General features: G+C 38.9%; 3 protein-coding genes, 2 long non-coding RNA genes and 1 pseudogene across 5 annotated transcripts in view; 1 reads left to right on the forward strand and 5 right to left on the reverse strand.

The window, feature by feature from the left end:
- Nucleotides 1-3869: 3869 nt before the first annotated feature.
- On the reverse strand, nucleotides 3870-4688 carry LOC137001721 (golgin subfamily A member 6-like protein 6). Its single transcript, XM_067360829.1, has one exon. The coding sequence runs from the start codon at nucleotides 4686-4688 to the stop codon at nucleotides 3870-3872; it is 819 nt and encodes a 272-aa protein (XP_067216930.1).
- A 12822-nt stretch (nucleotides 4689-17510) lies between these two features.
- LOC137001746 (uncharacterized) lies at nucleotides 17511-18326 on the forward strand. The gene is made up of 2 exons (XR_010891613.1): nucleotides 17511-18081; nucleotides 18141-18326. It is a non-coding gene; the product is annotated as an uncharacterized lncRNA (long non-coding RNA).
- A 319-nt stretch (nucleotides 18327-18645) lies between these two features.
- LOC137001747 (uncharacterized) lies at nucleotides 18646-21189 on the reverse strand. Its single transcript, XR_010891614.1, has 2 exons — nucleotides 18891-21189; nucleotides 18646-18831 (listed from the first exon to the last, which is right to left on the reverse strand). It is a non-coding gene; the product is annotated as an uncharacterized lncRNA (long non-coding RNA).
- An 803-nt stretch (nucleotides 21190-21992) lies between these two features.
- Nucleotides 21993-44287, reverse strand: LOC105670095 (uncharacterized; annotated as a pseudogene).
- Nucleotides 44288-70470: 26183 nt separating this feature from the next.
- Nucleotides 70471-71597, reverse strand: LOC137001361 (uncharacterized; the record flags this gene model as incomplete). Its single annotated transcript, XM_067360062.1, has 1 exon — nucleotides 70471-71597. A coding segment is annotated over one exon (582 nt), but the record flags the coding sequence as incomplete, so codon positions are not given.
- Nucleotides 71498-72089, reverse strand: part of LOC137001360 (uncharacterized) — a 2152-nt gene continuing 1560 nt past the window's right edge. The window contains exon 1 of the mRNA XM_067360061.1: nucleotides 71498-72089. This exon is cut by the window's right edge and continues 1560 nt beyond it. Coding sequence (XP_067216162.1) covers nucleotides 71669-72089 — 421 coding nt within the window. The 3' untranslated portion in view covers nucleotides 71498-71668.

Raw genomic sequence — 72089 nt, forward strand, 5'->3', positions numbered from 1 at the left:
ATGCAATGTGTATGCAATCTTTGTGTGCTGTATGAGTATATATATATGATGTGATGTATGTATGATTATGTATTTATGTTTGCGCAATAAAACACAACAAAATAAAACAAGAAAATGTATATTTACTCATACACACCTTTATATAATCATATATAAATATATATAGATAGATAGATAGATAGATATATTTATTTGTTCCCCTCAGGGTTACAATCTCCTTCTCCTTCTCCTCTTCCATATACATCCAACTTACTTCTAACTTATTCTAACTAACTCTAACTTACTCTAACTTATTCTATTTATACTCTATCCTTAACCCTAAATCTATATCACGGGTATTCACGAGCGTCTCGTGCCTACCCCTTGTACACACACACACACGCTTTGTGGACTTCCGTTTCCTATTGCATCTTTTAAATCCTTATATACTCTCTCCCCGCCTTCCCCTCGCTCCCCACCTCTCTTTCTCTCCCTCCCTCTCTCTCTCTCTCTCTCTCTCTCTCTCTCTCTCTCTCTCTCTCTCTCTCTCTCTCTCTCTCTCTCTCCTTCTCTCCCTCTCTCTCTCCTCCTCTTCTCCTCTCCTTCCTCCTCTCCTCCCTTTTCCCTTCCATCTCTCCCTCTCTCCCTTTCCATCTCTCTCATCCACCATTCCCCTTCTCCTTCCTCTCCCAGTATTCTTTCTACTACTTCCTGCCAACTTTTCCCTCCTTCCTCCCATTCTCTACATTCCTCCCAAATGTGCTCCCACGATTCTATCTCTCCTTCACACAGCCTACACCTCCTTTTTTCCTCCTCCTCCCAATACCTCCCTTCTCTCACCTCACTTCCTAATCTAAACCTCGCCACTCTCTTCCACCTACTTTCTCCCCACCCTTTTTTTAAATACCCCGGTATCTCCTCCCTTTTCACCACTCCATACCACTTATTATACCTTGATTTTTCTATTCTTTCCCATCTTTCCTGTCTGTCCCTCCTTTTCCCTTCCTCTACTATCTCCTTCTCCCATTCCTCTCCCATCTCTCTCTTCCTCTCCACTTCTTTCATTTCTATCCCTCTTTTCTCAAAATATTCCTTTCTTTCCCCCTCCCAATTCGATCCTATTTTTCCTTCCTTACTTCTCTGCCTTATTTCCTCCCAACATCTTCTCACTAACTCCCCTCCCTTACCCTCCCTCAATCTTCTTTCATACCTCCACGCTCTTATCCCTGCTCTTTCCCTCAATTTCTCCCTTTGCATCTCCTCCCTCACCATATACCCCGGCGTCCTACTCTCCACTCCTAATATCCATCTCAAATATCTTTCCCCTACTTTCTCCACTTCCTCTCTCTCCTTCCATCCCCAGATCTCCACCCCGTATCCCATCACCGTCCACACTAACTTATCAAAAAGCCATATCCTTCTTCCCCAGTCCCTTCCAAATCTTCTTTTCCCTATTCCCCACACCTGTCTCATAACCACCGCTGCTCTTCTCACCCTTTCTCTTATTTGCGCTTCCTGCCCCCCATTTCTCTGTATCATATATCCCAAGTATCTATATTCTTTTACCTCTCCTAGCTTTTTCCCTTTCCACCTCCAATCCTTTTTCCCTATCCTCCCTCCCCTCCTCCTAAACCTTAGGATTTTCGTCTTTTCCGTGTTCAGCACCAAATTTTTTCCATCCAGATAACTTTCCAACCTCCCTATCATGCTTCTCATTTCATCTTCACTCTCCGCCAATAACACCATATCGTCCGCGTACGACATTGTATATACCCTACTATCTCCTAACTTTACCCCACCCCATTTCACCTTGCTCATCTCCTCCTCTAAATCCGCCATCAATATATTAAATAACAAGGGACTTAGCGGGCACCCCTGCCTCACCCCTCTCGTCGTCCAAAAACATTCTCCTGTCCTCTCTCCTACTCTTACTCTGCTTTTAGTTTCTTCCATACTTTCCATACTTCTCTCTATAATCCCCTTTTCAATCCTTCTTTTTTCCATATCTCCTCTCAATACTTCCCTATCTACCATATCAAATGCCGCTTTCAAGTCCACAAACAATGCTACCATTTTCCCTCCTTTCCTTTCCAGCTGCCTATTTATCAAATAATTCAGTACATATATATTATCTATCGTTCCCATTCCCTTCCTAAAACCCGCTTGATTCGGTGATAAACTTTCCTTTTCTCTCATTTCCTCTTTTAACCTTTCCGCCAATATCATTATATATACTTTATATGCTGTCGGCATTAACGTTACTCCCCTATAATCCTCTACTTTCACTCCCTCCCCTTTCTTAATTATCGGAATTACTTCTCCTTCTCTCCACACCTCCGGCCATCCTTCCCCTTTCCATATTCTCCTGCAGACACCCCATAGCCACTCCTCAACCTCCACACCTCCATATTTCCATACCTCTCCTGGTATTCCGTCTTTTCCTACTGCCTTTTTCTCCTTCAGATTTCTTATCGCCCTTTTCACCTCCTCTCTACTCAACTCTTCTCCTCCTCCCTCCTCTGTTTCTTCCCTCTTCCTACCTCTTCCTTTCATCCTGTTTTCCACTCCTCCTAACATATCTTTGAAATATTCTTCCCATTCCTCCATTTCTATCTCCTCATTCACTCCCTTCCTTCTCTTTCTCTCTCTATTTATTATCTCCCATACATCCCCCTCTTTTTTTGCCTCCATCGCTCTTCTCTCCCACCTCTTATTCTCCTCTCTCTTCTTCTCCTCACACAATTCTTTGTAGTCCCTTTTCTTTTCTCTATATCTCTTCCCCTCCCCTCCCTCTCTCCTCCACCTCCTCATCTCCCTTCTTAACTCTCTTTTCACTTCCTTACATTCTTCATCCCACCACCCTTTTCTCTCCTCATTCCCCCTTTTTCTATCTTCCCTCCCCATTTCTCCCAATACCCCTCTTATCCTCTCCTCTCCTTTTCTCCATACCTCCTCAATTTCTCCATCTCCTACCTCCAAATTTGCTATTCTCTCTTTGAATCTCTTTTTCCCTTCCTCATCCCATTTCCCTCTCCATGCCTTCTCCCCTCTTTTGCCTACCTTTCTCCACTTTACCTTCCCTTTTATCTTTATCTCAATCGGCTGATGATCCGACTCTACCCTGCTCCCTATTCTCATTTCTCTCACCCTTTCCTTAGTCCTACTACTGCCCAATATGTAATCAATTACCGTATTTCCCTTCCCTCCCGTGAATGTATATTCTCCTCCTTCATCCCCCTTTACCCCTCCATTAAAAATTTCCCACCCTTTCTCCCTTATACATCTTAACAATTTTTTTCCCTCTTTATCCACCTTCTTATCTCTAGACATCCTCCATCCATCCTCCTCTCCCCTCTCCACACTTCCCTCTATTCCCCCACCTTCTCTCCCCGTTCTCGCATTAAAATCCCCTCCCATCAATATTCCCTTCTCCTCCTCCTCCTTCTCCATCCATCCCTCCAACTCCTCCAATGTCCTATCTATTCCTTCCCTCCTAACGTATACTCCTATTATCTTCCTATTCTCTTCTCCCCTATTTTTATATTCCCCACCATTATCCCCTCTTTCTCTTTCTCAATTCCCGTCCCGTTCTCTAATATATCCTTCCTTATCCCCATAATCATTCCCCCCATAGCTCTTCCTTTCTTATTTACTCTCTTTGCTTCCTGCATCCCCCATATAAGTCCTCTCGGTAACCACCTCTTTATCTTCTCCCATCCCTTTTCCCCCACCCACGTTTCTGATAATACCATCACATCCCAGCTCTTCAGATAATTCCAAAATTCTTTATCCTTGTTTCCCATTCCCGCCACATTCCAAAATAATATCCTCCATTCTCTCTCCTTCTCTCTACCTTCCCCTCCCTCTCTTTCCCTTCCTCCACTTTCTTGTCAATCTCTCCCTTCTCCAATTCTCCCCTCCTCTTTTTTCCTTCCCTCCTCCCTCGCCGTTCCTTTCCCATTTCTCAATACTTCATTCTCCTCATCCCATATCCACCATTCCTCTTCTATTCTTACCTTCCCGTACACTCTCCATACTCTTTTTCCCTTTCTTCTTTCCTCTTTCGCTATTTCTTCCAATTTCCACTCCATTCTCCTCTCCCTCCATGTTAAGTCTTCCCTAATTATTTCTTTTCTCCCCCTTAACTCCCTCTTCCTTCTCATCACCTCCCTCTTCTGCTCTTCTTTTTTTAACTTCACCCACAGCGTCTCCGTTCCCCTTTCTATATTCCTTCCTAACCCCCTCATTTCCTCTATCTCCACTTTTGCTCCAATCTCCGCCATTAATCTCTCCACCGCCTCTCTCCTCCCCCCTTCTCCCACTTTTAACTCCTTAACTATTACATTCTTCTTCCTCTCTTCCCTTTCCCTCCTCTCCAACTTTCCCTCCAATTCCCTTACTCTACTTTCCACCTTCCCTTCCTCCCCCACCTTTCTCTTCTTTTCTCCTTCTTTCTCCTCCCATCTCTTTTCCATGTTTCCTACCCTTCCTTCCACCTTTTTAAGTCCTTCTTCCCACCTCTCTCCTTCCTTCCTCCAACTTTCCTCCCTCTCCCTCATTTCCCTCAACTCTCTCTTTAAATCCTCCACCTCCTTCCTCAACGCCTGCTCTTGCCTCCTTCCTTCTTCTATTATTTTCTCCGTTATTTTTTCCTTCAACTCTTTGTTCGCCCTTTCTCCATTTATTTTCATCTCTTTTACCTCCTCCATTAATCCTCTTATCAAATTTTCGATCCCCTCCCCTTCTCCTTTTCCTCTCTCCGGCGACCTCATTGTTTTTTTACATGTCCTGAACACTTCCTCCTCCCCCTCCCCTCCTTCTTCTCTCCTCCTTTTCCACATCTCATCTACACTCACACTCCTATCCCTCATCATTATTTTCCCCCTTGCTCCTCTCACACTCATCTTCTCCCTGTCACGCTTGCGCACTCTCTCTACCTGCCTCTCCCTAGTTACTCTCCCGCACTCTCACTTTCCAATCTATCTCCTACCTTCTCCCTGACCTACTCGAGCCACTCGCTTACCTCTCTACCTTCCCTATGTTCCGCGCCTTTCACCTTCTTATATCACCTGTCTATTTTCCTTCCTCTCTCCTTGCCCTTATTCTTTCTATCCCTGCCTCTCCACTTTCTCTCCCCTTCACATGCACCTCCACTCACACCCCCTCCACCCTCACCTTCCCTCCTTATCTCTATACCCTTTTCTCACTTAATTTTCTCTCACTACCGAACCACGTATCTTTCTCACTACGCACCGGAAACGGAAGTCCTATAAATATATATATTTATATTCATTTATATATAGGTGTATCTATTTATGTATGGACAAATTCGGTATATAATTTTGTATAATTAGATATGTACTATTTTTGTCTAATTATTTATGAGAAATTTTTTACCGGGCATATCTTATAATTGTACATAGTATTTTTTTTCATTTTCTTTATTTGTGATATATTTAGGTATTTTTTGTATTTTATATGTTTTGGAAGTGACGATATCTATTATTATCAAATCACCTGTAATATTACCGAAAAAATAGTTGTTTTTTATTATTTTAGTATTTATTTTAATTTTTTATTTTTACTTACTTATTTTGCAATATTCTCTGATTTTTGTATTTTGGCAAATATTGCATTTTTGCTTTTGTAAAAATGCTTCTTTTATTTTATTTATATGAATATTTTCTTTCCTTAATTGTGTTTCTTTCATAAATAACATCTCGCATTGATGTTTTATTACTTCAGTACATTGATTTTTACAATAGTCAACATATTCTAAGGAATAAAAACTTTTGCCAATAAGTTTCAAAAACATTTCCCCTACATTACTTTCACAATCAACTATTATCTGCTCCAATCTTTTATTGTAAGCCACAACTTTTCCGTGAGAAGCCATCAGTTTTGTTCTGCATTTATAGGCTTCATTTGTAATACCATGCATGAAAATATATTTTATAGTACCGAAGAATTCGTTTCCTTCAATCGAAGTTATCTACAAGAAAAAAGTTAATTTAGTAGCTTTTTTCATAATTTAGATTTTGTTCTGTTAAAAATTGTATATCTACCGTTTTCTTTATTAGCTCATCGTCTATTCCAATTACAAATAAACTTTGTATTATACTATCAAATGGACATGAATTTAATAAACTGTATGAAATTCCGTCTATTTTGTGTGCTGCTAAACGAATATTTGAGCAATGTTTAAATACGCCCACTTTAATTGACTGTTTATATTGCAGTTTTTGAGCAATACGGTCTTTCTGGTGTCCCATGTAGAGTGGCAATCGTTTCTTGGTGCATAATTTATTTGAGATATCCTTTAATATACTTTTCTCATTTTCCTCATTCTTTAAAAATTTAATTGACAATGTACTGATTTCTGATTTTTCTTCTTCAATATTTTTTTCATCATCAACATTGTCATCAATATTTTCTTTATCATCATCATCATTAATGTTTTCTTTATCGTCGTCATTATCATTAATATTTTCTTTATCATCATCATCGTCATTATTAGACGTCATGTTGCAGCTGTCATTAAAATCTATTTTTGGGACCGATTTAGAACATTTCCTTATAACTTTTCCTTTCCAGTTTTCTCTCTCTTGAAGGTCCTGAGATTCACATAAACTAGTTTCATCTAATTCATAGTGGTCTACTTTAGAATTAGAATCAGCTAAGAGCATTTCACCGAATAAATGTTCGATATGTTTTTGAACAAAACTATCTACTCTTATAGTCTTATTTTTTATATCTTTAAAAACTATGTTTTTTATTTTATTTATTTCTTCTTCGCAACTTGCTGTAGATCCTCCCATGTTTCCATAATCTATTTTAATTTCTAATATTTTTGTCCACAATGGTAATAACAAAATATCTTTTTTTAAAATTTTAGCAAATTGAATGTTACGATAGGCATTTGGTCTATTGGTTTCGTTTCTAGATTCTTTTTCTAATTCATTTTCAATAACTTGAAGCCATTCTTTCCAATTATTGACTGTTTCCTTAAGATGTGTTATGTCCTCTGTAAAATCATCTAAACTGGATTCATCTTCCACGTTTATAATATTTTCTATTTCGTCTTTAATTGTACCTAAAAAAATACAATATATCTGTATTATACAATATACGTCATTCGAATTATTGAATTTGTTATGCTTACCTGTTATAATAAATTTTAAATATTGTTCTCTTTTTTGAAATGTATTAATTTCTGCTTCATATTGTGACAACGTTAATAACGCTTTGATTATTTTTTTCGCTTCCATTTTGTCTTTGCAATTGCAGAGAGCACCAATACACGAAGCGTAAAAAGTTTTTAATATTTTTGTAGAGCGTTTTAAGAAACGGATGTACTTTTTTATAAAATGCGCTCTATCAATACGTATCAAACAACCAGGAATATTATTTTTACATTTAGCAGCATAATCATAAATATTGTAACATCCATCAAATGTTCTTGCTGCTGCATGAAGAAGCGCAAAAGAGTAATCTACGCATATCTGTTTAGGTAGAGGAATTTTTAACGATAGCCATTCATTAAGCCAATGTTGGATACTTGCAACTGAATGTTGCTCTGTGATCATTTGTGCAATTGGAAATTGTTCTTCTTCAACATTTACTACAATTAAATATAGTAAAATATAGGCAGTTTTTTTGCCATCACATTTCATAATTTCTTTAAATTGTGCCCCAGTCGCATCAATATAAATTTGTAGATTATTTTTATATTTAGAAAAAAGCTTTTTATAAATCTGCACTTGTAAATGTACACAGTAGTGTATATAAAATAGATCAAATCCTATATTTCCAATACAATTGCTGTATTTTGTCATGTTTTTCATAATAACAAGTGTTTGTATAGGATTTGTATGTAAATAATGATTGCTAACTTCTTCATTTTGTGCGACATGTAATACAGATCAAATTAAAGGGCATTTTGGATCTCTAGGTTGCATTAAATCTGCAGCTTGTGTTGTCCAATAAGTATAGACACTTTTTTTCTGCAACTCTTCGATCATCAATTTTCGAGTTTTTCCTCGTAAATATAAAGGACCGCATTTTTTGGTTTCTTTGCCTTTTTTAAAATTGCACAGTAATATGACATTATTGTCACAATCTTGTAATTGAAACTTTACATGAATGGTGCTACCACACCGACAATATCCTATATATATATATAATTTAGAAATATATATAATATAATAATATTATCAATTATATGTACTGTAAACACAACTAAAAAAATAATTGCAAAAAAAAATTTAAATAAATTTGGAAAACAGAAAGGAACAAAAGTTTTAAGATATTTGTAGTAAAATAACTAATTACATTAAAGTTTTATCATTAAAAAAAAAATTCAAAATATTTATAAGTATACATTACCATTAATATATTTTCCGTTTAGGGGGAAGTCCCCTAATACCGGACGGCGCCTATAACCGGACAGTACATATATCTATAGAACTAAAAACAAAAGACGTTTGTTGCGAGCGTGGCTTGATTCTTTTGTTCAGGAGATGCGCGAGTAATGTGCGTCGTTCGTCAATCTGCTGCCACCGGCTAGTGAGAGCGGTTGTTGTATCCAACAAGCATTTTTTGTGCGTTACGAATAATTTTGTAAGTGATATATCTTTAAATAACGTAGATTTCGCTACTTCGTGGACACGTAAGATTGTTCATTGGTATGTATACTTATAATAAATTCGACTTACTTTTCAAAGCTGTCACGGATTTATCGACTTTTCGTCTGATTTCGAATGTATTAAAGGTCCCTGTATCCGGACACTAGAAAAGTCCCCTATTACCGGACACTACCATGTCTTGTTTATTGATCATGTACGTTTATTATTTATTACAGATTTCTTTTCTAAACATAAAAGTGAAGAATAAGAATACTGTGCAGAATAAACAAAAAATAAAAATCGCGATGAATAAGGTATTATCGGGTGAATTATCAATTCGGAAAGCTTCCGAAAGATATGCAGTGCCAAAAAGTACACTATTTGACAACATAAAAGTCATAAAACAGGGTGGCGAAGTCAGCCTTTATTCCAAAAAAGGATTTAAGAAGACATTTGATGAAATTTATGAAATGACTTTAAAAGAACATGTCGTAAACTTGTCACATAGATGCATGCTCCTAATTAAAAAAGAATTTCAAAAGCTTGCATTTGATTTAGCTGAGTCACTAAAAATAGATCACAGATTTAATAAAGAAAAAAAGATGGCCGGAAAACACTTTTATAATACACTTTTTTTATACACTTTTATTTTTTTTAAAATAGTAATCGCCGACAAACTGTCCACAATGCAAAAGAAAAAACAGTATGTGTAATTTGCCTCAAAGATAACGAGGAAGATTGGATCTAGTGCTGTAGCTGCATGGAACGGGCGCACGAAGCATGTGCGGACATTCCTGAAACCAAACAGGAATACATTTGTGATCAATGCACCTTATTTTAATAATATTTTTAGTATTTTTGGATATGTCCGGTTATAGGAGACCTTTTCCAAAACTGTGATTCAAAATGGCTCTAAAAAATATATATTAATGTTTATTTCTACTTATTGTTAATCATCGAAACTTTTTATTTTCACATGAGATATGTCAAACTTGATATAAAAATTAAAACATATAGATTTAGTTGTTTTGTTTTCATTTAATTGTCAAAAAATCTTAAGTGTCCGGTACCAGGAGACTTTCCCCTATGTTTTGCGGTATGTAGTGATTAATATAATTTATTGCACACGATTGCAATCGTCTTGTCTTCCAAAATAATTTTGTAAAAAATTCTTGATAAATCCCTGGTCTAAATCTTAAATTTTTTCTGTAATATGCTTTCTTATTTAGAGAACGCCCAGTTCTTTTTTGTAATTGTTCTTCGATTATAGAATCGAACTCTTTTTTTGAAATAGAAATTTCAAAAGTATCAGCTTCTTCATCTAAGAAACTCTTTGATGACACTAAACTGTCATTAACTGACGACTTTTCACTGTCATTAACTGACGACTTTACACTTTCATTAATTGATTCTAATGTTGAGTTTACTTCTTTATTTAATAAAACATCTTTAATATTATATATATTATTGCAAGCATATGTATACAAGGAAAATGGGGCAATTATCTCATTTATTTCTTTTGATATTGTAAGCCAAATATTGCTATTCTTTGAACAGATTTGATTATTACTAACAATATCATTTTTATATTTTTTGAAACAGTTTATTAAAAGTTCAGTATTAACTTTTTTAGGCCTTCCTCTTTTCCTTATCATTTTTTAATTAAAATACTTTATTGATATAAGTTCACTTCTTAACACTCGCTAGATCGAAAGTTATTCCTTTTGCGTATTTGTTACTACTGACTGTTCTATAACTGGTTGTTTCGACTATTTCCACGCTTTCGTCTATTGTTTCGAGTGTCCGCACCAAAGATGCTTTTGTCTACTGTTTCGACTACTCTCACTTAAGACGCTTTCGTTTATTGCTAACGGTCTAAAACTTGCATCATTGTTACAATTACTTTGAGTTCACGAAAAAAGAATTTGAGTTAATACTAAACTCTTAATCAGCTATTTAAAAAAATATAAAAATAATATTGTGAATATAATGAAATTAAATCTATTCAAAAAAATAGCAAGGCTTACAAAATCGAAAGAAATAAGAGATTTAATTGTCGCATTTTCTTTGTTTACATATGTGTGGGATCTATTGATCCACTGCCGACAGATCGATCTGCCGTCTAATGTTTTATTTTATTTATTTCTTTTATGTTTCCGGTCGCGGCGTCTATGACTCTTTTAGCGGCCCGCGACAAATAACGTCAGTTTTCTTTTTTATGTTTTTGATCGCAGCGTCTATTGACATAATTATAAGTAAACTCTTTTGGCGGTCCGCGACAAACAATGTCGGTTTTCTTTTATGTGACCACTCTTTAGGGTACAAAAGTGCGTAGAGAAACGAGCGAACAGTCAGTCTCGAGCGAACTTCTATACAGAAAAGATCACGACGATTAATTGTACTCTATATTATTAAATAAACCTATGTATAATTCTACATATGTTTTATATAAACAATAATTTTTATAATATTAATATTTTATTGTACAAGGAAATAAACTCGGTATTGGAGTCAACAGTTGAAGACAGTGTAAAGTCATCAGTTAATCACATAGTTTAGAGTCATCAAAATTTCTCAGATAAAATTGATACTTTTGAGATTTTTATTTCAAAACAAGAGTTTAATTCTATAATTCGAAGAATATTTGCGAAAAAAAATTGAGAGTTATTTAAAAAAGAATGCATGTTATAGAAAAAGATTTAGACCAAATCTTTATATTAAGAATTTTTTGCAAAACGATTTTGAAAAACAAGAAGATTGTGTTGGGTTATATTCGACGGAAAAGGAAAGATCACACTAACTATGCTTTCACCTTTATTGCACGAGACCATAACACAGACTGAAAAATAATAGTTCTAATACGCGACGTTTTTATATGCGCCGTTAGCGTGATATCATATAACTAGAAAACGTTTGGTCGGTAATACGTAATGAAGTGAGTTGATTTCCTTACACTCCCCTTATCAACACACTCAATAAAAAAATGAGTAATAAATGGTTACATATAATAATTCGGGTATGGATTATATAAAAAAAAATATACTTAATGTTCTAACTAATACATAAGATGGTACATACTACTGAATAATTTAACTTTAACATTTGCACACATTTCATATGCTTAACCTTTGTTAAAGGTTTAGTAAACACATCGGCAACATTTTCCTCTGTAGGAACATATTGAGTATTAATTAATTTTCGTTCTTGTGCTTCTCTGGAAAAATGGAACCTGATGTCGACGTGTTTGCTCCTTTGGTTTGTCATGTTTTCTTTACATAGGGCTATTGCACTTTGGTTGTCACAAAATATAGGTGTAGCTTTCTTTACATAAAATGGAAAACCTATTTCTTTAATTAGCTTTCTAATATATACTACTTCTTTCGTGACGTCGGATAAGGCCATATATTCTGCCTCCATGGTAGACAAAGCTACTGATTTTTGACGCTTTGAGAACCACATAATCGGTCCTCCCGCAAGGATTAATGTATTTCCCGAGTGCGATCTTCGACTATCAATGTCGCCAGCCCAATCGGCATCTACAAATGCTTTGAGATCTTCGTTGGTTTTACAAAAAACTATGCCGAAATTTTGAGTTTGTTTTAAGTAACGTAATACATGTTTAGCAGCTTGCCAGTGTTCTTTTTTTGGATTTGCGTTGAATCTACTTAATGTTCCAGCCGCGAAAGCTATGTCTGGCCTAGAAGTATTAGCTAAATAGATTAGGCTACCCACTAATTCACGATACGGTACGCGTATGCTAATTCATCATCTGACATTTCTTTATTTCCGCATGTGAGTTTAAATCCAGGAGTTAAGGGTGTCGAACTTGCCTTACAGTTCAGCATGGAGAATCTCTCTAAGATTTCTCTCACATACCTTTCTTGTGAAATTTTAACTGTATTATTAAAAAGATTTCTCTCAATTTTTAATCCCAAAATTTCATTTGCGGGTCCCAGATTTTTCATTTTAAAACTTTGATTCAATTCGGTTTTTATTCTTGTAATGGTATCCAATGACTTCGAGAATATTAGTAGGTCATCGACATATACTATAATGATTACTTTTACACTATCTAGTTTTCCATGAAAAACACAAGGTTCTGATTCTGAACTCTGTAAGCCAATTTCGTCCAATTTGCGACGTAGTTTGCGATGCCACTCACGCCTGGATTGTTTTAAACCATAAATTGGACGCAAAAGTTTACATACTTTCTGATTTTCTGATTTTTCCTGAAACATTGGAGGTTGCATCATATAAAGTTCATCGGATAAATCACCTTGAATATAGGCAGTTACTACGTCCATCTGGTGTACGTGTAGGTCTTCCTCTACACTTAACGCGAGTATTAATCTGATCGTTTCTATTCTGGCAACAGGTGAATAGATTTCACTATAATCAATTCCGTTGCGTTGTTCAAAACCGCGAGCTACTAATCTCGCTTTGTACTTATCAATTTCACCATTTTGGTGTCGCTTTATATTAAATATCCACTTACAGGATATCACATGCATGTTAGGGGTCTCATCGACTAAAATCCAAGTTTTGCATTCATTTAGAGATTTCATTTCTTCATTCATTGCATTTAACCATTTTTCTTTTTCTTTGCTATTCATTATTTCTTCTAATGAAGTCGGATTTTCAGTGGATAGACTTATAACAATCCTAGCTTCATGGTACTCTTTTTGGGGACGTCCTGGTTTTCCTGTGCAAATTATTTTGGGTCTCCCGCGCCCACGAGTTCTTACAGTTAACGGTTCTGGTAATAAGTTAGTCGGTACATCATTTTCCGAATCCGTTTCTATCCTTTCATTATCTGCAAAAGGCATTTCTTCCAATACTTTGTTATTATCTAAATCCTTATTTTCTAAATTTTCATTACTCGTGTTTTCATTTAATTGAAGTGGAATATTAGCGAATTCTTTTTCTTTAATATTGTTTTCCTCGTTTATTTTGAGATCTCTACTTTTAAAAACAGTTTTCGTGCCTTTCTTCCAAAGTCTGTACGCTTTTGATTCTTTTGAGTAACCAACTACTATTGCTTCAATGCCTTTTGCATCTAATTTTGAAATACCTGGACCCTTATTTAACACTATAGCATCTGAGCCGAAAATTCGCAAAAATTTTATGTCTGGTTTCCTACCTGACCACAGTTCTTCGGGTGTTACCCCGCCTAATATTTTTGTGGGACACCGGTTTCTTAAGAACGCTGCAGTGTTCACTGCTTCTGCCCAAAGTGATTTTGGTAAGTTCGATTCTAGTAACATTGTCCTTGCCATTTCCACTAGTATTCTATTTGCACGTTCTGCGACTCCATTCTGTTGTGGAGTATATTCGGTAGATAATTGTCTGCTTATTCCTTCCTTCTCTAAATATTGCGAAAAATTATACAAAGTATATTCTTTTGCATTATCAGTTCGTAATTTTATTATTTTTCTACCCGTTTCTCTTTCTACTCTTATTTTATATTTCATAAATTCAGATAGTATTTCACTTCTAGATTTTAAGAAAGCAATATCTATATGTCTTGTTTTATCATCTATAAACGTTGCAAAATACTTTGCACCACCAAGAGAATAAGTTTGCAAAGGACCACAAATATCAGAATAAACTAACTCTAATATATTTTTCGCACGTGAGCTCGATTGTGGAAATGGCAAGCAATGTACCTTCGCATTATCGCATTGTTTACAGTACATTGGATCAAATTTATTAGGTAGATCTAAACCTGTGACTGCATCTTTATTACGTAACAATTTTAAATCCTTATAATTTAGATGCCCGTAACGTCTGTGCCAGATGTTTGCTTTTAGATCATTCGCGATTCTTGCTTCATGCGGTTGGATAACCCTCACGTCATACATTTTATCTCTTTTTAACGCTTCTAATATAATCGAATCTTTTTCGTTAAGAACATTTGCGCTATTAGTATTGAATTCGATTCTGAAACCTTTATTTGTTATAGCCGAAACCGATAATAAATTTCCTTGTAAATCGGGTACATATAATACATCGAGTAACTTAAGTGTCTTTAATTTTCCACCAATTTCAATATTTAATGTAATTGTTCCCGTGCTTATAGCTTTTACCGTTTCTTTTCCCGCAGTACAAATATCACGCGCAGGAATTTTACTTACACTGTCGAAACAATTATGTATACCACACATATGAGCAGTGGCACCACTGTCGAGATACCATTCGTTAGTGCTGGTTGATGAGGTGAGTGCAGATAGCGCCACTGTGGTCTCGCTTTCTCCTTCCTTTGCTTGGTTCGCCTTCCCGCCATCCTTCCTCTTCTTTCGACAGTCCACCGCTCGATGTCCGAATTTGTCACAATAAAAACACTTTCCATCAAATCTTTGAGGAGTAGGCTTTCCTTGTCTAGTATTCTTGTCGCCATGGTAATTTTTGATAGATGGTCTTCCTCCTTTATATTTGCGAGTAGTGTTCTCGCACGTACCTCGTGATACTAGCGCGTTCGTGTTGTTGCCGCCATGTTTGTCGTCTCCGCTCCCCCTTCTTGCTTCTTCTTCGATTAATTTTCCCTTAATGAAATCAATTCCAGGAATTTGATCTCTCGACTCAATGGCGATGCAAAAATTTTCAAACGTGTCTGGTAGTCCGTTGAGCAGCATAATTGTCTTTAATTCCTCTGGAATTTCGATGCCCGTATCTTCCAGTAGATTTACCTTGTTTTGGAAATCATTGATGTATTGCATCATTGTTTGTTTTTCATCCTTCTTCGAATTGTACAACTGCCGGTACAAAATCGCTTTTTTTACGGGACCTTGAGAGCTGTGTACTCGAACCAATTCATCCCATGCTGCTTTCGATGTCGTCATACGCCGAATATGTCCTAACTCATTTTTCGAGACACTTAGTATGATAAGTGCAAGAGCCTTTTCGTCCTTTATCTTCCACTGTGTCTGTCCGTTTTCATCAGTGAGTCTCACTATATTGCCATCGACGTATCCCCATAAATCATTAAAAATTAGGATGCTCTTCATCTGCATTCGCCAGGATTCGTAGTTTCCTTCCGTTAGTTTTTCCACGTGGTGGCTGCTGGCTGGATGCATGATAGTTTCACAATGACGACAAATTCTTACACAAAGTTTTGCTTATAGGTCTCTCTTTTTTTTTTTCTTTCTTTCCTGGGCCCATAACCTGTTGGGTTTTATTCGACGGGAAAGGAAAGATCACACTAACTATGCTTTCACCTTTATTGCACGACCATAACACAGACTGAAAAATAACAGAAGTTCTAATACGCGACGTTTTTATATGCGCCGTTAGCGTGATATCATATAACTAGAAAATGTTTGGTCGGTAATACGTAATGAAGTGGGTTGATTTCCTTACAGATTGCAATCATGTGCAATAAATTATATTAATCATTATATACCGGAAAACAAACGGAGGATACTGTAAGATCTCGATTTTCTTAATAAAGTAATTAATAGTAATATTTCAAATGTTCTATGATTTTCAAAACGGCTTCGACGGTTACGTCCTATATGCGACCCTGGTTATTTATTTGGTTTATTGACGACGATACTTTGATGAAAATGGTAAATGATAGGATGACTCTTTTAAAAATGATTCGACACTGAATTTGTTTCACTATTACAATATAATTTTCAGATTATAAGTACAGCTTTAATATTTCGACTAAGTTCAAAGCGCGTAGATATCGACCCGACTGTCTCTCTATATTTTCGATTCTTTCGACTGTCCTAACTGGTTCGGCGATAGAGAGTCTTGATCTCACGTTGCCTCGCAAGTCGACTTCCCAGAAATTTCTCGAACAATTAGATCGGTTATAATTCAATATAGTAAAAATATAAGGAGCGGGAGCGCGCCCGCGCAGGATCGATTCTATCGAGGCGCTGCTCTCGATCACCTGGCTGCCGTCAGCTGGCGCCGTCTATCGAACGTTCATGCTTGCATCTTACAATACCTTAATAGTAAAAAATACATGCAAATATTTTTAATACTTTTCTTAATAATAAATTTTAAATATAAAAAGTATAATTTTACTATCTTAAAACTTTTCTTACTCGCTGTTCGCCAAATTCAATAAAACTTGTTCGTGATTATTTTCTCAGTTGCTTCAACAGTACATATAATTGATAATGTTATATATTTGTTTTTAAATTAAGATATTGTCGATGTGGTAGCATTATTCATGTAAAATTTCAATTAAGAGACTGATGTCATATAATGTCATATTATTACATTACTATATAATGTCATATAATCATCCTATCTTAAAAAATGATATTTCAAACTCGTAGTTTCAAAAAAGACGAAAAAACTAAATAAATGTGGTCTATTATATTTACGAGGAGACAGTCGGAAAATGATGGTTAAAAAATTGGAGAAAACAAGTGTTTATACTTATCGAACAACAACTTGATAGCTTACTATTAAGCTATCTAGCCATTATAAAAAAAAAATTAGATCTAAGTTAAAGCAAAACAATTAATATTAAAATTATTTACTATTTTTTTGCTAATATTTATTTGCAAATTTCATTTTTTTGCTGCAACTTTTAAGAAGATACTAACAAGGAAAGGGACCCAAGTGTCCCCCTCCGATTTTGACAAGCTTTAAATATGTTGTAAAGTAGTTCAAAATAAGAGACACGTATTTTTTTTATGTGCTTTCTCGCACGTTTAGGGTTGAAACAACCCCCTACAAGCTAAAACGGTTTTTTTGATTTTGACTGAATATCGTCAAAACTGTAAGAGGTATCAAAAAATGTTTCGAATAAAAGTTGCATGGTCTTTTATGAGCTTTATAACCGCGTAAGTCGATTTTTAAAAAAATTTATATTTTTTAATTTACCCCCACCCCTTCTTATTTTTTCAAATTTCAAAATTTTTGTAATGACAAAAGTTGTAGCATTTTTTACGCTGAATTCAACCATATATGATTTTATTATGTTTCGAAATCGCATCTTTCAGAAATGAGCTGTCAATGTCGCACTATATGCGTCGCGCTGCGATATATGCATATATATGCATAACGCATCGTTTGTGCCGCTTGTGTAATCGATGTTTTGTCGTGCATGTGTAATTGATAAGACGAATAAAATTAGAAATAAAGAGTAGCATGTTATGAAATATTCGGAAAAATGTTTTAATCAAAGAACAAAGTTCACTAAAGTTGTTGCCAAGGCATCCTCTCTATTTTACACTTTTATTGTCGCATTTCGAGTGTATTTATAGCGCAGCGCGTTGGCATATCCCGTCAGTGCATATTACGTTTTCTGATCAAAGAACAAAGTTTACTACAGTTGTTGCCAAGGCATCCCCTCTATTTTACACTTTTATAGTCGCATTTCGAGTGCATTTATAGCGCAGCGCGTTGTCATATCCCGTCAGTGCATATTACGCTTTAAAGTTGTGCGCTTGTTAGTGATTACGAAAAAACAATATATAAAACAGCATCAAAAAAAGAACAGCAAATTCACTATAAAGTAAGTATTATTTTTTTGTACACAAATAAGAAGAAATATTTAATTGTTATATTTTTCAGAATGGTTCAATTAAATCCATTTAACGTAATAATGTTAGTATACGTAACTTTTTCGGCCCTTAATCTATCAACAAGTCCGATAACATCTGAAGAACGAGAAATGGCACATAAAATAGAATCTATGCTGAAAGAAATGCGCGATGAGAGATACGAAATGGAAGTAGAAGAATCTTTAGATTATGAAAACGATAACGATATTCCAACAGCAGAGCAATTCGAACTAGGAGATGAAGAGGAAGAAGGTGAGCTATTGGACGCAAATCCTAAAGTTATATGTACTACAGATGAACGTATTCCGTATGAATATAAAAAAAATGCGACTGCATCGACTGCATCGACTGCATCGACTGCATCGACTGCATCGACTGCAGTCGCATTTTTTTTATATTCATACGGAATACGTTCATCTGTAGTACATATAACTTTAGGATTTGCGTCCAATAGCTCACCTTCTTCCTCTTCATCTCCTAGTTCGAATTGCTCTGCTGTTGGAATATCGTTATCGTTTTCATAATCTAAAGATTCTTCTACTTCCATTTCGTATCTCTCATCGCGCATTTCTTTCAGCATAGATTCTATTTTATGTGCCATTTCTCGTTCTTCAGATGTTATCGGACTTGTTGATAGATTAAGGGCCAAAAAAGTTACGTATACTAACATTATTACGTTAAATGGATTTAATTGAACCATTCTGAAAAATATAACAATTAAATATTTCTTCTTATTTGTGTACAAAAAAATAATACTTACTTTATAGTGAATTTGCTGTTCTTTTTTTGATGCTGTTTTATATATTGTTTTTTCGTAATCACTAACAAGCGCACAACTTTAAAGCGTAATATGCACTGACGGGATATGACAACGCGCTGCGCTATAAATGCACTCGAAATGCGACTATAAAAGTGTAAAATAGAGGGGATGCCTTGGCAACAACTGTAGTAAACTTTGTTCTTTGATCAGAAAACGTAATATGCACTGACGGGATATGCCAACACGCTGCGCTATAAATACACTCGAAATGCGACAATAAAAGTGTAAAATAGAGAGGATGCCTTGGCAACAACTTTAGTGAACTTTGTTCTTTGATTAAAACATTTTTCCGAATATTTCATAACATGCTACTCTTTATTTCTAATTTTATTCGTCTTATCAATTACACATGCACGACAAAACATCGATTACACAAGCGGCACAAACGATGCGTTATGCATATATATGCATATATCGCAGCGCGACGCATATAGTGCGACATTGACAGCTCATTTCTGAAAGATGCGATTTCGAAACATAATAAAATCATATATGGTTGAATTCAGCGTAAAAAATGCTACAACTTTTGTCATTACAAAAATTTTGAAATTCGAAAAAATAATAAGAAGGGGTAGGGGTAAATTAAAAAATGTAAATTTTTTTAAAAATCGACTTACGCGGTTATAAAGCTCATAAAAGACCATGCAACTTTTATTCGAAACATTTTTTGATACCTCTTACAGTTTTGACGATATTCAGTCAAAATCAAAAAAACCGTTTTAGCTTGTAGGGGGTTGTTTCAACCCTAAACGTGCGAGAAAGCACATAAAAAAAAATACGTGTCTCTTATTTTGAACTACTTTACAACATATTTAAAGCTTGTCAAAATCGGAGGGGGACACTTGGGTCCCTTTCCTTGTGAGATAGAATTTGTATTGTAGGCTAACCGTTATGGAGAAAGATTGAAGTAGAGTTAATTGTAACAACCGTACCGAATGAAAGTTACAGAATTTGTACGCCGACTATTATACCGCGTGAGACGGAAGTACGCGGATTTCCGCGGATTGAACAGTGAAATCATAACGCCTCTCACTGAGATAAAATATGTCTCCACTTTGCGGGATTGTTAAGGCGCCTATCACCCGGCGTCAATCTCACTTAATCTAATTTCAAATTACATGTTATCTGTTACTAAATTAATGTGTTATTAATCATCCCCCCTATTTCAGACTCCTCTCTCCAAATCAGTATTAAGCAGCTCTAAAGAACCCCGCCCCTCTGCCATTTGTAGAGTGGGCTAGTCACGCTTATCGCCGTTGCTCATTAACTCAATCTGAATTCTAACGTATTCGTTTGTGCGGCGCGTTAATCCGCGCCTGGCGCCCAACTTTCAATACTGCAGTAATTGTTAACATCCATTGCATAGAGCAACGAGGTTTGATACGCTTACCGGCGGGTCTACTTCTGCCCGACGGAAAAGTCGTCGCAATCTCCTAGTTCGAATTGCTCTGCTGTTGGAATATCGTTATCGTTTTCATAATCTAAAGATTCTTCTACTTCCATTTTGTATCTCTCATCGCGCATTTCTTTCAGCATGGATTCTATTTTATGTGCCATTTCTCGTTCTTCAGATGTTATCGGACTTGTTGATAGATTAAGGGCCGAAAAAGTTACGTATACTAACATTATTACGTTAAATGGATTAAATTGAACCATTCTGAAAAATATAACAATTAAATATTTCTCCTTATTTGTGTACAAAAAAATAATACTTACTTTATAGTGAATTTGCTGTTCTTTTTTTGATGCTGTTTTATATATTGTTTTTTCGTAATCACTAACAAGCGCACAGTTTTAAAGCGTAATATGCACTGACGGGATATGACAACGCGCTGCGCTATAAATGCACTCCAAATGCGACTATAAAAGTGTAAAATAGAGAGGATGTTTTGGCAACAACTTTAGTAAACTTTGTTCTTTGATAAGAACATTTTTCCGAATGTCTCATAACATGCTAATCTTTATTTCTAATTTTATTTGTCTTATCAATTACACATGCACGACAAACATCAATTACACAAGCGGCACAAACGATGCGTTATGCATATATATACATATATCGCAGCGCGACGCATATAGTGCGACATTGACAGCTCATTTCTGAAAGATGCGATTTTGAAACATAATAAAATCATATATGGTTGTATTCAGCGTAAAAAATGCTACAACTTTTGTCATAACAAAAATTTTGAAATTTGTAAAAATAATAAGAAGGGGTGAGGGTAAATTAAAAAATATAAAATTTTTTAAAAATCGAGCTACGTGGTTATAAAGCTCATAAAAGACCATGCAACTTTTATTCGAAACATTTTTTGATATCTCTTACAGTTTTGACAATATTCAGTCAAAACCAAAAAAACCGTTTTAGCTTCTAGTTGTTTCAACCCTAAACGTGCGAGAAAGCACATAAAAAAAAATACGTGTCTCTTATTTTGAGCTACTTTACAACATATTTAAAGCTCGTCAAAATCGGAGGGGGACACTTGGGTCCCTTTCCTTGTCAGTATTATTCTTACGGTTCTGGATGTAAACGCTCGACAGAAGGCCGAGGCGAGAAATACGCGATAGGCTAACTTCAAGACTTCAACGCTCGGTACAGCAACACATAAACCGACGCGAAATTGTTACTCACAAAAAGACATTATTTAACGCAAAACGACTGTCGGCTCGGCAGCCCCGAGGGGGATAGCATGGTAAAATCTTAATTTACAGAAGCGGTAGTCAGCGGGGCCCGGCCAAACTCTAACCTCACATGATAGCGCGAGACATCTCGAGATAAGCTATTTTCGTTACGCAAAATATGCGGGTTCTTAATTCCGCGAGGCTCGGGCCGCCTGCTGATACCGCTCTTACCGCGAAGTCGAAGTGGTGGCCTTACAAATCGCTGGTACGCCCGTAGTGGTCCTCGAGGTTCCGCTCAGGTTGCCGACTCGCCGAACAGTGACAACAGCGAGGCTCGCCGGACAGCGGTGACATTCCGCGCATCGTCCTGCGCATGTAGATCCGCGCTATCGATTAGCGCTTCTTGATCCTTCGATATATCTAGCGATCTCGATCCTCGCGTCGCTCCTCGATATTTCGGCCCTCGGTGACGTTTTTCCAAGGTGACCCCGGCCTTTCTCTTTTGGCAGCTGCCGTTAACGCCCTTCGTGGCCTTCTCCGTTTCCGGATCCGAACCTTCTTTGAATCGGTCGGGAACTGGCCAGGTTCCGACCGGATTCTTCTTTCCTGGCTCGTTACAACAGCTCCTTGTTCGGGTACTCCACCCCGGGTCTTCGGCGTGTGAGAGCGCGCTTCCCTCTCGGGCGTCATCTTTCTCGGTGCGTTCACCGGCCTCGATATGCTCCGTATCTGAAATCGTAACTGCGGTAGCGACTGTGTCTGGAATCGGATGATATTTGCAAGGTTGTTTTTACTTGCCCTTATCCTGGGTCCGTCTGCACGCCGTCCAGGCCTCCGTCGTCCTGCCTGCTGAGTCCCTCGCAGGTCCCACGAAGGCTGCTCCACGGTAATTCACAATATGGGAGTTTGGCCACTCACCACGACTCGCTTAATTCGCTACAACGCAAAATCTAAAGTCTCCAAAAGAGAATTAAGAGGGAGAGGTCGTTGCCCCCCCGCGGTGGGGTGTCCGACCTCAAATTTCCCTCCTCGATCGGGTTTTCTCGCCCTTGTGACGGACTTCAAAAATGTCACGTCACAAGATAAAGAGGAAGAAGGTGAGCTATGGACGCAAATCTTAAAGTTATATGTACTACAGATGGATGTATTCCATATGAATATAAAAAAAATGCAGTCGAATTTTGGAAAAGCAGTACAACAAGGCCAAGAACATTAGAAGGAGTAAAACAAAGATTTCGGAAAGTATATTTATTACGTCAATTACGACGATGGGAAATTCAAGTGAATCAAGGTGGCAGTAGATTCGAAAAATTAAAACAAATTTCGGAATATACATTAAATAATTTTCACAGCTCTTGAAAATAGAATTATTGTTCACAACGCTGATTTAGCTTGATGGGCTATTCGGGCACAAGAAAATTTAAATGTACCAGAATTTACAGCTTCATCGCGATGGATACAAAAATTTAAAATAATACATAATATTGTATCTCGTAAAATAACAAAATTTATAAGAAAAACATCTATAATGTCTAACGTCGATTTTGAAGAAAAATGTAACACATTTATTGAAAACGTTAAATATCAAATAATAGAATATGGAGTTGAAAATATTTACAACAGTGATCAAAGCGGATTCCAATTAGAACTTCATGCCGGTCGTACTAGGTGCGCAACTAAGTTTCCGGGTTTTACACATGGATGGCGCTAACGATACATGTAGTCGATATACATGTCTAAAGTTGTGTTTTTTTATTAACTTGGACATCTGTCAACAATAACCAGTCATAATACCAACAGATATCGCAACGCAAAAATATTTTTTCTAACAAGAAAGATGTCGAGTTTTGTGCCAAATAAACAGCATTTGCGGGAAGCTTTGCTTTTCTGCTTCAACTTGAAACAAAATGCAGCTGAAGCACGTCGTTTGCTTGAAAAAGCCTACGGCGAACATGCACCATCGAAAACTACCTGTGAAGATTGGTTTAAACGCTTCAGAAGTGGCGATTTCGACACTGAGGACAAGGAGCGCTCCGGAAGACCAAAAACATTTGAGGACGCCGATCTGCAAACGTTATTGGATGAAGATGATACACAAACACAAGATCAACTTGCGGAGGCATTAAACATGACTCGCCAAGGTATTTCCAAACGTTTACATGCCATGGGAAAAATTCAAAAAGAAGGAAAATGGGTGCCGCATGAGTTGACTGAGAGACAGATGGAATATCGAAGAGCCACTTCCGAAATTTTGCTTTTGCGGCATGAAAGAAAGAGTTTCTTGCATCGAATTGTTACTGGCGATGAGAAGTGGATATATTTCGAGAATCCCAAACGCAAAAAATCGTGGCTTTTACCTGGCGAAGCATCAACATCGACGGCACGGCCAAATCGCTTCGGAAAGAAGACAATGCTTTGCATTTGGTGGGACCAGAAAGGAATCGTGTACTATGAGCTGCTGAAACCGGGCGAAACTGTCAATGGGGATCGCTATCGACAACAATTGATAAATTTGAACCATGCATTGCTCGAAAAACGGCCAGAATGGGACACGAGACACGAACGAGTGATATTGCAGCACGACAACGCTCCGTGCCATCGCACTTCCATCGTCCAGGACACCATCAAAACGCTGAAATGGGATCTGCTACCGCACCCGCCGTATTCACCAGACCTGGCCCCTTCCGATTATCACTTGTTCCGGTCGATGGCGCATGGCTTGGCTGGGCTACACTTGGCCAATTTCGAAGAAGTGCGAAACTGGTTGGATGAATGGTTTCGATTCAAAGACGCATCGTTTTATTGTCGCGGTATTCATGTATTGCCAGAGAGATGGCAAAAATGTGTAGCTAGCGAGGGACGATACTTTGAATAAATCGTTTTTTGTATTTCTCTTGAAATTTTCCATTTTGCATTGATAAAAAAAACCCGGAAACTTAGTTGCGCACCTAGTACATTGGCATATAAAGAAACAAAAAAGATTGAATCTGCAGTACAATCCGTATCGGCAACTACGTATAGCTATACTATACAACCTACTGTTTCAGCCGATGGTAGATTATTATCGCCTCTTTTTATTGTACTAAAAGAAGTTAGTGTAACATTTGGTCCCAGAGTGCAAGAAACAATGTTTAAGGCGCCTAATATTTTTGTTACGGCTTCGAAATCCGGAAAATTAACAGCGCATCATTTTAAAATTTGGTTGCAAGACGTACTTTTTCCAAATGTAAGTCCAAAATCTGTTTTACTACTAGATTCATGGACTAAACTTTGGTCATTGTCCAAATATTATTCAAGAATCTAAACCAGAATCTACAGAAGATATTATTTTGTTGACTATATCAGCTGGAACAACAGGAAAAATACAACCATTGGATGTATATGGTTTTCGTTTGTGGAAGAATTTTATTAGACACTTTTCTGATACTGTAATGCTTTTAGGTCTGGAAGTCAATCTGCATGGAAGAAACACCATTTTAAAATTACAGTCATTGACTCATAATCAATTTTCATCGCCAAGATTCAGAAATTTATTGAAATACGCATGGTATAAAAGTGGGTACGTAATAAATAAGCCCGAAGAATTCGAAACACCAGTGGAATTTTGTTTCCATAAACAGTCAAAACCAACATGCGATATTTGTGTCGCACCTGCAATAATTACTTGCGCATGGTGCAAAAAGTCACTTTGTATAAATCACTTTTTTCACGAACATCACCTTTGTGATACGTTTGTTCCATAAATTCATCTGTTTTTAATATATGTTAATATATGTATTATATTCAATATATGTAGTATGTTATTGTTGAAGGTAAAGTTGTAATTGTTTCGACATATATTATTATAAAAAAAATAAAATAATAAACAAACAAATGTTTCTAGTATTGATTAATAGAAAAACCTGAAATTAATTGGAATTTTTTGCATTACCATTGAAAAACAATGAATTGCATTTTAAGGATGTTTAGTACCTATTTTTAAAATGTTAGGAATTTAACAAAAATTTTACAGATTGTTCTTACATATGTTCGTAGACTTGTGACAAAATTTGGGATCGATTTACTGAAGCAATCAAAAGTTATAAGGATTTGCAATTTACCCGTAACTTTATGGAAAACATATAATTATGTTGATTTAAATGGTTAAATTGATAGAAAAAATGATAGGAATTAGTTCAAAATTTGAGAAAATGTACCTTAGATATAGAAGAAATATTTAAATAATTTTGATCAAGTACTGAATGATTCCAAAGATATTGAATATAATTCATCTATTATCCAAATTGATGCGTGATTCACTGTGAAAACGTGGCAACATCGCACTGTTATGTCTAAACGGCGTACATGTGTTACGCAGCACATATACGCAATTCTCTAATATTGTATAAGTTGAGAGTTGAGACCTCGTTCACACTGACATTAAAAAATAGTATACAGAAAATAAAATTTACCAAAATTAGAATTTGTTCATTATAGTAATATCAAGCCATTTATTACAACTAAATGTCAAGAAATTTCACACAAATTGCACATTTAAAAAGATTTATATTTATAATTACAAATACTACATAGGAGATAGGTTCATAACGATAATTTATTAATATATAATGATTTCTTATTAATAATATATTCTTATTTATATATCTATATTTATGTTGCAAAGTATAAATTTCAAAAATAAAAGAACTAAAAAATAAAATATAATAAAAAGAATTCAAAAATAAAAAACTAAACGAAACAATCTTTTAAACAAAATATTGCAAACAATCAATCAATCTAAAGAAGAAGAATAAATCAATGAAACCAGTCGATTATTTTTTGAATGCTAGCTTTTTGTATTTGTTGTAATTCTTTATTTTTTATTTTTTCTTCGATGAATTTTTTTACGGTTCCCGCACCTGCAGCCTCATATTTATTTTTTAAAATATCCAAAGTTATTCCGGCCACTGCTAATTTTTGCCGAATCGATAAACCCACAATATTTTATATTGGCAGCAAGGTTTGCAAATTTTCTTTGATTTTAATTGCTAGTTTCCAATGGTTAGTCTGTTTTGAAAACGAAATTGCAGTTTCCAACAAAGTGTTATTGCTTATTTTTAATTTTTTCAATATTTTGTGAAGAATTGCACAATCATTAACTGTATTATGTGCTCCAATTTTTGAGATATTTAATGCATCGGCTAATCCACTGAGCGTACATGAATCTTTACCTTTTCTACCTGTTATTTTTCTTATAATCGATAAGGTATCTATAAAGCCATAAATTATCATTGAAAAATCATCAATTAAGTTGTTTTTAGTGATTGCTCTGAACAATCTGGGGCCATCAAAAGTAAGATTATGCGTTGCTATACAAATTTTTTTTCCGAATAATTGCAACCAAATATGGAAATCTCACAATGCTATTCTAATGGGAACTGATGATACTTTTATGCCATTATGCATAAGATCGCCGTAGCAATTGACTAGACCATGAACTTCAGTAGCCTTTGGTGAAATTTGTTGAATCGGATTGATATAAGTTGTGAAAGTACTTTTGTTACATTTGGCGGCAATTTGTAAAATATCACAGTCAGCTTGAAACCCAGAAGTTTCTAGATCAAGGAGGATAATAGGAGTTTCATAAAGATCTTCTTCTTCAGGATCGGAATTATTTTCTTCATTTATTAGAACAGCAGGTTCAGTCAAAAGAGCACAATTAGTCTCATAAGTGATACCTTCCGTATTCTCTTTTCTATGTCGTATAACAGAACAAAGTTTTTTTAATTGTATACGTCTTTTTTTATATTCAGGTGTTTTTATCAATTTGCGTCTCCTCAGCAAAAATAATACATCTCAATTTAAAGAGGGAGGAACCAAATTTTTTATAATCCCATATGTCAACAATATTTCCGAAAAACTTACGTCCATTTCTAAAAAATACAATTTTAATACTGCCTACTATTGTAATAACCGATTAGACAAATTTATAAAAACTGGCAAAGACTTTCTTGATCCTATGCAACAAAGCGGAGTTGTTTATAAAATTTCGTGTCATGATTGTGATGCCTCTTATGTAGGCCAAACAAAGAGACAACTTCGAACTAGAATCAAAGAGCATCGCAGTGACATTAATAAAAGATCTGGTTCTCCTTCTACCATTTCGAGCCATAGATTAGAACACAATCATGATTTTGAATGGGATCAAATCGAGGTTTTAGATAGAGAACCATCTTATAGCAAAAGGTTAATTTCAGAAATGTTACACATAAAAAAACAACAGAATAGCCTTAATAAACAAAGTGACACGGATTTCCTTCCTAACTCTTATCTACCCATCCTTCGCAAATTTCCCTCCTTTTAGACTCTTTCCAGATCCCCCTCCTTTTCTCCACTCTTCCATATTCCTTACTTCCCTTCCCTTTTCCTCTAATAGATCGGCCCCTTGTCCTTCTACCAAAATCTTTTCTCATTTCAATTTCATCATTCATTCATCTGACATATATCCGAATGGACATATCAAAGTTTTATTCTATCCTTAAAGACTTCAACTTTCTAATGGGACACCAAAACATTTTATCAAACCTTTTAATCTTTGGACTTTCTTATTTTCAACTGTTATTAAGATCAAAGGTAAATGTTGCTCTGTTTTCTTGCATTTTATGTGACTAACGTCTTTCCATTCATGTTGTTGGGTTAAATTCGTTTCACATTTTTATAATAGTCTCTATTTTATTTCTTTTATTCATATTTCTCATAGATTGACTGATCACTCGTCGGCTTCTCATTTTTTGCAATCCGTTAAACATAAGGAAAGGGTGGCAAAAAGAAAAATGTCTTCCAAGCGTTGCTGTGCATGTCGCATACTAGAACACATTGATTTATAATTGGTTCGAATTTGAAGACACATTTACTTATACATTTTATTATATCATGGACATTCAAGTAAGATCTCCTAACCTGCATTTCTTATACGATGACTTTGCGTTTGCGGTATTATTTTATTACTATTTATTTTAATTTACATTTTATATTTTATTTTATTTTATTTTACAACGAGCGTTCAAAAATTTTTCCAACCGATATGCGTTAGCCTTACGGAACATACTTGTTTTATTATTTCATGTTTCCTCTGTAACGTTTGTTTACTTGCTTTGATATTATCACTGAAGATGGCCGAAATAAATGTGCCGAAACGTTTGAATTGACATTTTAGTTATTATTATTTATTGAGCATCTAACACCCGGATCTGGGTCAATATAGCCAATTTATTTTTTAATAATTATTTTAAGAGTTCAACAGAAACATTTCAATATTTTATTAGCAAATATTTGAAAATTGTTAACACTTTGTAAATTTTATCATATAAATATTCACATTTGCAGTATTGAAACATATATTACAATTTCATTATTTAAGTTTGTATCATAATAAATTTGTGAATAATGCTTTTTATATTATCCTAGAATTGTACTTACATTTATAAATTTCAGTTACAATTTCTTGACAATTTTTGAGGTTTTCACAATTAAATATAAAAAATAAATTTCTTTATAGTATTTCTTTTGTAAATAATGCATATAAACAGTAAATATTATTTTAAAAATAATTTTTAAATATGTACTATTTTTTCTTTTATTTTACTACTTTACAAATGATGTTTTTTGTGTATATCCCCAAATTATATTTTATTTTCATTGATATTACAGTCTAAATACGAGTACAAAGCAATTTGTATTACAAATGCATCTGTTGCAGCGATATTTAACATTATAAACGTTAAATATCAAGCGCTATAATTTGCAATATATGTAATTTATAGCGCCTTTCTAATTTACTTTTCAATTTTTATTACGCAATTTCCAGTGCTATCAATATTTTACAAAATAAAAGTATTTTTTCGATAAAAACTCAAAGCATTTCTATATTAAAGGAGCGAGAGAGAAAACACTAAAGCGTGCGAGAGAGACAGCTACTGTTTGACGATGAGATCATCATTGCCCCTCTTGCCGCTCGCCCCGCTCAGCATTTGCCCCTCTTGCCGCTCGCCCCGCTCAACATTAGCCCCTCTTGCCCCTCGTCCCTCTTTGCGCATGAGGTAACCTTCTCTCTATAGATCTTGAGCACTGAGAACTGTATAGCGCCTCTATCCCAAAATCCCGGAACTAATCTACAGCTTTTTTTTATCTTATTCTTCTATATTGCACGCATGCTTTGCATAAATCTGGAAAAGTATGGCATTTTGAAAATAAGTCTCTAAGCTCTATTTTTTTGGTTGTCTATTATTGTTTCATACGCTCTTCTTCGGCACACACTCTTGTTTTGCAGATTGAAACAGTATAATTTTGATATAAAAGATATAATTCTTTGAGGTGACATTGTCGGTAAATTTTCAAAAATTTTTTTTTATTTTTTGGTTTAAATTTCACTAACCACCGAAAGATTAGCATGTGTACTTTACTTACACCAAAGGATTTGTAATTCTACCAAAGCAATAAAAAATGCCATACTTTCCAGAAAATTGGAAGTTTGGTCGGTAACAATATGACTTCAGCATCCTCTTAAGTCAGAGGATAATCAGCGGATGCAATTTCGAGAGGTCAATTGCCTCGAGTTTTCCTGAGAAATCAGACGTGGTTTACGGGACCTTCCTGGTTAGCGGATGAGGAAGTTAAATGGCCCAATCAAAATCACACAAATAAGTGAGATATTCGAATTAAAGAAAAACATTTGTTTGATAACTAACGACGGTGGTTCCACAATTCTAAATAAATACTTGTCTTATTCAAAATTATTAAGAATCGTGGCGTATTGTCTTCGCGTTTTATCCACAAACAAATATACTCACTCAAAAAAATAATCTTGCAATAATAGTTAAAATTTTCTAGGTGTAAAAAATTAACTAAAACAGATAAATGATTAGCAACTGTTGTGATATTACATATGTAATTACTTAATCAGTTTAGATGACAGAAACAGAATATATATCTGTATTGTTTGTGAACTTTAAAAAAAAAGTTTCTCTAAAGCGCCTATCTATATAAGATCAATCACGTGTTAGATCATGCAATGAATAACATTTAGTAATGGTACCTAAATTTTTCAGAAGCTATTGCTAGAACATTACTGCTATAAATTCTGTATGTGACAAACAATGTTTTCACAGATACGAAAAATAGCGATACATTCTTGTTGCGATATCTAGAAATCTAACTACGTCAGCGAAATATTTTTTTAAGTGCTGGATCGTTGATCACGGAAGAAATAAATAGAGCGGAAATACGAGTACTAAAGATTCTTCAAAATACACGGTTTTATGACGAAATAAAGAAATTAGCAGACAAGGTCTCGGCGAATAAAAGTAAATTAGCGAATTTAAATCCGTTTTTAGACGAAAATGGTTTAATACGCGTAGGAGGGCAATTACAAAGATCAGAGCTGTCGTTCGGTCAAAAACATCCAATACTATTTCCAAACCGGCATTCTTTAACAGACTGTATAATTTGCGAGATTCATGAAATGCATTATCACGCAGGTATCCAAATTACGTTATACATACTACGTCAGAAATTTTGGATATCGGATGGTCGGAATCAGGTGAGAAAAGTTGTACGCACATGCGTGCATTATTTCCGATTCAATGCTAACACAGTTAAATATAAAATGGGAAATCTTCCAGTGGCGCGCGTATGTGGAACTACACCATTCACTAATACAAGCATAGATTTTTGCGGTCCATTTTTCATCAAAGAAAAGAAACCGCAATCGAGCGCGAATTAAAATATATATATGCGTGTTTATTTGTATGTCGATAAAGGCAATACACCTCGAAGTCATAAGCGACTTATCATCCGAAGGCTTCTTAGCGGCGTTACGTAGATTTACAGCGAGACGGGGTTTACTGGAACATACCCTGATAGCACAGAAAGTTTCAGTTATGTTGCAGAAACGTTTCAATGTCTCAATTGTGTATTATCACATTTGTAATGTTTCTGAGACCATCTTTTTTGAAACATTGCAATTGCAATATTTCTGCAACCATCTTGATTAAAACCTTACATTTGAAATGGTCCCAATGTAGTATTTTGTAACATTACAAATGTAAAGTTTCTGAAAGGTTTATGAGACCTCTCAACTAATAAATGCGCGCGCATCATATCCCGGCGGCGCGAATTTGCGCAAACTGGTCGTCGCGCACCGCGACATATCTAGCTTTATCTCGCGGTTGCTACGCGATCATACTTTGTGACGTGACGCTTTTCGAGCGCCGTCACAAGGGCGATGGCCCGGCCGAGGGAGCAAAGAGTCCTGGTATTGCTCCTCGCGTGGAGAGAGCAACCCGCGAGACTCCACAAGTTGTACGCGTTGTTTGTATTGTCATTCCCGTTTTATGTCATTAATATCGTTTTTAAAGTGTAAGGCGAGACCCCGTGCGGGCGGCGTTGCGTGTTTTGTGCCTCAGGGCGAAGATGCAGCATCGCCAGGAAGACCGGACGCCGAGGGATCATCGACGGGTGTCACGCGTCAGTGACCCCACGGCATAAGGTCAGGTACCGCGATCCCGTCGCCTCCGCCATCCAAGCCCTATCTAACTCCGCTTTGGTTTCAGCCACAGAGTCTAAGAAACGCAGAAACACGCAGCAGCGGACCTCGCCCGGCTGCAGACGGCTCCGAGGACCCCGAAGATGCTGCACCCGGAAGAACCGGAGTATGGCCCGGCCAGCCTAACCAGTCTCTTCCGAAAACATTGACTCATTGCCACGTTAACGGCCGAAAGATTTGAGGAAACCACAGAGAGCGGAGGGGGGGGGGCGCCCTGGATGAACTGTGGGCGGTTCTCAGGGGCCCCCCTTTTCGGAAAATCGGCAGGATGCGCAGGAAGGCGACGCGGACTTGGAGAGGACCTACGTGCAGAGCCGAGAAGAGCCACTGTTCGGTGTGCCGCAAGTGCGTGAGGATGACACCCGGGACTCAGCCCGACGACACCGAAGACGCCGAAGACGTCCACTCGTTGTAAGCCGTCTCTCGGGTAGCCGTAGAGTTCCGTCCGGTTATGGCTGGTAGCGTGAGTTATTTCTGTATTTTGTGTCTCTCACACAATTAACCATAGTTTTGATACCGTGAGCGCTCAATTACGCTCAATTACCGCATGTCCAGCCGGCTCCGGATAGCGCGTAAAAAGTCTCTCCGACTTGCGGGAATTAAGTGCCGACAGTCTCTTCTCGTTACCGTTTCGTTTGTCGTTCGTCTTGTTACCGTACCGTTCTACCGTTACCGTTCTTTCGAAGATACCGATTGCTACCGTCGTTCCGTTACCGTTTCTTTTGAAAGTACCGATTATTACCGTCTTTTGGTCGCGTTAGCACCGTACCGTGGGTGAATGTTCGCGGGCGGATTTTGATTCGGGAACGTTCTCCGCGAGACTGCTGTTACCGCAAAGTTAGCGTCTCGGCGAGAAGCGTGAGAGCCCGCGAAAAATAGCCGACCCGCGACATATCCTTTCTGGTCGTTAGGCTACCGTCGTTTAAAGTCTATTTATTTGGCCTTCACCGGCCGTATCGGATGATCAAAATATAAGTCCTTCGTTGGCTGTATATAGTCGGATCAGCGGCGAATTATCGTAATCACGTTCCCGAGATTTGATGTAGGCATCGAACTCGATTCTTGTTACCGAATTTATAGGGCGAAGGACCCTACCATCGTATCAACCTATTTCCGCCGTATCGGCTCCGGCCGAATAGTTTAAGCATCTTTACCCTTGTAAACTAAATCACTGAAATACATCATTGTTAACTGTTAATTATTGAGTTATCCTTGCGTTAGCCTCTCACTCCAGATATCTAACGTTAAGTAAAAGAACTGCGCCCCTCTGCCATATACTGAGCGGGGAGCGGCCGAGCAATTTTGTGAACTGTTAAAGTTACCGATACCGCGGTGCGATTATTCGCACCTGGCGCCCATTTCCGGTTACCGATATCGCGTGAGTTACCTTGCTCCCGAATTTTGTGGAGTACCGCGAGTTACCGAATCGTGCAGTTATTGCCGATTTCGCGAGTTACCTTGCTCCCGACGAGCGTGGAGTACCGCGAGTTACCGAATCGTGCAGTTATTGCCGATTTCGCGAGTTGCCTTGCTCCCGACGAGCGTGGAGTACCGCGAGTTACCGAATCGAGCATCTGCTTCCGATACCGTAAGTTACCGAATCGAGCATTTATTGCCGATACCGCAAGCTACCGATTTCCATTGGGCGTGCTCCCTCGGATCTGGCGTGATTCCGAGGCCAGTTCACGTCGCAACTTGTTTGCGCGGTATTTGGCGAGACTCAGCGAGACAGCGAGACATTACCGTGGATCTCACCGTTTGTGATTCTTACACACGTGGAATCTGTTGAACAGATCAGCATCAACAAATCTATTTGTCTCACGTAAAAGGTATGTACAATACTTATAATTATTATATAAAAATTGTAAAGGCCGCTCTACATAAGACGCAAGACGCGGAGTTCGCAGATCGCGGTTAGACGCAGCGTGACATATTTCCAATCTTGCTGCGTTAACGCAGGACAAAATTGTTTGCGATGCACTTCGTACAATCTCGTATCGAATAGAAACGTAATATTATGTATGTATGGAGACTACAATAGACTCAAAAATCTTGTGGCCAGCGTTCGTTCCCAGCGACCTGCGACTTGCATTCTGCATCCTGCGTCTTATGTAGAAGGGCTTTAAGGTAAAATATCGATGGCTTGTTATATCTAATAATAAAAGTTGTGACTTGATCGGCACGATAAGAAAATACACACGTATTTTCTGTGTCCGGAAATTAGATAGGTTTATAACCTAGCAAATAATGCAAACACTGATTATAGTACTATTTATATTATGTTTGTTACAGAGGAGTTTGTTATATTTGCTGACAGCTATAGTCGAACAATAAGCATAGTATAGCTATAGTTGTACAAGAAGCAGTAAATATAATTACATTTTCTCATAATGGACAAAAAACGGAAAAGATTTTTGTCTCTTTCAAAACGGTATGTTCGTCGAATTATTAAAAAAAAATACGTCTGTAGATTTAGATACGATTTTTGCACCAGGATGTTCTCATCAATCATTTTCCGATAGTAATAATAGTGCTGAAATAATAGCTCAAAATCAAAATGATAGCGACGATGGAAATTTAAACAATGATGTTGCGCCTAATTATGTTGCTGTGCCTCATGTTATTAATTATATTAAAAAAAAGTTTTCCTCATAAAAAAACCTTTCCAAAAAATTGTTTTTTTAAAAAAAGTTTTCCTCATAAAAAACCTTTTCAAAGAACTGTACTTTCAAAAATATATTATATTAAAAAAAAGTTTTTCTCACAAAAAACCTTTCCAAAAAAAGTTGTATATATCATAAAAAACTTTCCAAAAAGATTGTATTTCAAAAAATATATTATAAAAAAATCTTTTTAAAAAAATTATATATATTTATTATAAAAAATCTTTCCAAAAAAATTGTACTTTTAAAAAAAGTTGTATATATTAAATAAAAATTTGCTACATATTCTGTCTATAAAAGAGGTGATATCAGAAAATGACGCCAAGTTTAAATAAAGAACCTTTCAAAAAAAGTTGCATGTATATCTAATTATTTATTTAAAAATGATATTTATGTTTATATCTAGTTAATTCTTCTTAAGTATACTTTTTAAAATAATTGCATCTGTATCTAGTTATTTTTTTTTATATCTGTATTTAGTTAAATAAAAAAATTTTTCAAATTTAATCAAAATAAAAAAATATTACAAAATTTCGCAAAAAACTTGGCGCTGCTATAAAATAGCCTTAAATTATTGTTAGACATCTTAAAATATTATAGAGCAATGAAGGTTATTTTATAGCAGCGCCAAGTTTTTGGCGAAATTTTGTAATATTTTTTTATTTTGATTACCTTGAAAAATTTTTTTATGCTTAACTAAATACAGATATAAAAAAATAACTAGATACAGATGCAATTATTTTAAAAAGTATACTTAAGAAGAATTAACTAGATATAAACATAAATATCATTTTTAAATAAATAATTAGATATACATGCAACTTTTTTTGAAAGGTTCTTTATTTAAACTTGGCGTCATTTTCTGATATCACCTCTTTTATAGACAGAATATGTAGCAAATTTTTATTTAATATATACAACTTTTTTTAAAAGTACAATTTTTTTGGAAAGATTTTTTATAATAAATATATATAATTTTTTTAAAAAGATTTTTTTATAATATATTTTTTGAAATACAATCTTTTTGGAAAGTTTTTTATGATATATACAACTTTTTTTGGAAAGGTTTTTTGTGAGAAAAACTTTTTTTTAATATAATATATTTTTGAAAGTACAGTTCTTTGAAAAGGTTTTTTATGAGGAAAACTTTTTTTAAAAAAACAATTTTTTGGAAAGGTTTTTTTATGAGGAAAACTTTTTTTTAATATAACAAGGCGTGTACTTGGCGCCCTTTTTTTACCTTTTTTTAAAAAAAAGGTTTTTTTGTGAGATATCATTTCTTTTTTTTAGTAAAAATAATTTTAATAAATATGATTCTTTTTTTTTAGTAAAAATAATGGTAATAATATCCCACCATCACTCCCGTCATATTTTCAATACGACGATCCTCTTTTTGATTATAGAAATCTTAATTTATACAAACCTAATAATTTTTTTTTTATATTTTACAACATAAAATCACACCTCGATCTGTATAAAATCAACACATATATATATATATATATGCGCTGATGGCGCTGAGAAGCCGCGCGGCGCGCACTTACATTTGTTTGACATTTACATAACCTTTCAGTTCAGAAAGTGTTAAAATAAAAAAATAATTATAGTGAATTCGGTCTAACAAATTTGGCCATTTGCACTATGCATACTTAAGAGTACTTATCCAGAGCAGTGTAGTGCGAGTGACTAAATTTGTTAGAAATTCGTATTAAGTGAAATAAGTATATAAGTGTATATATATATATATACATATATATATATATATGTATATATATATATATATATATATACACTTATATACTTATTTCACTTAATACGAATTTCTAACAAATTTAGTCACTCGCACTACACTGCTCTGGATAAGTACTCTTAAGTATGCATAGTGCAAATGGCCAAATTTGTTAGACCGAATTCACTATAATTATTTTTTTATTTTAACACTTTCTGAACTGAAAGGTTATGTAAATGTCAAACAAATGTAAGTGCGCGCCGCGCGGCTTCTCAGCGCCATCAGCGCACCTAACGTCAGAAACTTGCAGATTCCACCATCTGCACAAAGTATACTTTCTGTCCACTAATTAACTAACTACAGAATACTGAGAGTGTACACTTCTGCACTTTAAGATCGAAAAAAATTTTTTTTATGAAGAGTACTATTATTGATGATATACACTATCTCTATTCGTCTCCACAACACGTTATGTATACATTTTACGACCGATATTAATTATATCAATGTGATTAGTATCATCAAAGCTGCGAGCTGACAGGTCTGAGCGCCGCCATGTTGGAAAAGGACAGACGTCTTTTAGAAAAAGAAAGGAAAGAAAAAAGACGCTCTTATGCGGGAATCGACATTTCACGGGCTGTAGAAAAGGATAACCATGTCGCATTTTGATGCTTCTAGTTGACAAAGGACAAACTTATATATTAGATATATTAGAGAAGGATGACGAACAGACGACGACGACGACGACGACGACGACGACGACGACGACCAAGACTTACATAGATTTCGGCATATTTCGACTTTGGCAAACTTTGGCAATTAATATATTTTTTTAGAAAGCATGTACAAAAAAAGTAAAGATACTTTTATCATGTATATCGCATGTGCTCTATCGATTGAGCCTATTATAAATTCGATCGGTCCACGCATTATTGAGATATGAAAATCTCGACTCCTATCAGCTCATGTGCTCGCGTAAAGATACACGGTCGGTCTTGCGCTGCGCGTGAACTTGGCGCGAGACACTACCGTGTCTCTTGATATAGATTCATTTGACGATGATTTAGAACCAACGTGCAAAGTTGAGGATATACAGTCAAATAGTGAGGTTGAAGTGTTTGAATCAGAAAGTGAATCTGAAAATGATGAGAGAGACAATCAAATTTTAGAAAATTATGAAAAATTTAGAAAATAATTATGTTGTTGGTATGTAAATTCTGGTATATCGCATAAATCTCTCGCCAAATTGTTGATTATTTTACGGAAACGTACAAATTTTCCATTTCCGAAAGATCCTCGAACTTTGTTGAACACTTCCAGAAACGTCGAATGCATTCCTACAGAAATGCAATACTATCATTTTGGTTTAAAGAGAACTCTTAAGATGATGTTAAATAAACATGTACAACTTGTTGGTCCTACTAATATTCTTCGGATTTTTATAAATATTGATGACCTACCAATTGTGAAGTCTAGTAATGCTTCTTTGTGGCCTATATTATGTTCTGATTCTATCACAAAATCTGTTTATATTGTTGGAGCATATTATGGCGAAGTAAAACCTGAAAATAATAATATCTTCTTGCAAAAGTTCGTTGATGAAGCAATTTTTTTAATAAATAATCCATTAAATAATGACGGACAAAGGGTTGAAATTAAGTTGCACGGTTTAATATGTGATGCCCCAGCCAAAGCATTTGCTTTAAATGTTAAAAACCATAACGGTTATAATAGTTGTACAAAGTGCACTATTGAAGGACAGTATATCAATGGCCGAGTATGTTTTCCAACAATAAATACACATTTTGCTTTAAGATCTGATGAAGATTTTATAAATAATAAGTATGAAGATTATCAGATAGAAACAATTTTAAGCAATATTCCTAATTTTAAACCTGTCACAGATGTACCGCTAGATTATATGCATCTAGTGTGTTTAGGAGTTGTTAAAAAACTAATTTTACTTTGGAATCTCGGACCGGCTTCAGTAAAACTTTCTAATAATATGAAGAAAATTATATCAGATGCGTTAGTCAACTTACGAAATACAGTTACATTTTAAACCACTTTGTACGAGTAAATTATTTCATTTTTATAAATTAAATTTCGTGCTGTAAGGTTGGATTTGGGTATATCATTACTGTCAAAAGTTTCTTATTATAATTCAGAAAATTATAAAATTCTCAGAAAAAAACAACAAAAATTCAAAAAATACATTTCTGCAGTCTAGTTGTGAATAAATGATAACATTCTACGCAATTTATATTACTCAAACTATATAAGAAGAGCATATATTCGTCAAAATCAAATTTTAGCAACTTTTTGCTACGATTGTACGTACAAAACATCCTTAATTGTAAGATTTTTATTTATTTATTTCTCTTTCGATATAATCCACTCTTAAAAAAGGCATGAAAGATCGATACTCGAATGTATCGAAAGTATTGTTGACGCTTATCCGCGACGCTGATTGGTTATCTCGATTATTCTGACAGTTTGATAGTTTAAGAGCAAAGATTATTTTGACGGTTATTTAAAATTTTAAAAATTTTATTAAAGGTTTAAAAATTTTATTAAAATATTTAGATTTTATAATTATTAAATTATTATAATAAGTGCACGGGCGCAGCGCGCGCTTGTATTGTTCTAGTATAACTATAAAAGTGTAATATAGAGGAGATGCCTTGGCAACAACTTTAGTGAACTTTGTTCTTTGATCAGAACATTTTTCCAAATACTTCATAACATGCTAATCTTTATTTCTAATTTTATTCATCTTATCAATTACACATGCGCGACAAACATCGATTACACAAGCGGCACAAACGATGCGTTATGCATATATATGCATATATCGCAGCGCGACGCATATAGTGCGACATTGACAGCTCATTTCTGAAAGATGCGATTTCGAAACATAATAAAATCATATATGGTTGTATTCAGCGTAAAAAATGCTACAACTTTTGTCATAGCAAAAATTTTGAAATTCGTAGAAATAATAAGAAAGGGTGAGGGTAAATTAAAAAATATAAAATTTTTTAAAAATCGAGCTACGCGGTTATAAAGCTCATAAAAGACCATGCAACTTTGAAACCGTGTGAGCTTCGGCGGACGCGGAGTAGCTCGCCGGAATCCAGGTTCGGTCGGTTGGGGGTATGTCAACGAAATAAAATGCTTGTTTATAACCAAAGTAAAGAAACAGTGTTTATTGAGAAAGATGTTGATATGATTTGTTTCGAATGATCTGCTTTAATGCTCGTGTGTACATGCGAAGCGTGTGCGGAATGAATTCGAAAGAGTATACAAGGTAGCAAAATATCGGTGCGATCGGTATATTAACAACGGTGAAAGAATTAATAAGTGACAGCGAAATAATTGTTTAAAGCGGCGTGAAATAAATACAAAGCAGCGTAAAAATAAATGCAAAGTATCGGCAATAGCGAAATAATTATTTGAGCACGATGAAATAATTATTTAAAAGCGGTGTAAAATAAATGCGAAGTATCGGCAATAGCGAAATAATTATTTGAGCACGGTGAAATAATTATTTAAAAGCGGTGTAAAATAAAGGCGAAGTATCGGGAATAGCGAAATAATTATTTAAGCACGGTGAAATAATTATTTAAAAGCGGTGTAAAATAAAGGCGAAGTATCGGCAATAGCGAAATAATTATTTGAGCACGATGAAATAATTATTTAAAAGCGGTGTAAAATAAATGCGAAGTATCGGCAATAGCGAAATAATTATTTGAGCACGGTGAAATAATTATTTAAAAGCGGTGTAAAATAAAGGCGAAGTATCGGCAATAGCGAAATAATTATTTGAGCACGATGAAATAATTATTTAAAAGCGGTGTAAAATAAATGCGAAGTATCGGCAATAGCGAAATAATTATTTGAGCACGGTGAAATAATTATTTAAAAGCGGTGTAAAATAAAGGCGAAGTATCGGCAATAGCGAAATAATTATTTGAGCACGATGAAATAATTATTTAAAAGCGGTGTAAAATAAATGCGAAGTATCGGCAATAGCGAAATAATTATTTGAGCACGGTGAAATAATTATTTAAAAGCGGTGTAAAATAAAGGCGAAGTATCGGCAATAGCAAAATAATTATTTAAGCACGGTGAAATAATTATTTAAAAGCGGTATAAAATAAAGGCGAAGTATCGGCAATAGCGAAATAATTATTTGAGCACGGTGAAGAGTAATTATTTAAAAGCGGTGTAAAATAAATGCGATGTATCGGCAATCGTGAAATAATTATTTGAGTAATGGTGAAATAATTATTCTAAAGCGAAACTATAAAGTATGACGTGAGGCGTCCTGGTGCGGTCGGCGAGAGCGCAAGCGCGGGCGATCGTGTCGCAACGGTTGGTACAAGACGGAGCGCTTGTCGGTGAGTGCGTTCGTAACGGTATCGCGAGTCTGTTCGATTGTAGATCGATGCGGACTATTCGGCGGCGCGGATTGGTCGACGCGGTTTTTGTCTGCCGGATGGATTACAATTTTGAAATCCCGGCGAATAAACGCGATATAAGGACTTAGGCTGCCGATTATGCTCGGCGGGAGTACGAGGACGCTCGTACGAAGGCGGAATTTAGAACGGCGACCTGGCTAGGTACGCGGAAATGCCCGCAATACGAAGTTTGGTGGCCTAGAGGAGCCAAGTACGCTCGGCGGGTATACGAATATATTCGTATGCAGGAGTCAAGAATACCGAGGACGCTCGGCGGTACACGAGGATACTTGTGTGCTGGAACAGGCATAGAATCCGAGTATGCTCGGTCTGGACTACGAGGACACTCGTAGAGGGATGTTCGCTGTCTATCAGCGAACGGGATCTGGTGAGAAGACGTACAGCCGGGCCTCTTTTATACCCGGCTGGCAGCCGAATGGTTTCGAATCGGCAAGCATCGGCGGTTTCGGCGGCGAGTCCCTCACAAAACGGAATTTCGGAACGGTCGGGTGTGGGGGATTTTCGGCGGTTGACCGCCGTTGTTACGATAAGAAATTTATCGGCGCTCGATGCGCCCTTGGTGGGCTACGGACGATGGACGGTCCGTAGCCGTAACGATGCAGCTTGCGGGCTGCACCGTTACAACTTTTATTCGAAACATTTTTTGATATCTCTTACAGTTTTGATGATATTCAGTCAAAACCAAAAAAACCGTTTTAGCTTGTAGGGGTTGTTTCAACCCTAAACGTGCGAGAAAGCACATAAAAAAAAATACGTGTCTCTTATTTTAAGCTACTTTACAACATCTTTAAAGCTCGTCAAAATCGGAGGGGGACACTTGGGTCCCTTTCCTTGTTAGTATCTTCTTAAAAGTTGGAGCAAAAAAATTAAATTTGCAAATAAATAGTAGCAAAAAAATAGCAAATAATTTGTGTATTAATGATTTTTTGCTTTGACTTATGTATAATTTTTTTGCTACAATGCCTAGATAGCTTAATATTAAGCTATCTAGTCACTCGTAACTTCTAAATGGTTATAGCAAAAAAATTATTTTTTGTAGCAAAAAATAGCAAAAAATTAGCAAATTAATTTAGTATTAAGTTTTTTGCGTTCTGATGTTTTGGCTTAGATAGCTTAATATACCTAATCAATTATATTATTCTTATCGAATAACTCGCTTTTGCGAATTGCCACGTGATCAGGATCCTTCGCATTCCTCGCGATTTCTGAAAAGTGCGCGAACTTGACATCAACCATACCAGTGACGTTATTCAACGAATGATGCAGTCTACACAATATTCTTCTTATCTCTTTCTGCACCTGTGATGGATTAATATGACTTTATGGACTAAAATATAAAATTAATTGTGTTAATAATAATAAAATATGATTATTTACAAATAATGATTAAACTCTCATTGAGTGAAATAGTTAGATTTATCTATATATATACTGGAAGTGCATTAACTATTAAATATTAAATATCAATTAGGATTTAATTAGTCGTATTATATAACCTGAAATATGGCTAAACTATAAAGAAGGATCTGAGAGTAAAGAAGAACAATTGTGTGTGTTCTCTCCTATACTTTGACGGATCGATTGGAACCAAGGTATCTAAAACATAAAAATATGAATTGTGCTATTAATTAAGCGAATATCCAACTGATGACAATGAACATAAAATTTGGATAAGTAATTATTGAGTGATATAATTAGTTTGAAATAAATTAAACTGACTTACTATTATCGGTAGTTGTTTGACATTTAAATATTAATCGTGGTATAATGAACTGTGTTGAAATTGAACTGAACTTTATCTTAATTTAAATATTAATTAGGATTTAATTAGTTATATTATATAATCTGAAATATGGTTAATTACAAAGAAGAACCTTAGAATGAGGAAGAACAATTGTGTGTGTTTCTCCTATACTTTGATGGGTTGATTGGAATCGAGGTATCTGAAACATAAAAATATGAGTTGTGATACCAGGCATATTATATGGAAATGAGCATAAACATGGAAAAAAACTCTCCGGCCTCGGATACCGGAGAACGGCACGTGGGGGGTATTGTCCCTGTCCCCTGCGAGTCGACATCCTGCGAAGGGCCAACCTCAATGTTTATGGCGAGCACGGGGGCAAAATCAGCTATCACCAGTATTGAGAATTTTGATTCGGAGATAAAGATAATTCGTAGGAGAGATTCTGTCCCAGGATCGATAAGGGGCAGTGAAACGGAGGGTGGTAGTATTTTGCGCTCACTGAGCCTGTCTTCTGCGATGTACTGCCAAACGGAATTTTCTGATATGGAAGGACCAATTAATATCTTGAATATATCCTCTGATGATTCTAAAAAAAAGGACAAACCTAAAGGAAGAAAGAGGAGGAAGAGAGGCTCTCCTAGAGAGGAGGAGATAGAAGAGGAGAAATATGCTTGAAATTTTTCACTAAATAATAAAAAGAGAGTGGTGGAGGAGATGGCTGGTCTAGAGTCGGATAATGCCATTAATGTGAATTTCAAGGTGAGAGATATGACAGAAGAAATTGAATTCATCAGAAAAAAATCATCTAATATAAAGGGCTCGTTTAGTGGCCAAATAAAGGTCTGTCTGGAGGTAATTCGCAGAGCAAGTGCAATTCTTACTAAGAAGGCATCCTCGAAAAAGGACCCTGAGTATTGGAAGGCAAAATATTATAATACAGAAAAGGTTGTTTTTAAAAGTAAGAATAGAATTGAAGAATTGGAAAATAAATTACGAGAAGCAAAAAAAAAATGCTAGAATCAAGGAATCTTTTGATGTCGGAATGAATGAGATAGCTATCTCTGCCGATATAGTTGGTGAGTCTTCTCCTGGATCATGGAGGGGGACTAGAGAAACGTTACCAAGGAGTTGTAAAGAACTAGATAAAATTGAATGTAAATTAACGAATGGAAAATCAAATAATAAAAATAATGACACTAACTTACCTAAGGATAATATAGAGAGGATGGAGATGGACTTGGCGATAGTCCGAACCCTCGATAAACTCGGGGATGGAATGAACCAATTAATCCGTGAGACGAGGCTTCTGAGAGAGGATCTGGGTACAGTTGGTCGTAATGCTGGGGTTGTCGCTCGTAATGATACTGTTGATGGCCCTGTTGATGCTACTGCTTCTGAAAAATAAAAAAAAAAATTATTAGTAAGGAGGGTAGAAACCTGGGTACTGCGGAGTATCCGTAGGCTCGGACTCACCGTGGCCACCCCGAAAACGGAGGCCGTCCTGTTCCATCGCCCGGGAAGAGCCCCGGCAGACCCGCCCAACATCTGGGTCGGAGATGGGGCTATCAGGACCCAACCAGCCATGACCTATCTGGGTGTGAAGCTGGATAGTGAGCTGACATACCTTCCGCACTTCAAATATGCGGCGGAAAAGGCAGACAGGGTAGCCGGAGCTTTGGCGCGACTTATGCCGAACCTCCGAGGCCCCGGGGAGAACAAACGCAGGTTGTACGCTCATGTTCTCCACTCGGTGATACTATACGGAGCTCCAGTCTGGGCCCAGAAACTCTCGGCGTCACCGCGCGCATTGATGCCCTTGCGCAAGGCGCAGCGCACCATAGCGCAAAGGGTAATCGCTGCATACCGTACGGTATCGCATGCGGCCGCTACTCTATTGGCCAGGATCCCGCCCATTCACTTGCTGGCGAACAAGCAGGCCAGCATCTTCTCTCAATTGAGGGAGCATGCGAGGAGAGAAGAGTTAAATCCCGAGATCGAACGGGACATAAGGAAAGAGGAGGAGAGGCGTCTGCGCGAGGAATGGCTCCGCAGTATCGCTGGCCCAGAAACCGCACCTGGGTGGAGGATCCGCGAGGCAATCTTGCCTGTATTTCAGGCCTGGTTAGACCGCACACATGGCCAGACGACGTTCAGACTGACCCAGCTGATAACGGGGCACGGATGCTTCAACGCATACCTCCACCGTATGGGAAAGTCGAACTCGGATGCATGTTTCCACTGCGATGAGGGCCCTGACACGGTTCAACACACTCTGCAAATCTGCAGAGCTTAGTCAGGACCCAGGGAAATTCTCCAGGCATCGATTGGGGAGGATTCAACACTCCCGGAGGTAATCCGGGCAGTCTTGAACTCCCAACAGGCATGGGCCGCGCTGAACACCTTCACGGAGGGCACGATGCGGGCCAAGGAAGAGGAAGAAAGGCGGAGGCAAAGAGAGGAGGCCGCCGCTCGCCGGTTGCTGGACAACTCCGACCTAGATGACGACGATGAGGACTACACCCCTGACGATGAACCCCTCTCGCCGTAAGTAGAAGAAGAGGAGGAAAGGGTGTAGCACACACCTCGCACACCCGCGGGTAACTGCCAACATCACCACCATCAGGGAGCATCGATGAGGACCACGATCTGCGACCCCCCGGGGGGGGGGGGGCTCTCAGATCCACAACGGGTCCCACATTGAGCCGGAAGGGGCGTGGTGAAACCCCTTCCGTGGTAGAAGGAGGAGAATCCCTCTCCCTCCTATCGAGAGAAACAGGCCGCGCACACGATGGCCAGACCAGGAGGGGGTGCGGGAAGCATGCCACTGGCGATACCCCGCCCCTCATCCATTAATGGTTAGGGTAGTGTCACCCGAGGGGTTTTAGTGGGTGCGAGTCCCACATAAACCGTTGCCCTCCCCCGGGGGCACGGGTATACGTAGGCATTTCCCCTCGTTAAAAAAAAAAAAAAAAGGATAGGAACCTAGACAATCTAAATTATAGTAAGGCGGTTAAATCGAGGAAGTTAGCTTTACCGGACCCGGTTGAACCTAAAAAAAGAAAAAAAAGGGGAATAATAAGAAAGTGGAAGGGATGAGAAGCGAACGAAGTGAGGACTCAGTTACTTCAACGGATTTTTCAACCACCAAACGCACGAAGGAAGTAGGATTCAATGAAGAGAGTGAAATGAGAAGCGTTAAAAGGAGAAATATCTTAAACCTTACGTGGAGTGGAAATTATTTGAATAGTGAGATAAACGAAATGGAAAAAGACGATGAAGATTGGTTATTAGTTAGGAAAAAATCAAAAAGGGTTGGAACAAAGTCTGGTTTATCACTGTATAACAGTAATAAATCATCACTATCATCATTTAAAAGGGCTTCTAGCCCTAAGCCTAGTGCTGAAAATAGGAAAAGTGCTGTAAATTATACATCAAACAGGGAATCGATAAGTTCTCTAAAGAAAAAGGTACCGCGTACAGCTGCGGTGTCTATTTTAATAGAAGAAAGCGATCTAACATACGCGGATGTTTTAGGCAAAGCAAGAGAGAGTATCTCTCTTGCTGATATAGGTATTACAAACACTCGTCTTAAACGTGCTGCTAATGGAGGCATACTAATAGAAATTCCCGGTGAAGGGGCGAGCGATAAGGCGGAGTTGTTGTTTAAAAAAGTGAAGGATCTGTTTCGTAATAACAAAGGTGTGATAATAAGGAAACCAGATAAACTATCTCAGCTGAGATTATTTGGGTTAGATGACTCGGTTACGGTTGAGGAGATAATAGGAATTGTTTCCAAGTTTGGTAAATGTTCTCCTTCAGAGATTGCATGTGGATCGATTCGAAATGTCCGTGGGGGGCTTGGTGCGGTATTCCTGAGATGTAGTGGCTGCTGTAAACTTACTGGAAAAAGAGAAAATCAGTATTGGTTGGTCCATAATAAGGGTGGAGCAATGAGGGCAAAGCCTATGCAATGTTTTCGTTGTCTGGCTGCGGGTCATACAGTTCAAAGGTGTCCCAGCACAATAATTAGACGATTTGACTGTTATAAATGTGGGCAGGGAGATCATAAAGCCCAAGATTGCACGAATAAAATTTTTTGCCCTATTTGTTCTGATAGAGGGTTTAGTCATGATCATATTATGGGCGGTAACTTTTGTAAACCAGTTCCACCTAAAAAAGAAGAATATAAGCAAAATATTAAGGAAGGAAATAATATAAAAAATTTTGAATGTACACCTACATCTTCCAAAGGTAATGAGGTACGGAAGCCTCAGGATCTGACAAAGATTCTTCTTCCTGTTGAATCTATGGACTGTGTTGATGAAATTCGAGAATGAGCATATTACAATGTAACCTAAATTTACCTAAACAGACGCAGGATAACCTGTGGTATTTAATGGAGGAAAGGGATGTTGATTTAGCTGCAATTTCGGAGCCACCCAACATTCCTATGGATGATAGGTGGGTGAAGGAGCTAAATATTCCTGCGAAAGCGGTAATTTTATGGCAAAAGAGTAGAGATAGATTTCTGCCGGTGCAGATGTTGGAAAGAGGCAGGGGCTTTTGCTGTGTCAAGTGGAATGGCTTTATTATTCTCAGCTGTTATATATCTCCGCAAGCTTCTAATGACACGGTAAATGCTTTTCTGGATAGCATCTGCCTGGTAATGGTAAAATATAGGGACTTTCCAGTACTGATATTAGGAGATTTTAATGCCAGATATGCCAGATGGGATAAAGAGCGCCCCAATAAAAGGGGGAAATTATTTAACGACTGGTTAGACCACTGGGGAATCTTTGTATTAAACAATAAATATATACATACTTGTGTTAGGCGACAAGGAAGGTCGGTTGTTGATCTTACCCTTGCAAACTCTCGTGCGAATAATCTAGTGTTAAGTTGTAAGGTTGAACCGAATACCGTAACTTTATCGGATCATAGGCTAATTTTAATTAAGATAGATGTCTCTGTGGCTAGAGAAAAATTGAGAGAAATTAATTGTATTTTCCCCAAATGGAATTATAAAAAATTAAACGTTGATCTGTTTAAAGCGGAATTAATAAATAAAGTTTGGAGTTCTGGCAATGAGTGTAACTCGGCTGAGACATACGTTAAATGGCTAAATACTAATCTAAAAGAGATATGTGACTTATCAATGTCTAGAAATAGTGATCGAGTCAAAAGTTCTGCGTACTGGTGGGGTGAGGAACTGGAGATTTTAAGAAAAGTGGTAAGTAAAAGCAGAAGAACTCTTTCTAGGATCAGGAGGAGGGGCAGTCAGGAATCTATTAATAATAAGTACAGGGAGTACCGGATTTCTTTAAGAAATTATAGACTGGGAATTGTAAAAGCTAAGTCAAAGGCCTGGGATACTCTTGTGGCTAATTTGGACAGTGATCTCTGGGGATTATCGTATAAAATTACATTGAAAAAACTGAGACCGGGCACTCACTTTGTATGCGAAACTTTACCTTATAATAAAGTTGAATTGATAGTCGACAAACTTTCCTGTTAAAGAAATTAAGGCTATAGATGATGATTACCTCTCGTTTTGTTCCTCTGATCTTCCGATTGTTGAGGGAGAGATTGGCGAGACTCGAAATAAGTTACGCGGAGATATGAAGGCCCCGGGTCCGGATGGAATCCTGGGCGGTATTATTTTGGGTAGTTTGGGGGAGTTCATGGAGAAATGGCTTTCGTGTTTTAATGCATGTTTAAGAGAAGGAATATTCCCCACCTCTTGAAAGATAGCAAAATTGGTGTTACTTAAAAAGAAGGATGGGCCAATTACAGATCCAAGTATATATAGACCGATTTGTCTAATAAATAAGCCAGCAAAATTATTTGAAAGAATTGTTATTGCACGGGTGCACGAGCACTTGGAATCAGGCGGATTCATCTCTGATAATCAATTTGGATTCAGAAGGGGTCTCTCGACTCTTGACGCGAAAATTAAATTAAGGGAGATAGTTATTAGGGAAAGGGAAAAAGATAGAATAGTAATTGCTGTAGCATTCGACATTGCTAATGCTTTTAATACATTGCCTTGGGATGTGATCAGGAGGGCAATAATCTCCATGAGCTTCCCCGGTTACCTCTATAGTGTTATCTCGTCATATCTGTCGGACCGCTGGCTAGTTTTTGTAGACTGTGATGGTGTCGTCCGTCGTAGACAGCTGTCTTGCGGAGTTCCGCAGGGATCGGTTCTCGGTCCAATCTTATGGAATATCGGTTATAATAACATTTTGAATATGGAGCCCTCGGACTCCTGCTGGATGCTGGGCTATGCGGATGACACCATTCTACTGGCCTCAGATGAGGATATGGAGGAGGCTAAGTTTCGGGCAGAGATGGCGGCGGCTTTGGTTATTCGTGCAATCGAGGGGATAGGTCTGACTATCTCACCTAGCAAAACGGAAGCAATGGTCTTCCCGTCCTTTGCAGTTGGTCATGGTCCTCTCGGTAAGATGTTTGTTAAAGATAGGAGTAGAAAGATTTTGGATAATATGAAATATTTAGGGATCATTATTGATGGCAATTGGTGCTTTACACATCATTTCAAATACGTAGTAATGAAAGTTGACCGGATTGTTGGTTTTATGAGGGGAATCATGTCCAACTGCAGAGGTCCCAAGGAAAGAAAAAGGAAACTGTACTGTAGCTTAGTGCAATTGATTATCCTATGTGGAGCTCTTGTTTGGTGTGAATCCTTTGAGGGAAATAAAGTATTAAAGTTGATGATAGCTAGAACTATGAAAAAAATAACCCAAAGGGTTAGTTGTACTTACCGCACAGTTTCTTATATTGCGTCCATGATCCTATCCGGTACTCTACCTGTGGAGTACACTGCGAGGAAACTCGCCAATGCTTTCCGGTTGAGGGGGGAGGCTAGATCCAGGGGAGAGGATTTCTCCCCTGGATCTAGACTTCATCTGTTGAACGAGGCTAACAAGGAGAACCTACGGTTGACTAATCACCGATTTTGATCCCCTTTAACATGGTTAATCTACGTCGAAAAATAGTTGATCTGTGTCCGAGCGTTTCGTCCAATGCGTCTTTTAAATTATATTTTTTTACATTTGAAATTTGGAACAATCGGCAATGTTGGGTATAAGATATAAAGAAAGATGCATTGTCGATATGCCGTGTAGCACTGTAAGTGAGCGTAAGACTAATAGTAGTGATGACCTATGATCGAAACCTGCGCTCCGTATTTTTTTTTAATTTTATTATTGTTTTAACTATTTTATATGTACACGTAATATGCATTTAATATGTAAAAATAAATATTTGGGCATATATTTAGGTATATATTTTTTAGTATATTTATCTGTACAAAATAATAATTAAATAATTGAAATATTTGTTAGAAAAATATTTTTAATTTTATTTTTAAAGCTTTCTACATTTCCTGCAACTATCTTATGTTGAAATATATACTACAGATTATTATATGTTACTACATGCTATGTAATAAAAAAATTAAATTAAATTAAATTAAAAATATTTCCCTAACAAATATTTCAATTATTTAATTATTATTTTGTACAGATAAATATACTAAAAAATATATACCTAAATATATGCCGAAATATTTATTTTTACATATTAAATGCATATTACGTGTACATATAAAATAGTTAAAAACAATAATAAAATTTAAAAAAAATACGGAGCGCAGGTTTTGATCATGGGTCCTCACTACTACTAGTCTTACGCTCACTTACAGCGCTACACGGCATATCGACAATGCGTCTTTCTTTATATCTTATACCCAACATTGCCGATTGTTCCAAATTTCAAATGTAAAAAAATATAATTTAAAAGGCGCATTGGACGAAACGCTCGAATACGGATCAACTATTTTTCAACGTAGATTAACCATGTTAAAGGGGATCAAAATCGGTGATTAGTCAACCGTGAGTTCTCCTTGTAAGTTGGATGCGCTGCGAACATGGAAGAGAGACATAGATTTGATGAGCGATTGTATGCCTGGATTTAGGGTTCGGTGGGCTATTGGAAGCAAATTGATAGATTGGGTAACCAGGGGTCACGGCTGGGTCACGTTCCACATGGCCCAGCTCATTACCGATCATGGTTGTCTGAATAACTACCTACATAAGATAAACAGGGTAGACCGGGCGAGGTGTTCTCACTGTCTATGGGAGAATGACGATGCCCAGCACACCCTACAGTTCTGTGAAACCTGGGAGACTGAGAGAAATGAGTTAAGGGGGGTCGTAGGGTATGACCTTAGATTGGGCAGGATTATAGAGGTTATTTTAGAAGATATTGATGGATGGAAAGCTTTTTCGAAATTCTGTACAACAGTAATAAAGAAAAAAGAGAAAGATGAGAGGATAAGACAAGTATTAAAACGTCAAAGGAATGTAGATCATTTAATTAATGATGATGATATCTCGGATTAATCCTTTTATTGGGGGAGTACTTTTCTCTCCTCCTTGTCTCATGAAACAAAACTGTTGGGTTTCTCTTGTAGTTTGTGGCGCATCCAGAACAGCACAATCTAGGGTAGGGTAAAGACCAGGCTGTATCATAACAGCTAGCCTGGCTTAATTAGTAAGTTAGGTACATTTAAGTTTAAGTTAAGTCAAAATGACAATGATAGGATCTTATTATTATTAGTTAGGATATTAAGGTTGAATTAATACATATATAGGTTTATTTTATTTTGTTTTTTTCACATGAGTGTTGTCACACATGTATATGCATGTATAATTAGTCTAGTAAGTTGCGTACTTACCACGGATCTCGCACATGTGCGTGTATTCTATGGCATCATGTATGACTTTGGAAGTCCCGTTAAAATATTAAGTTGTAAGTCGTTAGGCTCGGTCTGAGAGGCAACGGAGGCATGCTCGTGTTAGTAAACCCGTTTCCCTCATTTTTTAGACCTCTTTAGGGCGCGAGGTGAGTTTTTAGCTGGTAGGCGATCGGGATGGTCATCGTGGTCCGGTGAACCCGGGGTTGTGCATTCCTGTTCTGTTCTGGGTATTCAACGGTCCCTCTTTCCCGCATGGGGGTCGTTGGATCCTGGTCAGGATGTGGGATGACCTTCCCTTTGGTTTTCCTGGGGTTGCCTCGATGCGAGTCCCGGTTGAATCCAGCACTACTCTAGGGTACGGGCCCCAGGGTGTTTTTTGAAGATTTTCTCATCTCTGAAACAAAAAAAAAAGTCTACACAATATTCAGGTGCAAACATGTTACACGCGGTTCGGCTTGACATGATTAAACATAATGCTGATGTTGCCAGGCGCATTACTTTTAGGTTGTTAATTTTTCCAAAACTTAACGTGCAGTGTCCAACGGTCTGAGATGGTGCTTCGTCCACATCATTCTTAAAGAAGCTGGCGATGATGCCCCGTTGATTCATGAGTTCTTTCCATACGCCGTATGATAGACGTAGCTCCTTGCCATGGTTGTCACCGAGAGCGATTTCAACACGGCTCGGCGTTGAGACATTGATTCCGATGTCGAGATACTTGTACCCAGTCTTCGTCAAATAGTATCTTCTATCTAAGATCCTAGATGATTTTTTTTCCATCTTTGGTGAATTACTTTTTTGTTTTCTGTAAAAAAAGAAATTGTGAATTTAAAAGTATAACAATTATGTTTAAAGGTGTAGCTAAAGAAACAAGTCGACTTACTCGTTGGGTAATTTCAGCTTCTTTACACCCTGCTGTTCGTTGATTTGATTATTCACGGTTGACATAGTGTAAAACATCGTTGCTAGTAAACATCACAGCGAACTAGTAATTATTTCAATGATTTCAAATGACTGATGGTTCCTATTCTTTTTCACTTGCTTTTTATACCCGCACACGGCACTAAAAATAGCGATAACGGCGCCTAAATGCTGCCTGTTGCTAAGGGCCTTTGTTCTAAAAATAGCGATGACGGCTGCCTGTTGCTAAGGGCTTTTGTTCTAAAAATAGCAATAAGTAATCTGATACCAATTCTATTACCCCCCTCCAATTCTAAGAAAAATAATTACCGCCTTTGTGTAACCTAATACCCCCCCTGTAATCTGATGCCAAACATTACCCCCTCTAATTCTAAGAAAACATTACCTTCTTTCCTTCAAAACGACCCCCTCCACTCCAAAATTACCTCCTCTCCTCCAAAACGATGACGTCATTAACCCCTCTCCTCCATAATTACCCCCTTCCTCTCAAACTCTTCTTCTCTTCACCCGCACTTCCCTCATTGCTCCTGGGTTAGAACCCCCCTAGTATAACTACTGAACTATTTGATAATTTCTAAAAGAGTTATAATAAATTAAATGTCATGTGTCAATATTACCAAAGAAATTAATTAATGTTTACGTTACCATAGAAACTAACTAATGTTTATTAAATTATTGATTTTCTTGGACTGTCAGATTGTGCGGACGCGTACCTGATAGCTCCGACATATTGTACTCGTATTCTCGTTACGTCGTTTCGTTGTTGTGTTATTCAGTGTTTAATTATTAAAGTGTTTTACTATTAAAATTGTGTTCAGTTCTTTGTGCGTGTAATTATCATTCGGGCGATCGCGGACTGTCAATTACGACACGCGGACGCAACAATATTATGTTACATTTTAGGATTACGTTAGAACTTAAGAGTGTGTCTTTGTATTTTATTTAAATTAAGTATTCTATTATGAAAACTATAAATGCATTATAATTCTTTCGATATTACGGCGGTGTTACTTGACTCGCGCGCAGTAGGATAAATCAGTATAGTGGATAGGATGGGAAAGATGGGATAATAAAAAATAATTTAAATTATAATTGGAATAATATTTATAAAACAGGTGCACTTAAAATATATTGAAACAATAAAGCATGTGATACGCTAGAAATTATCGCAATCCAAAGACTTGTGCTAACAGCTCGCAATCACTTATATCGTTCTGTTTAAAGTTACCGCTTCAAAAAGCATGATTCAAAGACTTTCACTAGGCGCCACTGCATCTTGCCGATTTAGCACTCACGACGGTAGGGGGCCTCACTTTTAGTATTTCCCTTTCTCTCGCGACGATTGGTCTCTGTTTGATACGATGAAAAAACGTGTACCGTGTATTTCTATACTTTTTCTAAAGGATTGACGGACTGACGACTCCCTTACTCAGAGATCTCACTCGACTCATACGAGCACAACTCGTATCTCGGAAACAAGGCTTTGCTCAAAGAGCATACTGCAGAAACCATCTCTCGTTGTAACGTGCAGCTACGCAGCAAAGCTCTTGTTAGTAGTTATAAGAATAGTAGTAAGGTTCGCAGTCATGAGAGTATATAGGCAGCGCTGTGGTCGGGTGAGTGAGTGTCGCGAGGAAGAAGACAAGATGGAGGAAGGCACTCGCTCGAGTCAATTAGCAGCAAAGGTTTATTTTCTGTAGTTCTAAAAGGTCATATTGTAAGCTGCAAGACATATAATAAAGCATTGGTAATTGATACCGTGACGTAAATAATCAACGCCTTAACATTGAGACGTTACATTTTTGGTCCTTCGAGCCGGATTCCGCATTGCCACGAGGCGGACGTCGAACTAGAAGCACAAACCAAGGATACGTTGCTACAACTTGTCGAAACGATCCAAGTTGGTGGTCCAACGAATCAACACATACGGAGGTCCTGATAAAAAATCGAGTCATCTGGACAATTCTTCAACGTGAAGCGACAACACAGCGCAAGGAAAGAGAGGTTAACCAGGCTATCTTTCTCGCACAAACGAGACACAACGACGAAACAACAGTTCACAGAGCAGCAGAAGGTCGTGAACACTGCGATACAACGGCGACGAGTAAAATACGCCGCGTATTAATTATAAGTTTTTATTAAAATTGCGTCGAGCAAACATAAGTGAATAATGTCGCACAATGAGCTTGCCGGACTCAGGTGCATACGCGGTACATATAAAAGGCGTCTTACACAATTTGAAGCATTCGTCGAAGATTTCCGCGAATCAAACGAACCGATAGAGATTTTAGAAGCAAGAATCGAATTTATACAAAATACGTGGCCAGGTTTCGATACAATACAAACTAAAATCGAAGACTTAGACGAGAACGATGAAAAGCGAGTAGATCTAAACGATAAATATTGTACATTAATCGGTAAAACGCGAGCTCTGGTTAATAATAAACGGCAACAAATGCAAGTAGACAACCAAGCGAATAACCAGCAACCGCGAGATGAAAATGGCGGCGGCAACGTTAATAGAATTAATGGTCACGCGCAGAAACAAAGGGTTAGGCTGCCGGTCATGAGCCTCCCGGTGTTTGACGGCAATCCCGAGCAGTGATTGCAATTCCGCGATGGTTTTCAAGAACTTATTGATACAAACATCGAATTAACCGATATTCAACGCATGTATTATTTACGATCCGCGTTAAAGGGGCGTGCTGCTGAAGTCATCCAGTCACTTGAGTCTTCGGCAGCTAACTATGCAATTGCGTGGGCGTTGTTGAAACAAAAATTCAAAGACAAAACAGCGATAGCTACTTGCCATTTGCAACTGCTGCTCGATATCCCTGTCATGCTCAAAGAATCGGGTGGGCAATTGCGACAAACATTAGATAGCATGTTAAGACATATAAGAGCCCTCGAGCAGCTGGAAGCCAACACGTGGGATACAGTCATGATCCATATGTTAACGTCGAAATTGGACAACGTTACTAAACGCAAATGGAGAGCATATGTCAAAGCTCAAGAGGATATTGTAGTAGGTACTCTTACTGATTTCCTAGAAGAGCGATGCTCAATCTTAGAACTCAAAACCATGAAATCAGACTCAAACAAGTCACAATCGACAACACATTCGGATCAAAAGCAAACGAGTCAACCAAAAAGGGACGAACAATCCAATTCGTTTGCGACCACGAGTGGTGAGAGACACGGTGTACGTAAATGCGCGTATTGTCAGGATTATTCACATGCGATTTACTCATGCGTTAAGTTTCAGGCACTTGATCTCTTTAAAAGACAGTCTATAGTAAAGGAGCGGAAGCTGTGTAGAAACTGCTTAAGAGGCAACCACATGGCAATGAACTGCACGTCAACTCATTGTAAGAAATGCAATAACAAGCATAACACATTGCTGCACCCAGAAGAGCAATCAGGCACAAAGGATCAACAGGCGGAAAACAGCGATAACTCAAATGCGATCAAAAGTGTTACTCTAACATCCATGGCTAATACTTGGTTGCCCTCGCGAGTCATTTTATCAACCGCTCGAGTATGGATACATGATAACAAAGGCGGACGCGTAGAGTGTAGGATATTATTGGATTCCAGATCGCAGTTTAATTTTATTTCGCGGAAGCTTTGTCAGTTTAAAGTTAAGCACGAAAAAACAAAATTGTTCAATTAAGGATTTAGGACCTTTGATCGAGCTGCACGAGTCGGCAGGAGCAATCATTCAGTCGAGACACACCGCATACATTCATTGTGAGGGTGTTGAACCGCGAAAGGAACAAAACCCCTGCTGCCTGAGCGTGGAAACGCTATACGCCACAATACTCTCCACTGTCCAACGAAACCCCAAAAGCCGGGCGATAGAAAAATCCAGCAGCGCCTGCGTGTTCGCACGCAGGATGAGCAGTGCAGCCGTGACCGGTGCAACTACTCCTTTGCACACCCGGAGAAGCGAACAGGACACGCTACCCACCTGGCGTTGATGGACGTGCCCAGCCGCCGCCTCCTGCACCCTAGCCACGCCCACGGGGACTACGGGGAGGCCTGCTCATTCGTGTCCCGTACCTGGACACGCGCTCTGACCCTGTTGGGAAGGAATATAGGGATGAGGATTCTGAAATGGTGGGAAGGATATGACAAACACGTCATTGGATATTAAGGTTAGAAAACCTACCTAACAGAAAACTAATTCCTATACCTAATCATCCGGTAACGCAGTTGACCCGAGAAGTTTATGAGGCTGCGCTCCCACGCCCGAGGGCTCCGACGCACCCCGAGTGAATGGCCCAGAATCTATTTCCAATTCGCGCGCTACGCTTATTACTTCCCCCCCCCCCACCTATCTATTGCTCGGATTGCTTAATCCACAACGACTCTCTACAGAAATCGCTGAACAGGGAAAAGGCCTCTGAAGTCTCCACCAAGAAAGGTGCTACTTCCGGCCATCTCCAACTGTCAGCCCCTACCATATCGCGCAGAGCGACTCTCTGCGCTTCGAATCTTTCGCACTCCAGAAGGAAGTGCGGTACAGTGTCTTTACCGCCGCCACAGTCACAGGCGCCGTTGTCAACGAGTCCGAGCGACGCTAGGCGTGCTCGGAAATCGCCATGACCCGTAAGCACCTGCGCGCTCCAATGGTCAGGTTGAATCCACCGCGCGTCCATCGTCCCAGAAATGTCACCGAAAAACAAATAAGTGGTACGGCCTTTCGTCGAAGAGCTCCACCTGGCCTGCCACATCCTCCTACCCTCTGCTTTGATGCGTTTTACCGCATCCTTGTCTGTTGCTGAAACTGTTGCTTCTCCTATCTCGGCGTCCCTAGCTCTTCGAATCACGTATCTAGTTCTGCCTTTCTGAAGGAGGATTTCGACAGGGGTCGCACCGGCGACAACGCACAATGATTCCCGTGACGACGTTCTATACGCGCCTACCACCGGAATAAGCACTTTGCGCTGTATACTTTGTAGTTTCCTAATATCGCGCTCCGTACAGAGGTCTGCTTATCCCGCTGCGCCACAATCGGGGCAAACACTCCCCTGTAAATAGTCGAGAGCGCCCTATACTTCAGACCCCATGTAGATCTAGCTAACTTACCCAATCTCGCAAATAGTGACTCTACTTTACTTTTCACATATTCACAATGAGACCCTACTTTCATACCTTTATCAAAATGGACACCGAGATATCTAACGGAATTCTTGAATTTAATACTTTTGTCTCCTATCTTTATCGTTGGGGGTCTTCCTGCTAAGTCTACCTTTTTTTGTATTCGTTTTACGCTTCCTATCCGGGCGGTCTCCTCCCCTTCTACCAATCGGTGCTTTACATATATCTTCACTTTTCATAACTATTGCTTCTGTCTTCTTTTCTGAAATTTCTAACTTCGCGGATTTGTACCAATTTACGATCCTATCGATGATTCTTCGACCCTTCAGTTCTAACTCTCTCCGCGAATTCCCTCTTATGACCATTATTAAATCGTCCGCGTAGGCTGCATATTGTCCCGGAGCTATTTCCTCTAATTCTTTAAGAAAACCATCAAACATAACGTTCCAGCAGGTGGGACCGAGAACGGAGCCCTGCGGGCACCCCCTCGTTGCCTGCTTGGAAACTTTCCCGTGCCCTGATTCTATCTGCACCCTTCGATCGCTGAAGTAGCTCCGGAGCACTCCGAAAACGTTCTTGGGGCAGTTCCTATCTTTGAAGCTATCTAATACCAGGGGCCACCAGACATTGTCAAAAGCACCCGAAATATCAAAGAACAGGGCGACGGCATACCTCTCTTCAGAGGCAGAGACCATCCTCCGCAACTCCACGATAGCATCTTCCGTCGACGTTCCAGGCGTGAACCCGAATTGCCGGTCGGAGACCTTATCAGGCGCCATTGACGTGTCCTCCAGGCGAAGCTTAATAAGCTTTTCGAAAAGTTTCCCTACTACAGAGAGGAGACATATGGGCCTATAGGATTTCGGGTCCTTCTCGTCTCTGTCCTCGCTCTTCAGAAGAACTCGTAATGAGCTCTTCTTCCAAGTCGAGGAAAAGACGCCCCACTGAAGGCACTTGTTGAATAACCTAATTATCTGACCGGGGATTGTTCTACATGCTACCTTCAAGACACTGACCTCGATTAGATCAGGTCCGGGTGCTTTATTATTTTTAAAATTTTTCACTACCTCGGCCACTTCTCGTTCCGTGAAGATAGGAGCGTCGGCCGTATTTGGCGCAACTTGCGCGTTTTCCCTGACTATGCTTTGACTATCTGTGTCCTCATTCTCCCGGTCGTCTGGGACGTGGACATCCAGAAGGTAGCTGGCTGTCTCTTCTACGGTGTTGGTAGAGTATTCGCCCCGCCGGAGGGTGTTGACCACCCTCTCAACTCGGAGCTTTTCAGCTTGTTGCTTGTAAACGTAGCCCCAAACCTCCGAGTTGCCGTGCGACGTGACGAATTTTTGCCAACTTGCGAGTTTTGCCTTCCTCACCTCCCTTCTGTAGTACCGCAAAGATACGCGGTACTCTTGGCGAAGGGTGAGGTAATTGGGTTCTCCTCGCCCTATATGGGTGGCACGTCTTAACCTATATACTGACTTTTTGATGACAGTCAGTTCTCTAGTCCACCACGGGTTGGATTTCCTAAACCTTCTCTTTCTTGGCATGGAAGACTTACAGGCAGTGATGCGATCTTTACCACAGCGGTCCCGGCTCCGCTGCCTCACACAACCTTACAGAAGCGCTACGTCACGTATCCGTGTGAGCTCGGCCGTTCAACCAATGGAAGAGAGCAAACATCTCTCTTCCACCGAGCCGACACAACAGACGATAAATGCATGCTACTTGCATGTTAAAAGCAAGCGTTTCTGATTCAGAAAAGAAATTCTGAGGCGAGTGGCTGGAATATTAGAGATTACCTGTTCGAGACCTGCTTCGTGCAACTTTTTTTTCTTTTTTACACATTTGTTTCTAACATAGTAAATCATTAGATAATATTTTTTTGCCCAAAAAATAATATTTTCTATTTATTATTAATATTCGCATATGTTAAACTAACAATTTTAGAAATAATACAGATCTGCTATTGTCAATAGAAAAATAAAAAGTTATTTTACAATGTTGCAACGAAGTGCTAATTTAACATATGCGAATATTTTTAATAAAGATAAAATAATTTCTTTTAGCCAAAAACATTATCTAATAATTTACTTAAAACAAATATCGAAAAAGGAAAAAAAGTTACAAAATCACAGTTTTCAAACACGAGATTTTTAATATTCTTGCCATTCGCCTTACTCGTTTAGCCATGCTTGCTATTTTACATTTATCAACATGAAAGATTACACACCTGCAAAGCTTTTAATTATTTATTTTAAACTACTGCATACTAGCAAAAGTTACTGCAGTAACTACATATACATGTACTGTGGAGATTAGTGGAGGAACATATTAAAAATGCAGTCAAATAGATGTAAGATTAGTAATTTTATTAGTACTATTAATAAGTAGTGGTCTTCCGCACCACCTTTGAGGTTCCACTTATGGCGCGTTCGATTTTTTTTTAAGTGGATCGTCGCCTGGAGCCCTATTGTACCACTTTTTTTACACCTGTTATTTACAGGTTAAAATAATTCACAGTAGTTGGCACTGTATCTTTGTATCTATATACTTACTGTACTTTGTATACTTACTGTACTTGTACTTTTGCGCGTTGCGCGTATATTGGCGAGTTGGGAAAATTACTTACTTTATAATTTTTTATAAATACAAAATATATTTTGTATTTATTATGCCTGCAGTGCTTGTAAAATGTTTTATTATTTTATTTAAAAATTATTATATGTTATTTTGATATTGACGGTCCAGCAATATCATCAATATCTGCAGCATGTAGTGTTATATTACTTTTTTTTTTATTGGGCTACTAGCATATAATGTCTTTGCCGACATGAGAGACAAATGGTTTTCATCAATTACCATGTTTAGAACCGTTTCTTTTCTAGACTTTAAAGCCGATTTTAGAACACAAAGAGCATTTACATTGGTAACCAAAAGTTTATTGCGTTTTTTTGTTTTTATATTTGATAAAACAGAAAACACTCTTTCTGAATCAGCATTCGAATTTGGAAGTGATCTAACAGCATTCAAAAAAGATTTTAATTTGGGATATTTTGCAATGTTAATAGAGTTCTGACTTTGTAAAATTTCTTTCCACATGTCATCAAAATTTAATTTTGAAAGATTTTCTTTTTCTACTTGTGCAAAATCATGATATAAAGGATACCATTCTTTCTTTAAACCATCTTCGTCAAAACCACCAAAAGTTTGAGCGATAAAAGAGACATCATTGAATGATATTTCTCTGTCACTATCCGATAAAGCTACGTTTGCTTCTAAAACTTTCAATTTAGACAAAAATTTGTCATTAATTGGTAATCTTTTACTAATTTCTTTTGCAGCAGTAACGCAAAATTGCAAACAATTCTTTCGAACATGTGTAACTATGTCTGTGTGTCCTTCTTTCATTAATTTATCGAGATATTCCTCACATTCGAATCCTAATTTACTTTATTTAGAGAATTTTGATTCTCTCGTTGAGAAAATTGAATATTATTACATACATTTTTTAACAATTCTGGTTTCAAAAAGTATTTACACATTGTGGTTAGAAATTTTATTGATTTTGGTTGCAATAAATGAACTCTAGTTTCCGCTGCTTGAAAAAATGCATTAAATAAATTAAAAATATTTAAAATATGTTCTAAAAATAAAAAATATGCTTTTACATCATGACGTTGCATATAAGCATTAAATTTTCTGCAAACTTTGATTTTTCTGTCAACACCATATCAGTAAGAAAAAGCTTGAGAGAATCCCAAGACTCAAGAATTCTTTCAATACATGAATGGTGAGAAAGCCATCGTGTATTGGACAATCATAAAATTTTGCGACTTGTTTCCAAAAAGCAATCACTAAATTCTCTATAAATAGCCAAACGCTTGGGACTACTGTTAATATAACTTGAAATCTTTTTTACAAATTCTTCGCAATATTCTGGTATTTCAGCACATGCAGAATGTGCAACCAATGCAGCGGAATGACATGGACATGAAATAGTTAATAAATGTTTACAAGTTTCTTCCAACTTTCTTTTAAATGATATATATTTTCCTGTCATAATAGGCGCATTGTCGCATGACAAAGCAATAATATTTGAAAATGGGATCATTAATTTCAACATCTCAGTTTTAAATGCATTAAATATTTTGTCCGCACTGCTACTTTTTGCGTCGATATTAATTAATTTTACTAATTGCATGCGAATATCTAATGTTTTAAGATCAACAAACCGGACAAGAAACGTCATCCATTTTTCATTACAAATATCAGACGTTTCATCTATAAAAATGGAAAATTTAGTATTTTGAATGCTGTTCACCACACGGTCTGTTTCAATCGGACATAAAACGTTAGAAATAATATTTGTACATTTCTTTCGACTCATACACATTTTTTGTAATATGCTAGAATCTTTTCCTATTTCTTGGAAAAAATTGAGAATATCTTTCGCAGTTTGAATGGAATATTTCTATCAGCGATTAACGCAGCATATCGAATTTCTGCTGATTTTTTTTGCTCTTCAAAAGATAAATATTCAAAAGATAAAAGCGATTCGTCTCTCATGTCGACATCTTCATTTAATATTTTTCTTTGTAATTTACATTATTCGTTGTGTCCTTTGGAATTTTCATGACGATAGACGTGCGATATATCACCCATATAAGATTTATTACAAAATGTACAAAAAAATAAACGCTCGTCATGTGACACTTCGCGTAACCATGGCTTAAATAGCTCTATATCTAACCATTGTTGCTGAAATTTAAAGTTGCTGGATTGTCGTGATATTTTTGTTCTCGGACTTACATCATTATCTGATAACAATGATAAATTTTCTTTAATTTTATTCTTATGACACGTAGAATCCGCATGTCTTGCAACATGCGATGTGGAGCATGACATATTTTTATCGCATATAGTACAATAAAAAAGGTTTTCATCTGATGATACTTTGCGTATCCAAGATTTAAAACGATCATCATGAAGCCAAGATTCCGAAAAGCTTCGCTTACGTGTATTTTTTTATTTATCACCCATTTTTCAATTAAGTGAAAAATAGATAAAAACAGTAAATTTGAGAACAGTAGAGAAAATAAATAATAATTCGAAAGACTTACAGTCGGGATCCTTGCAACGCGAGTCAACTGTCTAAATACGAAAATGTTACAAACACATATATAATATGTTTACTTGCCAGTATAAGGTGACAGAATTAATTCTTCAAGACGCCAGTTTCGTTTCAACAGCAGCACGCAGTGGAACAATGTCCCGTAAGTAGAGAATAAAATTATAATTATTCGTATTAGAAAAATATTTTATATATGTGCTTATATATAAGAACCAAGATTTTCAATCGACCGTAACCGACGGTAACTATTAAAAAATGAACAATGTGTTATGATATTAAGCATTATATATTATTGATGTGTACAGAGTCGACCGCGAGACGTAAACGCGAGTGAGTAAACGCAAAACTTTGAAACAGACGAAAGAAGTGTGTTAAAAGTTTTTGATAAATCTCAAACGGTCGAGAATTTATATAAGTTAACTTTACTTTTACTTTTATTTTTATTTTTATTTTATATATATATTTATTTTTTTTATTTTTGCAGAAGATTTGGAACAAAAAATCGCTGCACAGCAGCAACAATTAGAACAATTGATCTGCAATCAGCAGCAGCTGCAGTATCAATTACTATACATGCAGAAGCAGCAGCAGCAGCAGCAGCAACATCAAAATGAAGAAGGTATTTGTCTATTTGTTCTAAAAGTGTTTAGATTAGATTCATTGAAATTAATATTTCTGTTCTATAATAATAATTTGAACAATAATTTATTATGTAATAATGACCGGTAATAAATAATACAATTTAGCACTTTTTAATTACTTATGCTTATTTTTCAGATACAAATGAAGAACAGGGCGAGATGATCGCTGACCAGGGTGATCGAGGTGGTCGAGGTGGCCAAGAGGGTCAAGGTGGCCAGGACAGCCGAGGAAGCCGAGGAGGCCGTGGCGGCCGTGGCGGCCGTGGGGGCCGCTTGCTTTTAACAAGTAGCATGCATTTATCGTCTGTTGTGTCGGCTCGGTGAAAGGGAGACGTTCGCTCTCTTCCATTGGTTGAACGGCCGAGCTCACACGGATACGTGACGTAGCGCTTCTGTAAGGTTGTGTGAGGCAGCAGAGCCGGGACCGCTGTGGGAAAGATCGCATCACTGCTTACAGGCCTCTTGGAGCACCACCGTAAATTCCTGCGCCATCAGCTCTACTTCCTCCGCAGACTGCAGACCAAGGACCTCGAGCCGCGACCTGGATAGATCGCGCAGGCTCTCGGCGAACCGATCCCAATCGGCCCGACGTGTGTCGAAACGATTGGTCTTGGTCCCCCGATCATTGCCTGTTACTTTCGGCACCCTCACCCTGATGTCCACGGAGTTGTGGTCGCTGCTCGACCAGTCCTGCCTCACTTTCCACTCGCCGATGAATTGGCTCATGGTAGGGGACGAGAGAGTAACATCTATATAAGACGACCCTCCCGCCGTCCAGTAGGTGGGTGGTTGAGCAGCGTCGTTCAGAACCTGAAGGCCAAATGCTTGGATGAGGTCCTTTTTTTTTTTTTTTTTTTTTTGGTAAGGCAGGGGAAATTCTTTATGGATACCCACGGGTTCCGGGGGATGACCCGTGGGTTATGTGGGAGTCTCCTAGAGACTGGCCCCCAGGCATACCCACTAAAACCTCTGCCGGTAGTTTTCCTGGACCATAGAGAAGGAGGGTGAGGCATCGCCAGAGGTATTCATCTCACCCTCCCTCAGGTCTGACCGCAACGCGGTTCCTTCTCGGAGAAGGAGGGGACTAAGTCCCCCCTTCTCAATTACTGTCTTTGTCGGGAAAGGCCGGATTACCGCGACCTTTCCCCGTCCTCCCGTGTTTTTGGTGGGAGGCTGAGGCCAGTCAGGAGCCCCCGCTCTTAACTGACCCCCCCCCACTCCGCCGGAAGAGAGATAGTATTCCTAGAATTCTTGGAATTACATCCCCCCTCCGGCCATCCGAGTTGGGAGGGGCCCTATTGGCCCTCCCCAGGGAGTCCCCCCCCCCACGGGCTTGGTGAACGTCACCGTCCCTTCCCTGATGTTACCTTCCCCGAACTTGGGGCCGGGGGGGTTGTGTTGGCGGTGGTTGTGGAGAAGGAGTATTGTCTCCCCCTCCCACCGCCTCTCCCCTTCTCTCTCTCTCTGCCTCTTCCTTCTGCGACATGACTTTGTCGCAGAAGGAGGAGACGGCCTTCCATTTGTCCTCTCCCTCCAGCATTGTTTTGACCAATGCTGGTAGAGAGAGGTCCTCGCCGACCACTGCGGTCAGAACTCGACGCTCTTCCTCCCATGCTTCACACTCTACGAGAGTGTGCAGCGCCAAGTCCAGACCGGCCGCATAGTGGTGGCACTCGGTCGTATACTCCCTTCTTATCCTACACAGGTAATCACCAAAGCACCCGTGCCCGGTGAGTACCTGTGTAGGCGGGCGCTCCCGTGCCGGTCCGGGAGCGTACGCCGATATACTTCGATATACGAAGTCGCCATAAGTCGCATACGAGGTCGCCAGAAACTCGACCGGGAGGAGGCCCGCCAGAGCCGTGGCCGCCGCGAACGACGTGCAGTAGGCCCTTATTAGCCTAATGGCCAGCCGGCGCTGCGGGCGATGTAGCATCGCCTTTATTCGCCGGCTGGCCACGGCCCTGTTGGCCCACGCCGGCGCTCCATAGAGGAGCACCGACTGCACGACGTTCGTGTAGAGTCTGCGGACTCTATTACTCGGACCACCCAAGTTCGGTAGGAGGCGACCCAACGCCGTCGCCATCCTATCCGCTTTGGGGATTATCGCAGCGAAATGCTGCTCAAACCCTCAAAGTCCATCCAGAGTAAGGCCCAGATATTTTATCTGGGTCTCCACCCGGACGCGGACTTCCCCTACCCAAATCTGGTAAGGGGGAGGCCGTCCCAAGGCCCTGTTGTAAAAGAACAGGGCCTCCGTCTTTTGTGGGGCGACCTCGAGTCCCATAGCTCTAATGGAGTACACGACCGCCCGGGTAGCAGCGTTCGCCGCATCCCAGGCTTCCCTCCATGTCTTCCCCCGGGCCACCACCAGTGTGTCGTCTGCGTAACACAACAGACGACAGCCCGGGGGAAGCGCCGTGCGGAGTACTCTGTCGTATGCGAGGTTCCAAAGTAGGGGGCCAAGTACTGACCCCTGAGGAACCCCGCAACAGACTACCCTTCTACTTACCCGCTCCAGCTGGTCCTTTAGCTAGAGCATCCTGTCGCGGAAATAATCCCAAATGACCTCCCGTATGTATGGAGGAAGGCCATAAAACTCTATGGCCTCCCCCACGTGTTCCCAGGGGAGGGAATTAAAGGCGTTGACAATGTTCAATGACACCGCCAACGCCACGTCTCCCTCCCCCACAATTTGGTCCGAGAGGGCCCGCAGATGCGTGATCGCATCTGTGGTCGATCTGCCCTCCCGGAACCCAAACTGATCCTCTGATAAATTGGGATCATCCCGCGACAGGTGCCGGACGATTCGGCCGGCAATAATTCTCTCGAACAATTTGCCGACCTCGTCCAGCAGGCAAATCGGCCTGTAAGCCGAAGGTTGCTCCGCCGGCTTCCCCTCCTTGCGAAGGAGCACCAGATTCGCTCTCTTCCACAAGGAGGGGAAGGTGCCCGTCCTGAGGCATGCGTTGTACATCCTCCTCAGGCGGGCACCCACCACGCCAAAGGCCAAGGCCCACACTCTGCCGGGTACCCCGTCCGGGCCAGGGGCTTTTCCAGTAGCCCCCAGCCTTTTGGACGCCTCGGAGAGTTCTCTCTCGGATATCTCCAAGTCCTCGGACCAGGGGAGGGGGAATCCCCTCTAGGGAAGATACGGATATCCCTTATTGGGAAAAGGTCCCCCACTACCTGGCCGAGGAACTCGGGGTCTAGCGTCTCCGAGATTGGGGGCGCCGCTGGTCTTAATCTATTAAGCACCAATCGGTACGGACGCCCCCAAGGGTCTCGGTCGAGTTCCGCTATTAACTCTTCCCAGCCCTTGGCCTTGGCCCTGCCGATGGCTGTCCACAGAGAGCACCTTGCGGCCAGGTACTCTCTGCGCGCATCGGCAGTGCTATTATCTTCTCCTCCCGCCCTTCATCAGGCCCTGAGGAGATTGCGTCTTGCGGCGTTGGTCCGCCTACGCAGATCCGCAATCTCCTCCGTCTACCAATACTTGGCCCGACGAGGGACGGGCTTTGATCGGGGCATGGCCACGTCGCAAATGCGTTCGGCCATGTCCCCAATCAGCTCGGCTTCGACCTCGGTGTCGACGAGGTCAGGGGGATCCAACCACGTCTCGACCAAAGCCGCCGCCATCAGTTTGTCCTGGTTTAAACGGGCCAGGGCTCATCTTCTCGGGGGTTTATTGCCCCTTTGCAAATGGCGGCGGTCAGCACCTCCTGGGGGGTGGCAGTCAGAACCATCTCTATGTGGAGATGATCCGACAGGGACTCTCGGTCCGGATGGACACAGGTGCTGTCGGACCCCCTGTTTTGTAACAGGAGGCCCAGCCCCGCCGCCCAATCCTGCACGGCCTCACCCCTTATGTTGGTGAACCGGAAACCTCACTCCTGATGCCAGGCATTGAAGTCCCCGGCCACCAACACAGGATGGGGGAGGCATCGGCGAATGCCATCTCCCATCACCCGTAGAATAGGAGGGTACCCGAAGGCAATTTCCCTGAGGGTTTAATGGTAAACCCACAACCTTGAGTGACGACAGAGTCGTCCTAATCCTGAGGAGTTTTTCCAATCATGAGAACTCCCGTGAAACCCAGGTTTTTTCACAAAGTTTTCCTTTTCCGGAACGTTTTGTTTTCCCTTCTCCGGGTCGTTACTCCGGTCGTCGGGCGCCATAGGCTGCGTAGCTACCTTTGCTACATGTACCGGGTTGTCCACTCTCGGAGGCAACTTGTTAGGGGAGCCGCCCTCACACTCCCGGACGATTTTTGTTAAGCCTGGATCCCGGCCAGCTGGTTATTTCCATTTTGAGGTTTTTCATCAGGAGGTATCCTCAAACCCCCGGTTGATTAACGAAGCTATCCTACCTCGGGGGAGTGTTGTTTAGCCTGGACCCCGGCCAGCTGGTTATTTCCATTTGGGACTTTTCATCAGGAGGTGTCCTTAAACCCCCGGTTGTTTAACGAGGTTTACCTTCCTCGGGACGATCTTTATTAAGCTTGGATCCCGGCCAGCTGGTTATTTCCATTTGAGACTTTTTATCAGGTGGTATCTCAAACCCCCGGTTGTTTAACGAAGTTTTCCTTTCTCTGGACGATCTTTGTTTAGCCTGGATCCCGGCCAGCTAGTTATTTCCATTTGGGACTTTTCATCAGGAGGTGTCCTCAAACCCCCGGTTGTTTAACGAGGTTTCCCTTCCTCGGGACGATCTTTGTTAAGCCTGGATCCCGGCCAGCTGGTTATTCCTATTTGAGACTTTTCATCAGGAGGTATTCTCAAACCTCCGGTTTTTAACGAGATTTTCGTTCCTTAGAACGATCTTTGTTAAGCCTGGATCCCGGCCAGCTGGTTATTCCCATTTGAGACTTTTCATCAGAAGGTATTCTCAAACCCCCGGTTTTTTAACGAGGTATCCTTCCTCGGGACGATCTTTGTTAAGCCTGGATCCCGGCCAGCTGGTTATTCCCATTTAAGACTTTTCATCAGGAGGTATCTCAAACCCTCGGTTTTTGTAACAAGGTTTTTCTTCCTCGGCTTTTTAGGGCATGCAGGCTGGCAGAGGAGAAAGGGGAGAGGGTAAAAAGAGAGAGGGAAAAGAAAAAGAAAATGAGACAGTCTACAGAGGCCCATTTTGAGGTTTTCCCCATCAGTTTTTTTTTTCAAAGTTGTACTTCTCTGGCCAAATTTTAGGTCATAAGGTGAAGTGCAAGCCTCAGAGTCTTTTTTGGGTATGGCGCCCCAAGTTTTTATAACAAAGTTAAGCTTCTCCGGGTGTGCTCTTAGATCTCGCATCTCCACGAATGGATTTGCGAGGAGCCCTGGCACCACGACAAGGTGGCACACCGTCGCCAAGGTGGATGAGGTCCTCGAGTTTGGCACCTCTTTCGTCTGTCCTCTCAGGGCCGACCTCTGAGAGACGACCGCGCATTGGCATCTAACGCAACTAACATTCTCTTCCCCCTCAGTAAATGACACACCATTTCGAGGTGGCTGAGGTGTTTCTCGATCTCGTCGCTGTACTGGAAGTAGCACGACACAACGTAGAACGAGAAATTGGGGGTTTGCACTTCCGCACAAACACAATGCGTAGTACTAAGCTGCGAGACAAATAACATTTCTAAATTTGGATTACTTATGGCTACTGCCGCCCACGGACGTTGCGAGCGAACAGCCGCCACCCTAATTTGCCTACCTAGCCCATAGAATACGTGGCTTGAATTTTGCTTCTTGACGTATAATTCCTGCAATAACAGGACGTCAAGTCGCTTCTCAGAGGCCAGTTGACGAACCTCACTTGATACTACTTGTGAACGACGCATGTTCAATTGTAGTATCCTAATTCTCGTGGACCGCGCACAAACTACCACTGGCTCCGTAGCCGTTACTAAATTTTCCACCGAGTTTGACGAGCTAACTTCGTTTAATGAGTTTTCCAGGTGGGTCTGGATGGGGTCCGCGAATCTAACGCGTTTCTTTTCAACTCTTGCCTTGCGTGGCTTAACGTTACCTGACCTACTATTTGTTCCTACAAGACTATTGCACCTTTCTAATATTACGCGGACTGTACGAAAGCTTTTTATCACGCGCTATCTTATCACGTTTTTTAACTTCAATGCGGACAGTACGAAGACTGCAAACCTGGGACTGTATCCCGCCGCGTCCAACGCGGACTCGCTCGAGCACAGCACGGTGAGGCGCTCTCGAAGAAGCGGAGGCCACCACCGAGCCCACAAGCGATCGCGCACGGAACTCAGCGGCGGAAACTCCCACTACTTCCCTAACAGCCGCCCTGTCTGGCCGGAAGCGGCTGGCCAAACGGGCACTCCTCCTCACCAGATTTAAAATTTTAGAACTCATTTTTATTCCCACGAGTGTGGTGGAAGAAATGTCCAGCGCCGTAGAGCCACCTATACGACACTAAGCCTAACTACACCGAGGGGTCGGCAGGTACCCCGGAGCGGACCGTTAGCAACTGCGTTAACGCCTAACCAAAACACTCCCGCAGCCATTCAGACCCTGAGCACGGCGCCTACACCTTGGTCTTGGAGTGATAACCCCTACTAGAACAAAACAAGGGAGCCCACCGATCGAACACCCCACAACCCCCCAACCTGAAAAAAAAACCACCGGTTCCGTCGCCGCCGCACCAGGCCGAAGCCTAGCCCGACAACGTAGGGCCCGGTAGGCTCTACTCTGCGGCCCATGCCCCTGCCCCTTCCCCCGCGCATCCACACGAGCAGGCCCACGCCCCGGCCCCTGCTTAGGCGCAGACCCACCCCCACTTCAGAACGAGGGAAGGCGCAGCGGAGGGGGAGATAGGCCACAGGGGAAGTGGGTTATAATGTGGGTAGGGAGGAAAAGGAAGAAGTGGAGAAGAGGTAGAGACATGCACCTGTTTCCGACAACCACTGGACATGATGGTTATGGGGGCCTTTTACCCTTGTCGGATATAGTGCACATCTTGCGGGCGCGTTCGCTTCGCCGCCGGAACGAAAAATCGTGCCCGATGGGTACTGAGCCCCTCCCACCACGACAAGGTGCACCCTTGGGGGGAACACACCGTATACAGTACTAACAAGGGAACGTTCACAAGTGTCCCCCCCCCCCGATTTGATTCTCCTTGAAATATGTTGTAAAACATACAATTTGAGGAGACACGTATTTTTTTATAGCTGCCCTATCTCAAATTTAAGGGGTGAAACACCCCTTTGAAAAAAAACGGTTTTTTTCTTTGTGTGTAACTATCGCCAAAACCGTAGGAGATATAAAAAAATGTTTCAAATAGAAGTTGTAGGGCTTGTAATGGGCTATATAACTGTGTAGTTGGATTTTCAAAAAATGTTATTTTTTTAATTTACCCCCACCCCTTGTTATTATTTTTTCGAATTTCAAAATTTTTGTAATGACAAAAGTTGTAGCATTTTTTACGCTGAATTCAACCATATATGATTTTATTATGTTCCGAAATCGCATCTTTCAAAAATGAGTCATCAAGTATCACATTATATGTGTCGCGCTGCATGACGCATCGTTTATATCGCACTTGTGTTGTGCAATAGTCGCAAAATAAATATAAAAATGAAATACAATATGTTATCACATATTTGAGGAAGAAAAGTTTACTAAAATTATTATTAAAGCTATATATATTAAATTTAGTCACACCCGTTATAGATGTTACAATAATGATACTCTATAAAAAAATGTTTTAAACATAATGATTTTCCGCACCAAGAACATTGTATTACAGCTATATCATTGCAATCTTCAATGTCACATGTGCTTGATGTTTGTTCAAAACTAAATTCTACTGGATTTTTAAATGTTTCTGGTCTTTCATTCGTATATCCACTTTTAAACCATGAATATTTAAATAAATTTTGATATCGAGGAGATGATAACTGATTGTGTATTAAAGATTGCAATTTTATAATATTATTTCGCTGATGTAAATTTATATCATAATTCAATAATAGAACAGTATCCGAAAATCTTCTTGCAAAGTTTTTCCAGATTCTAAACCCGTAAACATCCAACGGCTGTATTTTTCCTGTAGTTCCTTTCGGTATTACCATAGTAGTAACTTGTTTTTCCATTGGTGTTAAATCAGTAACAATTGCTGGACATTGCCCGCTCCATGAATCCATAAGAAGAACACTATCGCGGCCTACATTTGGAAAATAAGCTTCTTCCAACCATTTTTTAAAATAATCTATAAAATAGAAAGAAAAGTGTGAATAATAATTATAATTATAATAATATTTTTATATAAGATTAAAATATATTATAAGATATAAAAAGCTAAAATTTATCTCATATCTGATGTCATTTTACCGGATTTCGAAGCAGTTACAATAATATTTGATGCTCTGAATAAATTTTCTTGTACTCTAGGCTCAAAAGTACCACTATGTTCTTGTAATACGATAAACAAAGGTGACAGTAATTTTCCATCACAAGAAATTGTTGGTTGAATAGTGTACGAATGTGTAGTTGATGATACTGACTGCACCACACGGTCTATTGTCTTCATTTCTTGGTCAGATAGTGATCTTCCAGAGTGGATTTCTAATTGAAATCCACTTTGATCTGTATTATATACATTTTCCAATCCAAATCGTTCAATGAGAGGTTTTACTACGGTTACAAAATTTTCGGCTTCTCTTTGTATATTATGAGAATCTTCTAACGTTTTTCTTGTAATGAATTTTGTTATTTTTCTGGACACA

Source organism: Linepithema humile, chromosome 8 (genome assembly GCF_040581485.1).
Source record: "Linepithema humile isolate Giens D197 chromosome 8, Lhum_UNIL_v1.0, whole genome shotgun sequence".
NCBI classification, from domain to species: domain Eukaryota; kingdom Metazoa; phylum Arthropoda; class Insecta; order Hymenoptera; family Formicidae; genus Linepithema; species Linepithema humile.

Excerpts from the sequence above, each read along its gene's own strand:
- LOC137001721 (XM_067360829.1), bottom strand. The coding sequence starts at position 4,688 with ATGGAGGAGGTAAAAGAGATGAAAATAAATGGAGAAAGGGCGAACAAA.